Source organism: Homalodisca vitripennis, chromosome X (genome assembly GCF_021130785.1).
Source record: "Homalodisca vitripennis isolate AUS2020 chromosome X, UT_GWSS_2.1, whole genome shotgun sequence".
NCBI classification, from domain to species: Eukaryota; Metazoa; Arthropoda; class Insecta; order Hemiptera; family Cicadellidae; genus Homalodisca; species Homalodisca vitripennis.
The window spans coordinates 5,444,245-5,516,333 of record NC_060215.1 but is presented as its reverse complement, the minus strand read 5'-3'; the positions used below and the strand labels follow the sequence as shown (position 1 = coordinate 5,516,333).

Genomic DNA, 72,089 nt, shown 5'->3' with positions numbered 1-72,089 from the left:
CTCTGCCACGCGTCTCATACATGTGTATGTCTTGGCCTCTGGTTAAGGCACATTTACTCACACAAAACAAAGTTGTTTCCAAAATGTAGAGGCACGGCAGAGTCAACAGCTGCAATTTCCTGAAAGCTTCCCTGCACGACTCTCTAAATTTGATTTTGGCGATTACTCTAATTGCTTTTTTTTGGAGTCTCAATGCTCTTTGAAACTGAGTGTTTGCGCAAGCTCCCCAAAGGACCACTCCGTAGGCAAGATGGGGATAAATCAAGCCGTAATACGCCGTAATCAGTACCTGACTCGGACAGTATTTGGCTAAAGATCTCAAAACAAAAATGCCTGAGCAGATTTTTGCGCAAACATGGTCAATGTGCTCATTCCAAGTCAGCCCTCGATCGAGGTGCATTCCTAGGAATTTTGAAGAGCAGACTTCTTCCAGTGTGGAGTCATCTAACAAAATGGCCGGCTCACACTGGTTGCCTGCAGTGCGCAAGGCAAAAATTTAAAACGTTGTTTTTTGAAGAGTTTGTTGTTAGATTGAGGCTGTGGAAGTATTGGACACAGTTTTTGATGTCAACAAAAGCCTGTTGTTCCAAAACTTCGCTTGACATTGCATTGAAAAAAAGAGTCGTATCATCGGCAAACTGCACCAATTTTCCATGCAGAAGCGATGATTTTATATCGTTCACGTAAAGCAGGAAAAGCACAGGACTGAGTATAGACCCTTGAGGGACTCCATATCTCAGGTCTATTGGTTTGGATGATTTATTTGATATTTGGACAACTTGGGATCTCTGACTTAGGAACGAGCTAAGCCATTTAAGAGGCACGCCTCGAATGCCGTGGGACTCAAGTTTGTCGAGCAGTGTACCGTGATCTACGCAGTCGAATGCTTTGGACAGGTCTAAAAACACACTCATTGTGTGGTTTCGACATTCAATTCCCTCTACAATCATATCGACAAGACTCACAACTGCGTCTGTTGTCGATTTGCCTTTTTCTGAAACCAAATTGTTCACTTGAGAGCTGATTGTATTTGTCCAAAAAATGAAGCATTCTTATAAGAAATAGCTTTTCAAAAATTTTGCTTATCACTGGCAAAATTGAGACAGGCCGATAGTTAGTAATTGAAGCTGGGTCGTCTTTCTTAAAAATAGGAATAACTTTAGCAATTTTCAGGAGAGAGGGAAACACTCCTTTTTGGAATGAATAATTTACTAATTGGGTTAAGGGTCTCACTAAATGCTTGCAGCATTTTTTTATGAGCCATGGAGACATTATATTGAGGTCGTTTGATTTTTTGGCTGGGAGCTGCTGAATAATTCGGTGAAGCTCATCCTCAACGACGGGCGCCAACACCATTGACGATGTGGGGTTTTGTCTTTGCAAGGGGCGTACTTGAGGTTCAGATGGCCGGGGACCCCGCCCATCAGCAACGGATGCAAAAAAGTTATTAAACTGATCGGCAATCTCCGTTTCATCGTCCACAAGCCTAGACCCAATTTTAATTTTGACTGATTTATGAGTTTTCGTTTTATTATTAATGACGCCCCAAGTTGTTTTTGAAACATTTTTGGAAGAGAGAATAGATTTTGAGACATCATATGCTTTTGCAGCTTGGATCACTTTCCTGTATGTTTTTTTGTAATTCTTGAAAAAAGTTTTAAATTGTTCGTTTGAAGTGGTTTTGTAAATTTCGGAGAAAAATTTTAGTTTTTCTCTAGAAACTAAGATACCCGCTGTGATCCAGTTGTTTTTGGAAGTTTTTTCGCAAACATTGATCATTTTTGTAGGGCAGCAAATGTTAATGTGGAAATTTAGAGTGTCGTTAAACAATCTAAACTGCTGCTCTACAGGTTGGAATGAATTTAGAAAATCCCATCTTTCTTTAGAAAGAGAAGTGTTGAGGTGAGCGATGTTTTCTGGCCTTATGTCTCTTACTGTTTGTTTAATTTTGGGCTCCCTTTTGAGTTGTACCCCACTAACGACGGCTTCTTGGCCATAGTGGTCTGAGACAGCTGTATTCACTACAGACACCGCGACACTTGAGTGGTTGGTGATGATATTGTCGATAGCAGATTGTGTTGTAGCCGTCACTCTCGTCGGAGTTCTGACTAGTAACTCTAGGTCAAATGACCTAAGTAAATCGACTAATCGAATTGTGGAATTTTGAGTGTTGTCCAACGCGTCAATGTTGAAATCCCCCATCACGACAAATTCCTGACGTTGGTTAGTCAGGCATGTCAATAATTTTTCGAATTTAGAAAAAAGAGTGTCTACATTCCCACTAGGAGACCTATAAATTCCGATCACGACTAATTTTGATTGATGCGTTTGAAGTTTGATCCCGACTGCTTCAAAATCTTTTTCGATTAATTCTTGGATCGGAAAGGGGGTAAACAAGAAATTTTGTTTAAGAAAAATACTAACGCCTCCTCCTTTGGAGTGAGTTCGACAAAACGCGGAAGCCAATTTGTAATTTGGAATTTTGCAGAGTGCGACGTTCTCCATGTTGAAACCACTTTCGGTTAATACAAGGAGATCGGTTTTCAGATCCTCGCACATAAGTTGGATTTGATCCAGTTTGTTGGTTGAAAATTGAGAATTTTGATGAAGCAGTCTTACTTCAGTTTGTTTTTTAGTGTTTGTTAGTTTTAATTGGGTTTTGTCTGTCAATTTTGTCCGCTGTTTCCAAGTGGGGTCCCTAAAAAAACAGAGTTTGATTTTTCATCAACAACAACTGTAGAGCGTTCGTATGAGGGTGAAGATCTCACTGCTTCCGCGTAGCTGTTGTGGGGTGATGTCCAGGGTGTAGCCGGGCTGGGCGGCACACAGGGGACCACGGTGTCGGCAGCCGGCGACGGCATCAGCAGACATCGCGGCTCTGCGGTGGTGACGCTCGGAGACTGCGTAGTTGATGACGGCGGCTCACCCGAGGATGGAGGTGGCACCTTAGGAGAAGGCCTCGAGGTGAGCTTATGCATCTTGGCGAGGCTTCGCTGTATCAAACCAGCTAGTTTTCTCTTGCCTCGCTGGGACAGATGCATGCCGTGCCTCGTGAACATCTTCCGGTCCAACTGGTTAAAATCCAAGAATCGAGCGTCGTGTCTCACGGCCAACTCCTGGATGTAAGCGTTCACGAGGCCGATATCTTGATTGGTGCCGTCATCTCCGGGCAGGTCGTGGCGATATGGCAGAGTAGAGATGACCAGGCTAGTGTTGGCGGGTCTGGTAGTCATATAATTCTCCAGGTGACGGTATATATTCTGCTGTTCACCTGAAGCCAGATCGTTGGTACCCGCTATCAGTACCTCGCAGCGGGTACCGGCCACCGGTGGAGTCGGGCTGTGGTCGATGATGTCACAGAGTCTCGCTCCAGGTTTGCAGACGCCCGTCACCTCGGAGTTAACCATCTCCCCCAACAGTCCGGCGATGTAGCGTGCATGACTATCCCCCCCGAATTACCACCGTATTGAAGCCAATGTCTTGCTTTTTTAATAGTTTTTTGCTGCGAGGTATGTTTTTCGTTTGACGTCTTTGTAGTAACTTTCTTCTTTTAGTATTATCGTACTTACTTTTAGATTTAGCTGGCACCTTTTGCTGGCTGGCTTTGGTTTGTACTTTTGTCCAGGTATCTTCATTAGTACGTTCCTCACGCTTAAATAGGTTTAGTTCATATTTAAGGCTTGCAATCTCTGCCTCCAAAACCTCAACTGTCGTTTTGAGGCTGTGAACTAGATCGCGATTCACACAACACTGTTCGCTGTCACACACGGCCGGGATTGTCAATGACTCGTACTGCACGCAGGCGTCCACTGTTACGACAGTTTCGTCTGGATTACCGAGAGATGTCGGAGGTTCACACTGTGTGGCACAGTCTACAGTCATGGCGGCACGCGGCGCGGTCATATTTGCGGAACTAGAGTTGTTAGCGACAAACACTTGGTCAGTGTACTGGAGAAGACGAGTATCCGATTCGATTGAGTGGTCCATTTTTTCACCTAATGATAAAAAAGCTTTGGCTTAATTCATTGGAATCTTAAAAGTATTAGGAATAAATTTAATACGGCAAAATTAAAAACTATTACTAAAGAAATTAACATTATTATATTACCAAAGTTTGGATAAAGAGTGAAGAGACTCCAATTTATCACCTACCAGGCTATAAAATGTATAGTAAATGTAGTGACGAGTGTGCGGCAGGAGTTGTGATCGTTTGCATAGATAATAAGTTAAGTGCTAAGTTTATTGGCTACAATATGACCACTGCTGTGTCATTGTGGACATTAAAATAGGTAACATTCCATTTTCAATAACCGCTATTTATCGACTGCACGAATACACACAAAAAGATTTTTTAGTTGAATTTGGAGATATATTAGATCTCTGAAAAGCAAACTCGGTAGTAATAGATTTTAATAAAAATATATTATCAGATAAGCCAGACGTACAAAAATGCATATCTATTATGAGCTACAACTGTTTTGTACCCATGATAAAACAAATTACGAGAATAGGTCATAACTCGCATTCATGTCTTGATCACATATTTATTAGACACAAATCTCTAAACATATTTGATATGGCTATTTTTCAGTTAGGAATATCAGATCACTTTTTATCTGCCCTAAGTTTCGAATATACTAAAAATACATAATACGTAAATAGGGAAGTACTAATAAATAAAATAAAACTTTAGTAAATTATAACAACGTAAGTAATGATATTCTTAGGGGCAAATGGGCGGATGTATATAACAGTATTAATGTTGATTTATGTGTTCAAAGATTTTATTTGATTTTAAAGGCATGTATAGAAAATAACATCTATGAAATGGAAGTTCCGAATAATTTAGCTAGGGCCAAAATTAAAAGTCTGTGGATAAACAAACACAGAAAGATTTTAGTATGTCCTATAATAGCAAGGGAACGGTATTCAATCTGTAGTAGTTTGGACAAAAGTGGAGAATTTCCCCCAGGAGGACCTGATAGGTTGTTTTCGGCGGTTTATAGAACTGCTAAAATCATAGACTGGTGTGTTTCCGGGGTTTGCAAACACCCTTGAGGCTTAAGTGCATGGCAATAGTCCGCCCCATATAAGAAGAAATCACTGCTACCGCACTTAATAATATCAACTGACTACCACTACAGAAGTACTTTTCTTCCTTTTATCCTTTTCTTTCGTGTAGATAGAAGTCCGCACTCACACGTTTTATCCTCGTCTGGTAGACTCCGCATCTCTGCCTCCAAAACCTGTCTGGTAGTTCCCAGACTAGCAACAACATTACGAATCGCAGAGCAGCTTTCATTCACATGAACTGCAGTATCCGAAAAGTCACGTTGTACGGAGCAGTCAATCTTAGATGCGCACTTTGTAAACTCGGTGGAAAGTTACGTCGTCGTTGCTGCATTAATCTCAGCCACATGTGTCCGGTCAATTGCTTAAGACCGCTGGGTAGGTGTTATTATGGACATAGGGCGAGGTCCCTGATAATTAACGTTAAATGATAACATATTTGTAACAACATTATTGGTCCTCACTGTTGATCCACACCACCTTCTTAAACATCGTCAAGCTCTTTTGCTACTCTTCAAGGCAGGACTTTCCCTATTTTCTGTTTGTGCGATATATAATGTCATTGCTTTACTTATTTAAAGAAACTATCTGGAATTAATAAATAGTTTAGGTACAACACAATTTTAAAAGGTTTACTGAGTGCTTAGTTCATTTTTAAGCAGAATTTTTATTAAGACGCATTATAAAGCATGAATCTAAATTAAAAAGTTATATAATACTTTAAAATAACTTTAATTACGGAGCATGTTGACTGCGTATTTCTATGATAGTTCTAATTATTGGATCTTTTTAGATGTAAATTAGTTCAGAAATGTTATTGATTTATTTATTTTTAAAGCACTAGATAAAGGATTTAGTATATAATTATGGCCTTCTCTTAAAAAAAAAAAAAACAATAACAAAGTTTATAATTTTGGTCACAATATTTAGCAATTTCCACTCAGTTTAATTATGTACTATGTTATCATTATGTTTTAAGAGTGTAATGTCTATTTATAATTGTGTTCAAATACTGTAATTACTGAGTTAATTAATGTAGTTATTATCAGAGGGCTAGTCTATGAGAATATTTTGGGCACTTATGCTTACTAATTTAATAAGTTTGAGAAAATTCATATTTTTCAGCTCCACCTGGTATTTAATGTAATGTCCAAGAATTTAACATTTAATGTTTTTACTGCAATTAAGTAATTTTTATTTCTTATGGTCGAGTGTATTATAATTTTAATTAAGGGCAATGAAGGCATTTCCAGTATGTAAAGTTAATGGTTAGTAAGATTTTCTACAACTAACATTTAATGTAATATCGATGTGGTTACCCAGATTAATCATTCATATTGACCAAAAGCAGTTTAATTTTTAATGGCATATGTAATTCATGCTGAAAATATTAAAACGTCTAACTTAGTATTGATGATAAGTTTACGTTAATGCACACTTCCCTCGCATAAATTTGTAAACTCGGAAGATATAAAGTACATCCAGGTGAAAGAATCTTAGGTGCCAGGTATTGATAAAGGTCTTGTTCCAGCATCAAGATTTATCATCGCTTCCTGCCTATGTTTCCTACCACATATGCCTTCTATTGCAAGGTGGTGTTTCTGATTAATATAAAACGCCATGTTGGCGGACCATCGATTCCTTAAAGGTTGTTAAACCTACCTACATAGAAACCACCCTTATCCCTTAAGACAAACCAAAGCAACTACCACATATGCATACTGTATTGAAGAGTTTCGGCAGATTTTAACAGTAAATGCAAATAGTTTAAAGATCTGTAAATTAACAATTCTAAATCACCTTAATTGTTAATTTTGTAAATTTGATGTGGGTTTTTTTAGACTTTCCTTTGTGTTTGCTTCTATTCACGAGTAGTTAACAGCATTATCAATAAGATTTTAGTTTAATAGTTAACTTCTGTGTAAATTTTTTTATAGGAAAATCTGTTTTAGAACATCTTATGGCGTCTTGTTAAAATTTGGAAGACAGTATATCTAACGGGCTCAAGGTTTAGGTGAAACTTATTGGAGGTAAATGGCCAGTTGTGGATATTTCAGTTTGCAGGGTCCAAGTGCGGGACGATTGTAGGACTGTAGGTCCACGCCTAGTTTTGACGAGGATGGTTGACGTCACTTTTCTGAAGGATTAAAATGTAGGACACCCAGGCCGACACCCGTGGACTAACTGTCCTACTTTTCAAAACTGACCTAGCTGTGCCTTAGTTTTTCTACCTGCACTTATTCTTCATTCTAATCAGTGATACTTCCACTACATTCGCATAGCGCACTGCTAAAGCAGTAAATATTAACTAAAGTTTACTCAAGCTGTCACGTATTAAGTGCATTCTAATTGGGATTATATGTAAAAAAAATATTACATAGCATTATATTACTATCTGATCAATTCCGCATTATCCTAAGGTATCATAAACATCTGCAGTAAGTTTGTATTAATTATTCCTTCTCTTGATCCATCGTTAGTATTATGCTGTATATGTGACTAGATACGTTAGTCGTAGTACACGTTAATGGAAATGGATGGTTTATTGTTTTATTAACACTGTCAATAATTGAAACAACCATATACTTCATACCTAATATATTATATTTATGTTTTAACGTAATAACTTCTTAAATATATATTCTTAAACCCTATTAAATTTCTCTTTAAAATAAACCGTTAACCATTAAACGTTTAACATTTTGTGTTCAGATAATAATAGTAAAAAAACACAAATGCTGTAAAGAGTTTTGAAAGGTACACGATTCGTGTTTAAACTAGTAGTTCTCTGCGGTTTCGTACGCATTGTCGTCTAAATAATGACTTAAAAACCAAGCTAGCTCTCATATTTTCGTCTAATTTATATCGTGCCAACTCACGTAATGTGGTGCCGCTCATGTAAAGTTATTGATAAACTACACATAGTAGCATATTAAGAATGGAGGGTATGTAACAGCTTGCTTGGTACTCTTTCAGTGTTTTATGGCCGTTTCATGCTAGCTCAGTGGTGGCTGTGATACAGTACCTAGTATAAATCATCCAACTATCGAACTGCTTCACCTACCATTTCTGATATAAACAACTTTTATTCAGTTTGTGATAAAATTAAGAAAGAATAAGGAACATGACATATAAAAAGTGAATCAAAAAATTGTTGGATTTGTTTTTTTTATCACGAGGTCAATACGAGCATGTATCTTTTTCGAGATTCTGCTGGAATGTTGCTTGTAGAGACTGTGAGTTGAATCCTATTGTGCTACGGGGTTTAGTAGATTTGTATTTCAAGTAGCTCCAGTACCTTTGCAAGATACTTATCGCAGATAATTTGCAGTTCTCTTAGTGTAGGATCTGCCATAAAATCCTGTTGCACATTCAAAAAGACTGGAATTTGGGAACATGGGATTTTCCTAATTTATTCCTAAAAGAAACAATAATATCACCTTGTTTTGGAAAACAAACTTTTTTGTATGGATTAAATAAATTTAGTAATGTATATATGACAGTGCCACAATGCATTATTATTTACGCTTGTAATAAATGTATTATACAGGGTGAGTTTTTTAAAGTGATCCAATAGCTAACTTTTTAATTACACGACTTAGCACCACACTTTAAATTTGGAACTTGCTCAATTTTAAGTTTCACTCAGGGATACACTTTCAAATTCTTTGAAGATGGCCGCCATTTTCCAATATGGCGGTCAACTTTAAAATCTCTTATAGAACACCCTATATTTTATGTTGTTTTTATATTCTAAACTACAAAATAAGACATTTTGGCATTTTAGAGTTTTTCTATATCTTTAATGGTTCAGGAGCTACGTGGACTGCAAGTTTTTATCATCAGTCCGAAAAAATCCGAAAACTTGCAGTCCACGTAGCTCCTGAACCATTAGAGATATAGAAAAACTCTAAAATGCAAAAATGTCTTATTTTGTCTATTATCTTCAAAAAATTTGAAAGTGTATCCCTGAGTGAAACTTAAAATTGAGCAAGTTCCATAACATATTTTAAAGTGTGGTGCTAAGTCGTGTAATTAAAAAGTTAGCTATTGTATCACTTTAAAAAACTCACCCTGTATATTTAATTCATGATTTTTATGTTATGTTTATAAATGGCTTGAGTTGCTAAAATCACACTGAAAAAGTAAGATTATTTTGAGAAAATGGCATTAATATTTGTATATTAGTTAATTAACGATCGTACCATTATTTTGAAAATTTTATCCTCAAGCTCACCATTGGAAATAGTAGCTTCTATTAGGCGATTTATTGGATAGCCTCTAAATATAGACACATTACTAATCTTGCAAGAGAGACTACTAATGTCGTGACAAGAATACTTTATTTCTTTAGAATAATAACGAATTCAAATTAATTTTTTTATAATTAATATTAAGAATTTAAGTTATTGTAAGTTCTATGTAAAGCATTAAAAATAACCACAACGTATATTGAACAATTCCTGTCAAATGGTGTTACTAAAAGGATGTGAACAGTTTCAAATACACTTTGCAACAAGTGCATTTTTTCCATTTAAAGCAATGTTTTGGCAGAACGCAATTAATTGCATTTGTTATTTACACATTTGTGTGACCCTTGGAAATACGGTTGCTAGGTTTCTGAAACATTATTTAAATATTAAGGAATAAAAGAGAATGACCGATTCATACTTCAAGTGGGCACGAGTGAAGGATTTGTACATAAGCGAACAAAAGAATAAAATGAAGATATTGATCATTTAACCCATTTATATAAACTTTATAAAGGTGGTAGCTTTGTTTCTGAAACACTCTTCCAATACAAACGTATAAGACAGTATTTTAAATACATTCTGTATATGGGGCACGAGCGTAAAAGATAATTTGCAAAGAATTGCGCAGGATGTACGAGAACTCACTGAACAATCCTTTGATGCTACTGGCTGAACCAGAAAACAAGAAGTTTGAAATAATTCGACGTTTGTAAATTTTTGCCTATTTTATAGTATTTTAATACTTATATCTTTGTATTTTAAGTCAACATACAACACACTCAAGGATTGCACTCATCAATATATGACATTAGTTTAGTTTTTATCAGAACTATGTTTTATCATTAATTTCCATTAAAATGCATATTAATGATTCGTAAGTTCTAAATATTAAACGTAAAAGTTATCGTTCATCATGTCTATTCTCTCAAAAGTATCTCTATGTTTTTTACCAAGCATTTTTGGGTTTTCCACTGAAATATATTTCAGGATCAGGTGCAGACAGAAAGCTTACATTTTCTCGATCAATGTTCGGGTGGGGATCGACGCTGATTTTTATACAAACAGGATTACTCTCTGCCAGCATTTACGCACACTTATCAGCAGATGACAATCAAAGTACAATAAAAGTGTCTTTAACCATACTCATCATCTCAGTAATGTTTACAGAAGTTGCAATATTCCTTAGCTCTACCAGAAAATACCCGAAGTTCATTGATATTTACAACACTCTGGAGAGGTTTGACAAAAATCTACAACTAGTGCCACCTAACTGTTGGACAACGATAAAATGTAGTTCTTTAGTTGCTATATTGACAGTTACTCCAGTACTAGTGGACATAACTGGCACACTCCTTTTATTGTTTTCGGTAAAGAGTTACGAAAAGATCATCCCCCGAATCCTAACATCGGTTTCGTTTTGGATTTCAAACTGCAGACAAGATTGTATGTTGGTCCAATTCCATGAAATCACGAATTGTATTGCCACGAGGTTCAGACTCATTAACGCCAGGATCAGACAAGAAGTAATCATCCACAGCTATAGACATTCTATGAGACACCAATACCTGCCACACATCAGTCATAGACCAGACACTACATCCATTGCTAAGATCAAGTCCCTCATGAGCGCCTACCAAATGTTGTGTGACGCTACGTGCAAAGCGAATAGCTTCTACTCTGACATCCTAACAAGTTTAATCTTCTGTAAGTTTGTCTATGTGACAGTAACTCTATTCATGTTCTTCTTGTTTTTTATGGGGGAAAATGTATCAGGCACAGTTTCAACAGCAATGTGGGCACTGTGTCACATATGTTACCTGCTGATGATCGTCTCCTCGAGTTCTGACGTCACTCAATCAGCGAACGAGACAGCACCAATAATCTGCAAACTGATCAACAGACGCCTAGATCCGATACTGAAAAGACGACTGGAATCGTTCTTGCTGCAGCTCAATACTCAAAATGTAGCGTTTACCGGAAGAGGATTATTCCATATTACAAGAGAAATGTTAACTACGATGGCTGCGACAGTGACCACCAATCTGGTAATTCTTATTCAATTTCATACCCAATTTCAGAACGATAATATATCATAATTTAAATTAAAACTTATTCTATAATTGGATTAAATTCTCAATTACGTATATTCATCACAAAAACCAAAAAACAGCTTATTACAATCGGTCATCACTACATACTTATTTAGATGATAACAGTCTATCTTTAAACTGCATTATAAAACAGAATCTGCTGAATTAAATCACTTTTTTTAATCCCAATCATGCAACATAATTCACACAACGTAACAAGAAATGGAAATAATGATCTAAACGTTTATGTCAGATTATGCAGATTTTTAGATCCATATGTACACAAAGGTTATTTTCTCTACATGGACTGGCTAACTATATATTATTATGATTACAATTCTATCGCAAAATTATTGTTTTTAATGTGTTAATTAATTAGTAATTATGAAAAAAACATTAGGCTCCGTATGTAAGAATAGTAATTAATGTTTGCCCACATTAGAGATTAAATCTTTTCCATCATGTGTATAAAATTACATTCAAAGAAAGATTATTAAATATTCTTTTAAATAGCCATAATTTAAATATAAATTGACTAACGGGATCCGTGCCTATAACATATGGTGATATACTAACGATTTGATAGCGGCTTGACTAGATTAAATATGGTTTATTATTATCCAGTAGCCAATTTTTGTTTTGTTTATATCGCTAATTTACTACTCTGTCTAAACTATTTAAGGAGTGTCCTTTACAAAATATAATATTTTAATTTAATTAATATTTATGCAAACTGTATATATATATATATATATATATATTTTATTCATCTGGCAATATAGTACTCCACCAAAGAGATAGTATTGAACAGTGTGTTCCTGCAAATCTGAACCCTATACTCACCCACATTTACATTCAATAGAAAATTGTAAATCCTCGATGAGTACATTTAAATTTAATTCATAACTTAAGGTTATTTTGCCAGTGTTTTGTTGGGCAGAAATGGCATCATTAAAATTTTGATTATAATTTATATTTGTTATTGTTAGACAATTCCCAGGATAAAATAAAATCTAAACGTAAATTATATTGTTCGTCGAAGAAAGTATATAATTTATGCGTATCTAGTTAAGAAACATTACATTTTGGAGTAGAATCCACACTTTTACACTTGTACTTCGGCATGTTTGATTGACATTTTGGAATTTGGCCACGTAAATTTTTATAATAAGAGATGAATTACGTACTTATTATCCACGAATATTAAAGAACAGTTCTTTGCGGTAAGTACAAATTAAATGTTTTATTTGAAGAACAATGCATTTTGTTATAATTAATCTGTACTTAAAATATAACGAGTAAAATATAAATGGTATAAAATAGTTTTATTAAACTATGTGAAAATATGTGATAATCAGTGCTATGTGACAAAAATTTATTAGGAACAGTACCTGTCCTGAAGAGTATCCATGTAATTCATTTACGTTTTATCAAAATAATGTCTGATAACAGAAGAATGCTCAGTGAATCCCTACATAATTTAATAATTAAATTTTATAAAATATTATATTACAGGCTAAATTCCCATAATTATAAGATATGGTTGTTGTGTTATTCCTCATGTTTATTCAACGCTCATGATTTCTTTATTTTTACCTAGACTACAGTTATGTGTTAGATTAATTATTCACCTTCGAAAGAAATCAGATTGTAGATCTCGAAATGAAGTGTCACTGAATTCTTGAACCGTTGGACATAGCGAATGTACGGAATATCTGTTTCCTTCTTAATTCTATCATATTAAAAAAAACTTTAACAAATAAATATTTTTTTAGCTTTATCCTACGTATTATAAGAATATCGTCGCTGAGTTTTTGAAACTATGTTTATGGTTATGTATTGAAAACATACTTGCAAACTGACGTTTTTACTATCATTATCAATTATTAATTATAATGATGTTGCAATATAAAATATATTTAATTATTTTTTTATGAAAATGTTGATTTGTTTGTTAACTCTACCAAGCAGGGTACATAAACTATATTCATCTTATTGGTATTTAAAAAGTGTTAGTAATAACATATACGCCGTCTAGTTGATAAGTTACGAAATTGTGTTTATTGAAATAATGTTTTACATACTAAATATACCGTATTAGGCAAAATACCTAATAATACACTGATATTTTGTTATATATAATTATTTTTATTATATTTTATATAATATGCTTGCCGTTTAGTATACTAATAATAAACTATTGTATCTTTGCTATGTGTTTTTAAAAATTACATATCTGAATAAAAGTACCTAATTACCGATAATATTGTTATTATCGGTAATAATATTTCAGATTGATTTTTCCGTAGAATATTTTGTAACTAACAGACGAACTGTAATAGATTGTAATATAAAATTTTGTTTCCCTATACATTCTCATACTTAAATGATATGATAATATTACTCTTAATATTACGTAAGATTAGGTTATGGATTTACAAATAATCATGTTATTTGACACATACAAAATAAAACCTATATACTCAACGTAAGTTACCAGCCAACGTGTTCTGTTGCAATTTAGTTGTCCTCAAGAGAACATAAATTAAGATGTTTAACCATAAACTCCTTTAATATTTATCCGCACGTTACAGACTAATGGCCACAAACTAACACTAACATTCTGGCCGGTATTTTTTTTTAATTCTATGCCTTTATTGTATATACAAATATAACTCATTGCATGTGTAGAAACTTGGAATATTATATATTAGTTCTTACTGGAAATCATGGTTTCTGTAATGAATTTGCTGACTACAATAAATTATTAAATGTTAATATTAATTGTAATGTGGCTCTTGAATGTAATGTTTATATTTTGTTGTCAATAAATAAAATGATTTCATAGTAAAATGTTATTTATTTATGATATTCATAAAAGCAAAAACATTTTCAGGAGTTCATAGGTATATATACAAATGGGAAAATGTTTATTCATAAGGCGTGTTTGTGAAAAGTTTTTCTTCTATCTCATAGCTTCATCACTCAACCTTTCACGTCAAATTCTCTCCTTCAGTACAAAATTCGACAGGCCAAAATTATAATACTAGATCGAGATGGAACGTTAAGCCTAATTTATGTCGCAGGAGCTGGTTTGGTGAACAAAACTCTTTGATTAAACTCGCCCTTGATCTGATCTCCTATCCATTCTTGTAGAAATCACATAACATGTTTTAAACCTGTTTATAAAGAAATAAGTTATTGCTATAGTATTCCCTTCTATATTTTAATAATTTGTTTCTGTACCCGTATGTTTTTGTTTGAATAAAAAAAAAATATTTCATTTTATATAAACATTTTAGCAGCTTTTATTTATACCCGATCAGTAAAATTATCGACAACCTAAATTTTCAGAATGAAAAGTGTACAAATGTTGATACCTTTTTTAAAAAATTATGCTAAATGGAAATAATCTGAAATTGAACTAATGCTTACATACTTATCTGTTATGAGTTGGGTAATAGTTCCGACAAACACTTGTCAAAGTTTTATCTCAAGTTAGTGGAAAATGTGAAAGTGGCGCAGTCTGTTGGGTTGTTTAGTTAAATTTTAGTGTCCCAGCCTTTCAAGGTTTGTGGCAGATCGTTAATACGCAGTACAAATATCAATTGAGTAGATAAGTTCGTGGCAAATTAGAAGGCGGATACAGTCCCACCAATAATTCTTGCAATATTGCCTCAGCACTGATGGTGATGTCAAACCACGCCGTGACACCAATCTCGCCTTTATACAATTTGGCACTACTGAAGTGGGCTAGACATCTTGACACCTTAAAAGTTGACCTCCAACGCGAGGCCTTCTGAACTAATTCATATTTGGCGGAAACAACGTTGGGCTGGACGGCAACATATTCGAACATTTTCAGGTTGTTTTACTATAGACGGACAAATCTATTATAATCATTCGAAGATTAAATTTACAGTATTAGACCCCTTTCAACTAGGATCGGATAAAACGGCTTTATTTTAATTGTATCTAGGCTATAAGTTCAACATGTTACGAAATTATATTTTTATTATTTATGACCTTAGATAAAATATGTTTAAAAACACACATATTTTTAACCGACCTAAAAGGAGGATGTTAAACAATTTAACCTGAATCTATATTTGTTTTAAGTATGTCTATCGATATCTACGAAACAACTGAGCAGATTTTGATGAAGATTTCTTAAATTAAAGCTGTGCCCGGTAGTTGTCCAACTTCTTTTTTTATCTGTTTAACAAATATCTGGCCAAGAAACCAATTTGAAAGTGTTACGTATAAAACCGAATAGAGAAGCCGGACATAAGGAAAGCAATTTCCTGATATGAGGTTTTCTTACCAATTCTACGACTGCCTAGAAAACAACATTTATTGTGTTTGGGTTAATATAAAAACCTTCTTGAACAGAATTGATTGCCGATATTGGAATTAAAAAAAATCAATATGTATTATACCATAGATGGCGTGAGAATGGAATAAGATTCTGACATTTTTTTTTTCTTCCAGTGTCCATACTTACTTCAAAAACAAAAATGGATTATTTAGTTTTTCATGGTAACTAATTAAGTGAAGACCCTATTGTAGGCATTTATGAAATTCCGTGCGAGATAAAACGGACAGGAATGAGAATAGAATTTTCAAAATCACTTAAAGTTATATCCGAAGTGCTATGGGAAGTTACTTTGTTCACATTAGGTTTCGAAAAACTCTCGTTTAGGAGTCCTTTGAAACATGAACTGGAGCAATGGGACGGAACACGATGTTAAGATATGGTTTTCTACGAATGCCCATAACTTACTTCATAGAGGATAGGGAAAATATTATTGCTCTAGGTAACTATTCGAATGGCAACCATATTGGAATCCTTTAAAACAGTCTGTACTGGAACAACAGGACACGATTGAGTGCGGAGATCTGAATTTTCCAAATTACTGTACGTTACCACAGATTTGCCGAGGGACTTTTTCTATTCTAAATCGAGGTTGCAGAAATCGGTCCTGCAGGAGTGCGTTAAATTTCTATGTATAGAAACAAGACAGAATAAATTGTCACTTTGTAGTTTTCTCATTAAACGTACCTCATAAGGCAGAAAACCTTTCGTTCTTCAGAGTAATGTTTTGTCCCTGTTGTCAATGTGAGGTCCGCTTGGAGCAATGAGAGAGAGTTGTGTACTGTAATTGGAAATTTTCAAATTACACTTTGATACCTCAGAGATGCTGTAGGAGTTTTCTTATCAGGGTTTCAAGTAAATACTGAAACATGAAATGGATCAAGAAGACGGAATAATTTGCTGAGATTTATTTTTCTAGCTACTACTATGTCAAGAACCCTTTTTTATGTCAAGAAATATAAAAACTTTGTATGTTAGTATTTCGAGTGATGACAATTATTCAGATGGCAATTGGCGTGTTGTTTTGAGTTCCAGTTTTGATGTTGTGTTGTTTAAATCAAATTTGGATCCAATCTGAAATGATAAAGTATATAGTTATGATCTATTAGATTAAAATTTGTTGTCTTCAATATAGCTATGGGATGTTTAGTCATCCATATATCCCTGTTCCTTATATTGCCTTGTTTAAGACCGCTCTTATCCCAATTATGAACAAGTTAGTATGCCGGGTAGAAAGAAATTCCATGGCTACAATTAAACAGCATTGTTTTGGATAATAATTTATGACATCTCATGATGATATATAAATTCTTTCCACTTTAAGTAACTTTTATTTCCTCAAACTCAATTTATTTACGTTTTAGCTTCTTAATTTTGGTACAGGTTTTTAATAAGTTTATTTTTACATAAAAATGGTATTAATAAATAAATAAAAACATGTTATTCCATCCTATCATCTTTCATGCACGGATTTTAAAAATTATTAGATGTCTCTAAATACTATCTTATCTACCTACTGTCCATTGTGGAATTGTAGAAATTCATTTTAGTGTTAAGGTTAGATTATTAACAGGCTACAAATTAAAACTGTTTAACTTACAGAAAATTTATTGCACCACCTTAAATGTGAGCAATTCTAATAAAAAAAGTATGACTCGTAGTCCAATATTAGTAGCCAGTCGATATATTTCAGACTCTTGTGTAATATCCAGACCTCTCCATAGTAAAGAAGATTAAACCATTTGTGTTTCTACTTAGATAACGTCAGATTATGCCACATCTAGAGAGGTGTTTCCTATCAGCTATCAGTGACTGATAAGACCACTTCACAGCTGCTATATATATTGTCACGGATTATTACATTTCACTACAGATGCGACCATGGCTGCCACTCTGACTAAAGCTTCAGTCATCACTTCCGCTGCCGGAATGAGAATGCCAGTTATCGGCCTTGGCACCCTGACACGGAGTTCAGAGGAAAAGGTATGTCTTAACTGTACTATATTATTATTAGAATATATTAAATGCAACCCAATGCAAAGTTTTACCATGTTGCATGGCTTTAACAACACTTATTAATTGATAATACTTGCTCAAAACATATATGCAAAATTTAGTTATATGAAAAGTATGGTAAACTCGAATTTGACTAAAATATGACCATGTGATTAAACACATAAAATAAAGGTAATATTATCAAACAACGGTACACTCTAATATCATTCATAGTGAGTTATATTTACATAAGATTATATTAAACGTAATCTCGGATGGAAGCAAGTACAGTGGAATATGGAAAATGATATATTTTACTTAGCAGATGTTTTCATAAATTGAATCAACAGAAACATGTTTCCTGGAACTGAATCATTTGAAAGGACTAACTTAAATGTTTTAATTATAAAATATAAAAAGCAGTTTTATAACAAAAAAATTTTTGGCAATAATATTATTAATAAATTCAAATCTAAGAACTCTTTGGTGTTTTCTCGTCGTAAAAGCTCTTCTATAAAGAAAATACAATGTTTAGAATTAAAAGAGATTTGTGTTCGAAAATGTTTTATAATTATTATTTTATATTATAAAATAGTACGCTTAAGTTAAAATTACAACGGTCATCGGAAGTAAGGGTTTACGGTTAAATGAGTAATTGGAAAAAATATATAATAACGAAACTCATATACATAGAAAAATGATGTAGCTATACTTATCTTAGGAATATTAGACACATAAAGGGAAAACCATTAGAGCAATAACAACGGAACAAAATGGAATACCCTTAAATCATCTCAGTGAAATGAATTTATCAGAATTTATATACACTGTGTCTCCAACCGAGATACCTGTTAGAAATGGTAACAGTTTTAAAAGCACTAGTAAAAAGATCATTTCGGGGTAATTTATTTAAATTATCACTTAACCCCTTCAAATTGAAAGACCAAAATATAATAAATTGGTTAAAAGTAATCTCTATGTTATTTACAGATTTCCCAAGAAAATTATTGACCCTTTTATAGAATTTCTTTTTCGTTACATAATTTGCTTACATTTTTCTACCATGAAAAAAGACAAATATGTCTCAAAGAAAAATAAAAGATGTGGTACTCTATTTTAAACATATTCGATGTGAAATTTGCCTTACATTGAAAATATAAATCCATGTCTGAGAGTTTTCGAGTGAGAGCTAAAACACTACGGAGAGTAATCTTATGTTGTCTTCCTTTGGGTCTAATACCATGATGATATCAGACTACTGTAAATGCGTGTTTAATGCGTATAAAGTAGTAAAAACATGCTTTAAATTTTTTCCATCTTCAGAAAAGTATTATAAAAATCTCTGACTAAAACGGTTTTAACAAGCAAAAAACAGCTGAATCGAAAACTATGTTTATTATTTTAGCAATTAGGTAACAATATTACAATATTACTCAAAACCGGGTAACATTAATTTAATCTAATATGGGAAGGACGGAAACACAGGCAAGTATTATATTCACCCGTTTTAGTTCTCCTGACATCCAAACGGTGTAATGTTGAGGAGGTACTTACCTTTCACAGCTGATGTAGCGGTGATGATCCCTTTCCAATAACTAAAACCCATAAGAATGCTTAGAAGAAGCCTTGTATATTGATTTTTGCAGTATATAACATATCTGAACCAAGTACCAAGAATTTGCACTGGGGAATCACGCATTTCACAATGAAAATTTTATTTTTTTCGATAATATCTATCTGCATACTGCCTGGGTACTCGTTATTCTTATACTTAACTGTGTATGTTAAAATAGTTTTCATTCGTATGTGATTTACGCCGTTACAATATAGCATGTTATGTACAGGGTTGTAGTTTGGATCTGAAACTAAAAATAATTGAAAATAATGTATTGCCTCGTTTTATTTGTATAGTAATGTAACTAAACTTTATCGGTTATTAAGACCTTGGCCCACGTCTTCGTTGATACAGCACTCGTGGTTTTTTCAAAGTCTTGTACTAAATATGTGAATAATAAATATTAGAATATAATAAATTAAGAGATGACTGTATTCGATGGAACATCCGCTTTGCCTATGTTGGCAGGTTGAATTGGCATATCAATCAACTCAATAATTGTATAATGTCATTTCCGAGATATACTACTCTCGTGTCTATTCAGTTTAAGTGTGTATTACTGATTAAATACAATGTTGGCGAATCTCAAATATTATTATAATGTATGTACAAAACATTGTAAAAGATTAATCTATTTTTTATATATTGTAAAACACGTGCTTGGCATTTTACCTAAGGTATAAAATGTATCATATTGTATCTTTTGTGATAAAGTAACAGTGGTTATGCCGTTATAGCTATGATCTCTTAAAAAATGTTTTACTTTTGAGGTTGTTTTTTTGTATAAATAGTGGTAACATATGGAGCAATCCATCGCCTTTAAATACTAGTATTGCACGATGCATTCTAGTTTCCCGTGGTAATATAAACGTTGCCATTATGGCATATTTAAACGCTGAAAATGGTGAAACATTTTATAATAAAAAATGTTGAAAAGCTCAAAAAGAATGTATTTTGATTTTATAAAATTGTGTTGGTAATAATAATTTTTATGTGGGTTGCATTTTCTAAAAGTAAAAAGCTTAATCACAAGATTGCATCTGAAAATAATTTATGATTAAATATGATCAGTCCATATAATTAGATAAATCATATGATCATTATAGGTTAAGTACAATATATTTCTGATGAATCAATTAAATATAAGATTCACTCGTAATAACTTCTGAAGTCAGTGTAGAGATATGTAGTCTGTACTATTTTGACTGGCATAATATAATATAATATGCATCTTTAAAAGTTTATCAACATCATTAGACAGATGTTACTAATTTGTACGTAATTTAAAAAAAATATATTCAAACTGTTGCTACAAAAATCAGAATTTTTTATTTGGAAGTCCCCATCGAAAGGATCAATCTCTTAAGGGCTATGCAAAGGTAGTTCATTATCTTTATTAATATACTAGCTGTTTTCCGCGCTTTCCCAGGCTTTCCGTAAGGTCTTCCCGTGTATGAGCACTTCTGTTTCATGTAAATTTTATTTCCAACGCCGATTTAAAGTTTGCCTTAATGTCAGGATCAAGAAAATCTGTCAAAAGTGTATTTTACACGTACATGTTCTCTATTATAAAGTGTTCTAATATCAAACTTTAAGTTAAAACAGACATTCATTTTAAAGAATTGTATACATCATAACTTAGCTTAGACTAAGCGTCTTTAAATTGTGTTTGAATATTTAATAAACGTAAATACCTTGTAATTGCAGTTTATTATTTGCATGCGCTTTGGAAACTTTTATCTTTTACAGCGCCGCCTGGTGGTGAGTTACACCAATAGGCGTATCATATAAGCCTTGTCCGTGTAAAATATATATATACATAGAAATTTTCATAATGATCGGTCACATAGTTTTCGCTTCTATAAAGGAGATACAGAAAAACATTCATATATATATATATAGATGGATAGATAGATAGATAAATAGATTTAAAATATTTAGTCAAACATTAGCTTAAATTCTTAGGTTAATTTATCAAATACCACCAGTAGTTTAGAGTGAATTAGGACTAGCATTTATATTCGTAGCTAAGCTTCGTTAGTTTCAACTGCCGGAATATGGGACTAAAGGTAAAAAGTAAACATTACATTAACAGCGTTCCTTACTTTAAAAATGGAGATTTACTTCTTTGTTTGAAGTTCATTTTTGTCTATGGAAGGATTGTGAAGGAAAAAGGATTTTCCCGGATATTTGCCATTAGAGATTTACTATTGATAAATTGTAGAAAAAATAAGTGTTTGAAATGGTAAAACCTTGCTACCAATTGTGGATTTTATATATTGTGGAGTATTGGAAAAGATTGGAAAATATCGTGCTAGTCTAACCTAGCAATCCATACACGACAAGACCAATAGGCCAAAAAGAGATTATATTCCTAAACTACGCAAGTTTTCCTGCCAGCTCTAATGATGATATACACTGTAAATCAAAAAATATATATAACATTGAATGAAAATACGGTACCCTCACCACGCTCTTTACCGAGACATGCTCAAACGTGTTCTTACGTATTCATAGAATTTAGTAATTAATTCAAATCAAATCAAATCTTTAATTGCTCGCAACAATTACTTCACATTGTATGGCAAACGTCATAATTATTTCAAAATTTTAAACTCTCATACCACACTACTACCACATTCAAAAATTACATGATTTTTCATACATTCCAGTCTCATTCATCCTTCGCCAATCTCAACCCACTTCCAGCGCTGGAGTCAGTTATTGAATTGGGCGGTCTCCCAGTTAAACGCCAGAAACTACTCAACGCTGTAGAATGCCTTTGACACCATAAAAACCCTTAAGACGAGCTTTTGACGCCTTGGGATTTTGGGCGTTTTTCATAGAATTTGGCAATCTGTTGATGAAATGAGCACCTGCCTGCGACGGCAAGTGATCATAAACCACCGTTCTGTCTTCCAGTTCGGTAGTTATCTCTGCCTCTAGTCTCATACCCGTGTATGTCACGTCCCCTGGTTAGGGCACATTTAGACAAACAGAACAAAGATGTTTCTAAAATGTAGAGACTGGGCTATGTCAACAGTTGCAAATTTTTGAATGCTGTCCTGCACGACTCTCTGAAATTCAACTTTGAAATAATACGAATCGCTTTTTTTGTAATTGGAACACCCTCAGGAAATTATTGCCTGCACAGGCCCCCCACAATACCACCCCATAGGAGAGGTGAGAATGAATTAGCCCATAATATGCCGCAATCAATACCTGACTGGGGGCAATACCGGGCCAAGGACCTCAAAACATATATTCCTGAGGACAGTTTGGAACACACCATGGTCAATGTGCTTATTCCATGTCAACCCTCGATCGAGGAGTATTCTAAGGAATTTTTGCGGAGTAGATGACAGCTGACCCACATTGGGAGTCCACTGGGCACAGTGAGCAATTTAGCACGTTGGATTTCAAAGAATTCGTTTGAAGGTTGAGGCTATTAAAATATTGAGGCTACAATTGTTGATATTGACAAAGGTTTTGTAGTTCCAAAACATTCTTGTGAGTTATCTCTGAAACAGAGAGTCGTGTCATAAGCATACTGTACGATTTTACCATGCCGCAGCGATGAATGTACGTCGTTTGACATACAACAGGAAAAGGATTGGGCTGAGTATAGAGCCCTGGGGAACTCCATAATTCGGTTGCATTGGTTTGTAAAATTGGTTTTAAGATCTGAACTCACTTAAGCTCTCTGACTTAAAAATGATTTAAGCCATAAGAGCGGCACGCCTCTGATGCCATGAGATTGTAGTCTGTCAAGCAGTATTTCATGGTCAACGCAGTCGAATGCTTTAGAATGTGTGATCCTGACGTTCTAGACCCTCTACAAAACCATATCAACCAGACTCACCACTGCGTCTATTGTTGACTTATTTTTCCTGAATCCAAACTGGTGTTCAGAAAGCTGGTTGTTTTTATTTAAGAAATAAATCATTCCCGCTAGATAAAGTTTTTCAAATATTTTGCTTAAGATAGGAAAAAATTTAGACGGGCCGATAGTTATTTATTAAACAGGGGTTTTCTTTCTTGAAAATTGGATTGCACTTTTGCAATTTTTAGGAGTGAGGGGAAAAACTTCTGAGTTAAAAGACAAATTGACTAATTGAGTCAGTGGTTTTACAATAGGCCTTGAGCATTTTTTTATTAACCACATGGATCTCAATTCTAGATCATATGATTTTTTTGCTGTGATTTCTTGAATAATTCTATCGAGCTCTTCCTCAACTACGGGAGTCAGAGCCATTGAGGCTATTGGACTCTGTCTACACGTGGGATTCCCCTGTGGCATTGATGGAAGAGGGCCCCGTCCACAAGCAACAGACGCAAAAAGCCGTTAAACTCGTCGGCAACCCTAGAAGCATCACTCACAAGTGTTTCCCTAATTTTGACTGCGATTTGCTTGAATTATTTATGTTTATTGTTAATGATTGCCCCATACTGTTTTGGAAACGTTTGTTGAAGAAATAATTGATTTTTAGACATCATACGCTTTTGCAGCTTGGATCACCTTTCTGTAAATTTTTTTATAATTTCGAAAAAAGATTTTTGAACTGTTCATTGGCTGATTTTTTTGTTTATTTCGGAGAAAAACTTGAGTTTTTCTCTCGAAACTAGAATACCTTTGGTGATCCAAGTATTTTTTACCTTCTTTGGACGAACTTTAACCGTTTTTGTAGGGCAACAGGTGTTAAAATGGAAACTTAAACATTCATTGAAAATTTGGAACTGCTGCTCTAAGGAGTGTGACAAATTTAGAAAATTCCACTTTTCTTTTGAAAGGGAAGGTTTTAGGAGAGAGCGATATTTTCTGGCCTTGTGTGTCTCTTGTTTTGATAGTTTTTGGTTCTCTCGCGATTTGTTTTCCATAAGAGCCTCTTGGCCATAGTGGTCAGAAATAGCTATGTTGACCACCGACACTGACATTTTCAATTTTCGTGATGATATTATCAATAGCCGACTGTGTTGTGGCCGTCACTCTCGTTGGAGTTTTGACCAACAGTTCAAGGCCAAATGTCCTCAGCAGATCGACTAGTCGCTTGGTTGATGGATGGTTGCTGTCCATCGCATCCACGTTGAGATCTACCACCAAGACGTAATCGTATTGATGGTTAGTCAGGTCAGTGAGTAAACGCTTCGAATTTGTAAAAACTGATCTTCATTTTCCACTGGGAGACCTGTAAATCCCTATCACAATTAATGTTGACCTGTAGTTTGTACTTTTGATCCAAACAACTTCGTAATCTTTCGCGGTCGTTACTTTGATTGGAAATTTTGTGAAAAAAAAGTTTGTCTCAGAAAAATTGCTACACCACCTCCTTTGGAGGTCTGGCGACAGTACGCTTCTGCCAATTTGTAATTTGGAATTTTGCATAGTTCAAGGTTTTCGTTGTTAAAAACCGTTCTCGGTTACAACGAGAATGTCTGATTTCAGCTCCTCACACATCAGCTGAATTTCATCCAATTTGTTGGTTGCGTACTGAGCGTTTTGGTGTGGAGTAGTCTTATGGACCCTTGAACATGTAATTTTTTATTTGTCTAAATTATGCCGATTTTGGTCTGTCAATTTAGTCCTTTGCTGTAAAGGTGGGCTCCCTAAAAAAAGCTCTTTTTAATCTTGCAGAGCATCCTTTGTTCTGCAGAATGTCAAGACTAGGGGAGCGTCTCACGGCGTCTGCGTAAGAGACATCCTGTATGTCGGGCGTTGGCATGTTGGCGGTGGTTGCAGCCGTTGTACGGTGATTCCCCTGGAATCGCGGCTGCGCCGTCATCCTTGGTCCTTGAGTGGCTGGTCTCATCGCTGCCACGATCATCCCAGCCAGTAACCATTTGCCCCGCCAGGAGAGATGTTGGCCGTGTCTCGTGAAATACCTACGGCCGATGTCATCAAAGTTTAGCACTCTAAGATTGTGTCTAGCAGCCAGTTCTTCTCTATGTAGGCATTCTTCACGAGCACGGTCTGATAGTGGACAGGGTGGGTGGGGTCCAGATCGTGGCGGTTGCGGCAGTGTGGTGAGGATGATCTCGGTGTTGGAGGAGGATCCAGCAGCGATGTACCCCTCCAGATGGCGGTAAATATTCCGCTGCTCGCCGACTGCCAGATCGTTAGTGCCGGCGGTCAGCACCTCGCAGCAGGGCCGGGGCTCGGATGACGTTCGAGTTGGACTCCACGACATCCAGAAACCGAGCGCCGGGCACACATATGCCGTTTACCGCGGTTGTAGGGCCCGATCAGTTTTTTAACGAGCCCAGCGATGTGGCGGGAATGGCTATCACGTCGAACAGTTAAGTACTTGAACTGAACGTTGTGTGTGTAAATTTTTACTGGAGCTTGCCACGATTTGTTTGCGGTTTTTTAGAGAGTTGTTGGGAAAATATTTTGGTTTTTTTCTTTTTTGAAAAGGAGTAAATTTTTTGTTGGGTTACATTTTTGGTTGGGAGATTACTAAGTACATTTTGCACCGATACTGGATTTTTAGGCTTCTTCCCTTTTACTTCTGTCCACCTGTTGTTTCCTTTATAATCAAGCGCACTCGCAAGTTTTTAGCTGCAGCTTCAGACTTTGGTTCTCCACCTCCAAGACCTATATCGTTGTCTCTCAATCTGTCTCGAGGAGGTCATCTCGTTCACCACGTGCCAGCGGTTGGCTGTTCCGGCACTTCGCACTGCACTCCGACCTCCACAGAAACAGGTGGGCCGAGGAACGGCTCGCACTGCACACCGCGGTCCGAAGTTACGGAAGCGTGATTCCTCTGGTCGTCGCGGGACGAGGTGTCGACAGGGAAAATCTGATCCGTGAACTGCAGTAGGCGGGTGTCGGATTCTACAGTGTGGATCTAGGAGACCCTGGAACTCTCTGTTAAGGCGTTATATTTCCTGTTTTAAACGTGCGATCTCTGCTGCTGCATCCTCAGGTGTTGTTTGAGGGGTAGGTTCGGGTTCTGCAGAGACAGACGCAGGTAGGAGGCGGTGAGTGAGGTGGCGGGGTCCGGGCCGGGCGTGGAGCAGGCTTGCGCGGGCGCTGTCGGTGTGTCGGGGGACGCGGCGGACGCAGAGTACGAATCTTGAGAAGTAGTGAAGAGAGGGTTCGCATAGTGACTGGATGGTCCCCACTGTGTTTGTCATTACAAACAGTCACTCTCGTTATGTTCTCACTCTCGTTTTGATCGATTGCTCCGTAAACTTTTCCCTAAATACTCGCCCACGATATTTCTCCATTTTTTAGGGTCCGTTGTTGCTTAAATTTTACATTGTTATATACACAATACATGGTCTTTCCAGTTTTGGTTTTTTTTTCTATTAAGAACGACATTGATGAATGAATTAATAAGTTAATAAATAAATGAGTTAATAAATAACAACAACATATTTATAAAATATTAAAATAGATAACAGTCAACAGCAACAATAAAATCTGAACAATAAATAACAAGTAATCTGTGGTTTCTTCAAGCAAAAAGATATGTCATCAGCCGGTAACCAAACTGATATCCTAGAGCGTATCTGACCAGTACGCAACTGTTTCTCTGCCACCAGATGAATTGATATCGAGATCGATACAACTTGTATTTATGTTGCGCGCTCCAAGTCACGTCAAACAGCAAGTCCTTGTACTTGTAATTGCCAGCCAGTCTAACCTTGTTAGCTTGATGGTTAGCTTTTATGGCTAGTTACTACTTACAAGCGCTTGTACTAGTAATTGCCAGCCAGTCTAACCTTGTTAGCTTGATGGTTAGCTTTTATGGCTAGTTACTACTTACAAGCGCTTGTGCTGTCCGATTCATTTTGATCCACGTTTATGATATTAAATAATTACGTGATATCGTCCAAAACCTTTCGTTATATTTGAAAAACTGAAAATATCTCTCTCTCTCTCTCTCTCCAAATTACGTACAGGGATTATAAAATAACAAATCAATGATTGTTAGAAAACCTGCAGAAAATTTAAAGAACAAACGGGGGTGATTAGAAGATTAGAAAGTATTTTTGTTAAGATTGATTAATTATCATAATTTAATATGTCTTTCTTATTACCACATTTGGACTATTAAATTTAAAATAATCGTGATAGTTGAAAAATTTAGCAGCTTCTTACAACCTTCTGTCTAAACAGTGTTTTGCTATTTTTAACTTAATACTTAATAATCTTTTACAATTATTTATTTTGGTATTCAAATGCTCTTAGACCATCACTCATACTGCAAAGTTTGATGTTTCCTCACGTGAGCCGTTTATTGTTCAAAATAGTTTCGTGCCCTGTAAGCGTTGAAGGAAAACTGTACCTTCTTACTTTACTAAATACATACATTTTTTCTATAGATCAGTGATGACGACGATGTGGGAAGAGTTTATCGACATGGCTATAGAGGCCGGCTACAGGACACATAGACACGGCCTACATGTACAACAATGAGGCAGCCATCGGAAAGCTCTGAAGAGATTGGCTAGACAGTGGGAAGATTAAGCGAGAGGAACTTTTTATCGTTACTAAGGTAAAATACAAGTAATAAATAATTATCTATTAAGGATTTTGGTATTCTTCAGAAAATTTTTACTTTCTCAGAATTCTATGTTCTGAGGTGAGTTACTTAGAAATAAACATAGTTACGTAATCTTTCCCTAACCATTTTGAAGTAGTTATTTTAACCCTAAGGAGAGTGCGTCAAAATATTTATATGACTTGAATTGCGTCTACTATGAGAAACACACGTCGTGTAGAAAATTGCAATGTTTACATACAAGTACTTTATTGGAGGGCACACGCATGAATAGCACCGAACAGAAAGGTTCATAACACTAAAATTATTAAAATTATTTACCACATTAAAATAACAATAATAATATTATTTAAAACAATGAAACAGTTAACATTATTTTAAATAAGAGCTCACCGTCACTTATAGGCCTCGGCCCATGTGGCGGTATTTTCATTGTTGTTAAGGGTTCGAACAAAGGAAAAGGGAATCAATTATCGCCTCTCATATTTGAGATATCAGTTGTATAACAAGTTACCAACATAGAACACCGTTACTAGTACCGAAGTGTTTTAAGAGAATACTGGTTAGTGAAAGTGGAATATTCAGTTAATTGTAGTTTTAGGAAACTTACTGATAATTATGCCTTCATTTCTATCTTACTTTATCTCTATGTTGTTTACAGCTACCAATGGTTGCAATGAACAAGGACTTAGTGGAAGAATATCTTCTACGATCTCTAAAATCTCTCCAGTTAGAATACTTAGATCTGTTCCTTCTGCATAAACCTGTGGGTTTTCCAGCCTGGAGAAGTTTTATTTCCTTTAGACAAGAATGGATACCTCAAACTAGACATGAACACCGATCACGTGGCAATCTGGAAGGTAAGGCTTTAATGTTCGTAATATTATTTTATTCCCTTTATACGGATAAGTCTTACTACAATGTTGCATATACGCTACTAATTATTTTGGAACAGACTTTATTCAAACAATATGTGTTTTTAAAAAGGCTTCTAGAAATAATTAAACTAATCTTTTACTTTCTTCTCAAATTATATAAGAGCTATGGTAGTATGGTGGTATTTCAATTGCTATTACTGTTCGACAAAAGGCGCCATATTTACTGAAATACTCATTCTGACCGCTTAATAGCTCACTAGAAAACAAAAATGATGCATTATAAAAAGCATCTGATGTATACATTTTCTACTTGTTCTGAAATTGTACCTCGCACGCGTAATAGTTATAAACATATTGTGATTGTTGTTAATTCATTAATCTGGAAACAGTAATTACTGGATATTGCAGGCGATGGAGGCGCAGGTGGATGCTGGCAGGACCAAGTGTATCGGAGTGTCCGACTTCAATATTCGCCAAATGGATCGTCTCATGAAGATTGCCAGAATCCCTCCTTCAACAAACCAGGTGCAATTTAAGTTTCCCCGTAATGACTAAAATAGCCTTTTTACAAAATGGCCTTTTTGTTAATGAATTGCTTTATAGATTGTATAACGCGTTTGTCATTGGTATGAAATGGGAAAATGAATAATGAGTAAGATTAATTTTAAAACATAATACTCGTGTTGTTTTTATAATTGCATATTAATGACTAACAAAAATTAAATGTAATATATTTTGTGGAACAGGTGGAATGTCACTTATACTTCCAGCAGAAAGAACTACGAGAGTGGGGAGAAAAGCACGGAGTCCCTGTCACGCCTACGCCTGCCTTGGCTCTCCTGCTGCCGTCTCCGTCTTCAACGGACCAAAGAACATGACGGAGTGAGTATAAACAAAGAAACTTTATGTACAAAAAAGTGTAAAAGTTATATTGGCAATATCATGCCTGCTATGAGTTTTCTCAATAATATCCAAGAAATCCATGTAACATAGTTTGGATGAATATTTTATTTGGACAGCACTGCAAGGTGTTGAAATCAGGAGATCAAAGCTAATTTCCTTCTTTCTCTCTCTTTTACCCACTTCATTCAACAAATCAAGAGAGAAAGGAAATTGAGGATGTGAAAAAAGTATAAAGGTACTGATGGTTGTGAGATTATTTGAATTTAGACTGAAAGTAAAATTGAGTATTAGTGGCAGGATTAGACTATTAATTGAAGCGTGTGTGATGAAGATGGTACAAGATAATTGGTACAAAATTAAAGATAAAAGAGTAATAAATAGAAAACTAAGAAGCCAGTGTGACAGACACTTGGTATGATGGTGTGCGGCATGAGTTTGGATCATAGAGATCAGGATGTAATGTAATAAGTGTTATTAATAGAAACATTGGAGGATACGATATAAGTTGAACATTTCAAAAGGCATTATAGACATTAAGCATGATTATTAACAATGTAAGAGAAGTAACAGGAAAACCAGTACACAAGTTCATCTTGCAGTAGATGTTCTGTAAGGAATATGAATACGCTAACTGAAATTAAAGACTCTGCTAAGGAATGGACAAATTTCAGGCTCAAGTCTGATATAGACTTGGCAAGATGACCCAGAGATTCGGCCACGTATCTGACTAGAGCACTATAATCAGACGAAGTCGTCTTAAACTGTCTGTAGAAAATTACTCAACTTCAACGAAACAGTAAAGAGAATATAGGCTGCGGAAACTTCAAATAGAACGGCTACAGCCACAATCCTGCTTGGAAGCATGAACAATGTACGAAAGGGCTGTACAGACGAAAACATAAACATCGGTTATCAAGTCCAGGAAAATAGGTTAATTTAAAAAATGAAGAGATAAGTGAAGGGAAATATAAACTACATAACTTATGATTTTTAGCCTAAATAGCGTTGGTGGATGCTGGAGAGATGTGTACGGCTGTATACAATGTAACGTGTTAAAACATATTTGAAGAAGGAAATATTGAAAGTAATAAGAAGCCTGGAAACACAAGTATACGTTTTCCGGCTGTGGAGTAAGGAACAAAAGATTTTACATAACATCCCGCTTTCTATCCGATTATTGCGCTGAGGAACTGTGGATCACGATTGGATTGACGAAATTGAACCGTAAGATAGAAAGTTTAATCCGCAAAATATAAAGTATTTCTACACATCCAAAGTGATTTCTGTAACCATTGATCATAGAGGAAACACTTAGTTGGCTCATGGACAATCCTGGTCTAAGTTTGTTATCAGAATAAATCTTTCACTTAAACTTGAATGCAGCTCCAGCACCAAGTTTGAAATCTGAACTCATGGATGTTACCTTGCAGAGTAATATAATAGTTTTACCATTCCTTGTTTACATTGATGGTATCAAAGAAAAGAGATGTGTAAAGATAGGTGTAATTTGTAAGGGAAATCCATTGCAATGTGTTTAATAATATCATGCTTTAACATGGACCTTTAACTAATTTCTTTGTTTTCGCATTTTTCTTGTTGCCACTTTGTTCGCCTTACAATCTCAATCATAGTTTTAATAGACTGTGCACTTATAATTTGAAGATAATGAATTCTTATATATGTATATATATAATATTTACGCTTATTTATCTCAGAGACCTAAATATCCTACTGTAAAAATTTAAGCGCAATGCCTTCGCTTTCATGTTTTATTAATTTTAAAACGATTCGTATTAATAAAACACAAAATAGTAAGCGCTTCAAAGAAATGTACACATACAATTTCTTCAACACGTAGCCTATTAAATTTCAGCACATCCAGTACTTATTTGTAAGGTATAAAAAATATCGTAATAGTAACTTACTTACAAAGATAATTATTATATACAAGATACGTTTTTCATTCCAAATTCAAACACACAGTTATGTGTTAGGACTTTCTTTACTTGTTTTGTCTCTTATTCTTTAGTTACACAATTTTATTTGAAGTTTAATTTAAAATCTTAAAATAAAAATCTTACAAGATGCATAAAAACTATGCTTTTGTTTAGAGCACGAATTATATGTGTGTCCCCCATGTCAGGAGGAGGGGTTGTGTGCAGCCATAATACACACTTTATATCACTGTGCCACTCATTTGGAGTAAGTGATACTAAAAGAAAATCAATCCTCTAGGTTTAAATCATAGACGATATATGTATAATCTGTTTTAAGGTCTCAACTCAAATCACCAATGACAGAAGATGATGTGGTGCGCATAGCCAAGGTCCACAAGAAAACTCCAGGCCAAATTCTGCTGAGACACCTCTTGCAGCTTGGGGTGGCGGTCATACCGAAAAGTTCTAATCCTGAACGTCTCAAACATAACCTGGATGTTAGTATACTTATATAATATTTTGATTTATTATATTATATTATTCTAAGTTTTATATATGTTACTAATAAAGAAATGCACATTATTGAAATATAAAACTGATAGTTACAGTATACTATTATTTTTAATTCTGTTTTTTCTAAATTGATCATTTTATGTAAATAGTACTACTCGATATATTAAATTATTATAATTAGAAGTTTTAAAATTTCTACCAGTAGAATGTCCTTTAATTTGTGGTTTATCTTGCAGATATTTGACTTCCAACTGTCCACTACAGAAATGGCGAAGCTGAATGCTTTGGATCAAGGTGAAGAGGGTAGAAAGTTTTTTCGTGTCAAACCTTGGAAAAGGATACGATACTCATCCTGAGTGTCCTTATCCTAAGTGTCCTGAGCATCGTAACTAGACAATTTTCCCTCTAACTTACATGTTTTAAAACTATTACAGTATATAATTTATTATCTTGTGTTCTCCTATGATAATAAATTAGTATGTAACCCCTGGATCTATTGTGAATAGTGAGCTTTGCAAAGATATCAATTATATACAATATAATATTTAAGATTTGGTATCCTTCAATCCAAAACTTTTTGATAAATCTCTTGTTATTTTAAATGGTCATAGACTTCATATAATTATCACTGTTTGGTACATTATATCAATATAACATGTTATCAAATATCTTTTTATAAGATTTGAAAGCAAAATTTGGTTATGTTTATAAATGAACTAGAAGATATAACATTGTGTAAATTTTGCCACATTGCTCATATATAGTAAAACAGTACTAAAATATATTTATAAATGAATTATACTTCGTATAAGAATATTCTACAAGTAACATTATGCGTTTTAGAATTTACTTTCCTGTCATGTTAAAGTATTTATTATGATGGAATATAAAAGTTCTTTAAAAATAAATTTAATTTCTTTGATTTTTAGTATTACAAAATTGCAAAATGTTTTTATTAGGAATGCAAGATTAACATTAAGGTACTATTGCAATGCTATATTCAGTTGTCTTCTATTTTAATAATTATTGGAGTGGCATTAAAATATAATTACCATCGTAGCTACATACTGTAACAATGTCTGAATGCATGTGTGACGTCAGGCTTTAATTCAATGTGGAATTGAGTAGTAAATTGGTAATGTCTCCCTTACTAATATATACACACTTTCTGTTTTAGTATCTATTTAATTTAGCACTGTTTTTTTTATTCTTTGAGGTTTTGAATTAATTTATATTTATAATTAAAGTTAAATAAGTTTATACATATAAAAATTTGTGGAGCATGATTTCTCGAAGTAGGTGCAAAATCTCATGTATATATTTCCAACGGACATACATCTCCATTTTATATACTAGGATTATAATTATAGTGAAACTTACAAGCAGAGTAACCTAACAGTAAAGACCGAAGGGATAAATGGACGTGTGGGCGGCTGAGTAGACAAGTGACAGAAAATTGTATTAAGATAATGGGAAACTATAAGCAGTAAGAGACTTATGTTATAATTATTAAAGCAAGACCATTAATTACAGGATTAGTGACAGAAATGAGTAACTTTCAAAAAGACGAAGTCAATAACTTACTCTATTACAAGCAGACTATGTCAATAATATGACAAAATAAACTATAGTATGTTATGACCAAATTCAAAATCGTTATTACGTCTCACCGAACTAAAAAAAAGCTTTATGTAGGGTACTAGACCACTGGTAACTCCAACTGGATGTTTACTGGAGACTGAATACTGGGGGAATACTAGTGAAAGAATACTAGGAGACTGATAACTGGTAACTTTTTGTGACCGAGTCAAGAGTCAAAAAATCTTTATCCGTGATAATCATGTTTTTTCATGGAATAGTGTCAAAATTTAGTTTTTAGTGTAAAAAGTAAATTACATACAAAGAAATAAAAATTTTTATACATATTTCAAAAAGATGTATAATATAAAAAAACTCCAAATAACTGTAAATTGGGTTGTTGGTAAGAAATGTATTGAGCTTTTGTCTGAAGTGCTTTACAGACAATGTCTTGTGTTAACAGGTAAAAGATCAAAAAGCTTCACTGATACAATCTCAAAATTTTTGAGTTCTTGCGTATTTATGAAATTTTATGAAAAGATCCTGTCTATGTTTGTATTAATGCTCATGTATATCTTCAAAGGCTGAAAAATTCCAATATTTCAACTGACATAACTTAAACAGTCAAGTACGAACATTGCTGGCAATGTCAAAATTCCAAGTTCTTTGAAGATTGGTCTATAATGTGCTCTAGATGGGGCTCCTGTCATTACCCTTAATGCTCCTCTTTTGAAGAACCAGTAGAACGAATAGCATTAGAATGGTTTCCCCAGACAATGGTTTCATATGCCAAGTGGCTATGAATGTGGGCGTAGTATACGGTAAGCAAGGCCTGAATTGAGATGTGCAATAAAAAGGACTCTGATGAGTAAATATTCCGGCGCTACACATTTTCTTGACGAGCGAGCTAATGTGTGTCTCCCATCCCCAAATTAGACTCAAGGTTCACACCAAGGAACTTGACAGCTTCAGAAATGCATATTTCTAGTGCGATTTTGATGTAAATTCGATGTCCACCGTTTTAGCGTTCATTGAGGCAGAGACTATTTGCTTCAGACACAATTTTGTGTGATGTTCAATAATCCATCCAATCTCAAATTCAATGCCATGCTACCCTTCTCACATTACAGCAAGTGCTAAGTCATCAGCAAACTGGTAAGCTTGCAACCAATTCACTCTGAATAGCATTGGGGAGGTATTTGCATAAATTATGAAGAACAGTGGTCCCAACACTGAGCCCTGTGGGACTCCATGCTCCATCAACTCAAAATTAGATGCACTGCCCTCCAAACAAACAGCCTGATAACGTTCATCGAGGTAAGATTTCATTAGTGCAAAACTGGAATCTTGGAATCTATAGTGCTTTAATTTCTGCAGAAGAATTTTGTGAGAAACTGTGTCGAAGGCTTTGGTAAAATCCTTCCACCTACACCTACACTAAACTTGTTTTCTAAGCCTTCAGAGTATTTAAGAGTGTACGATAAAACCGCGTCCACTGTACTACTGCGCTTTGCTCTAAAACCATACTGACACTTGCTGAATAGAGAGTTTGATTCAAAATAATGTACAATATGTCGATTTAATATAACCTCAAATATTTTTGATAGGACAGTAATAATGCTTATATGACTAAAATTACTGTACTCTGACTTGCTGCCTTTTTTATATGTACAGCACACAACCTTCGAGAATTTTTAAACAGTCGGGAAAAGTACCCAATTCAATGCACCTATGACAAGTCAATGGTTTCGCAAATACAGTAGGAAGCTTGTTTGATGATTAGAGAGTTCAGTCCATATACATTCAGAGAACTACTGAGTTTATAAGACTTATTATTACACCATATACATCTTCCACTGACACTTGAGTAAAGCTGAAATGGCTTTGGTATATTGGTACCGGTACTGAGAAAAACACGAAAAACATTTTCCGTTATATGGTATAGCATTGATGACGTCATTCACACTGTCGTCAAAAAAGTTGTTAAAACCTTCAGATGTTAGGCCAGGATCACTAAGAGTAAATCTGCTTTAGTACTAATAAGAGTCAAGTCCTTCACAAGAGACCAAGTTGTTTTTTTATTTATTTGATGAGTTTTCTATGAGATTTTGATTAGTAAGCACGTTTTGCAGCCTGTAATTTTGTTTATACCTAAATTTCAGATCATTATAAACAGTTTTAACATTAATACACTGTGAGTCTTTTGGCAGCACAATGATAGTCAAGACAGGCTTCTTTCAATTTATGAAGTTCTTCTGTAATACCATTTTTTGCATTGGGAATGTTTTCAAACTTTACTATTTTCTTAGTTTAAGGGGTATGACGCATTTACTAACATTTTAAAAAACAGGACAAGAAAACAGTATGCCATATCAGAAGGGTTCTGTACAAGAGTACATGAAAAGCCAATTTACTGTGCTCCAGCAAGAAGATTAAAATTTTTTTAACCAATATCTGACATTTGCCTACAAAATACAGTTTTTGTTTCTTTCCTCGCTTGATAAAACTCTACCTGATCAACGGCTAACTTCAAAGTGATATGCATCATGATCTCAAGTGGAAAGAGTCGGTATGACACTAGCTGAACAGTGATCAGAGTGGACATTTGTCAAAAAAATTGTCAATGCATGAGCCTACATTAAAGTGACCAAGTCCATCTGCTGAAACGGAAGGTCTAGTGACTTCCCTTATGGTGTGTCTCATACCACACATAGGCCTACCCAGTAAGCCTAAAGAATTCTTGAGTATCATAGCTATGAGGCTGTAAATATTAATATTTATATAAACTAACATAATAATATAAAATAAGTTAAGAATACGTATATAAATATAACTAATATACCTATATAAGTAAATACTTTGTATATAGATTACTAAAGTCACAGCTCAAAATGGTGGCTAAGTACTACAGACTGACTACTGGTGACTACTAATGATCTATTACTAAGAGACTGGCCACTGAATGCTTCTTGTGACTGAGTCTGAGTTGTAAACGTAATTATTGGTGACTGAATCTACAGAATGACTATTGGTGACTATTAGTGACTGATTACTAGAGACGTATTACTTGTGAATGAGTACTAGTGACTGAGTACTAGAGACTGGCTAACTGCGACAATTAGTGACTGATTACTAGAGACTTATTACTAGAGACTGGCTACTGGTGACTATTAGTGACATTACTAGAGACGTATTACTAGTGAATGAGTACTAGTGACTGAGTACTAGAGACTGGCTACTGGTGACAATTAGCGACTGATGACTAGAGACTTTATTACTAGAGACTGGCTATGGTGACTATTAGTGACTGATTACTAGAGACGTATTACTAGTGAATGAGTACTAGTGACTCTGAGTACTAGAGAGACTGATCACTGGTGACAATTAGTGACTGATTACTAGAGACTTATTACTAGAGACTGGCTACTGGTGACTATTAGTGACTGATTACTAGAGACGTATTACTAGTGAATGAGTTACTAGAGACTGGCTACTGGTGACAATTAGTGACTGATTACTAGAGACTTATTCCTAGAGACTCGCTACTGGTGACTATTAGTGACTGATTACTAGAGATGTATTTACTAGTGAATGAGTACTAGTGACTGAGTACTAGAGACTGATCACTGGTGACTATTAGTGACTAAGTGCTAAAAAATGAATACCTACTTTTAAAATTAGTTCTCTCTCAAATAATTATTACTTTTAACTGCTACAGTACAATGTCGTATGTACAAAGTACAAAATATTTTTTTATAAACTTTAAAAAATATTTTTTTCCGGCTGGATAAACCTTCTAAAGTCAGGGTTAGGTACTTGTTTTTCAGTTTAACTAAACCTTTAAAATGAAGTAAAACTCAACACAGGCTGTCATTAAAGATTTTATTTCTACTCCCGACGGGCTGTCCCCCAAAGTGACAATTGATCACCATGTACACAGAAAAGTAGTTTACTATTACCAGTTACGGTATTCCAAATTCGGTTGTAATACCTATCGTCCTTTAAAAGTAATAAAGTCGTCCTAAGACTGGTTGGTTTATCACTCAAATAAAATATATGCGACATATTAGGCAATACATGATATTAGGCTGGAACTAACTTTTTTTAAATTATTTGTATCCTACATGTTATTTTATGAACATTTTTGTGACTATTCAGTTCTGAAATTATGTTCATAATATCAGAAGAACTATTTATTTATATTATACTAGTTAGACAGTATTTTATATTTTATACATAGCTAATGCACATTCTATTCTCAAACATTATGATTTATAACGAAGGCATAACTTCTTGAAATCGGAGTTCTTAAGTCAGCAGAGAAACCGTGCCCATGAACTGACAAGTACGACTCAGACTTGACTTCAGAAGCCAGAGGTTTGGATTATAGGGAATCTCTCTCAATTTTTAATCTTGTCGTATTAAAACTTTGCGTTATGAACTTTTAAAACTCAGGCAAGGAGATGAAACGGTCCTACTTTGAACGACTATATCTTACTTTGATGGATAGTATCTTACGTATAAATTTATAAGGCGCACTTGTAGCGTACAAACGAAAGTTGAATAAAAGCGACTGTAATTGGAAATATAAAGAGAAATATCTCCGTGTATAAATGAAATGCTATGGTCCTTTTATTTTAAGCTAGGATTTATTTGTTTTATTATTTAATTATTTTGATTCTATAGACATTGAATTATTTGAAACAATTCATTTCGATGACCTAAAATTAATTTTTAATTTTTAATTTTGACACTAAAGATGAAACATTAATGTTCAAGAAGGCAAGCATACTCGAGGGATTGGGAAGATTTAATAAAAGCCTGTCCCGTCATATCACAAGAACGAACAAACAGAGACACTTGAAACTGTTCACAGAGTGTAATGGTGATGTATATCACTACAAGGGATTTAGTAGATTTAGTTCAGGGTGGATGTAATGAGTTATTTTCTGTACGATTGGCGGTCTGTCTACAGAAAATCTCAAGAATAAATGAGATACAGAGTTGAAGTTTTGCTTGGAAGCTCATCAAAGCCTGTTACGTGACATGCAGTGCAGCGCCTTGTATATAAATATGCATTAGGGGTGAATTAATAAAACCTTACGATAACCAAAGAGTGATGGATGGGTAACAAAATGAAGTTCAACCAAAAACTATAATATTGAGGTAAAATTAGGCTGTAAACCAAACAAAAGAGCTTGAAATGTTAATTGAAGATATTCATACGCACTGTAAATTGCAAAAGATTAAATTCGTTATATGGTAAGTTGAAACAGATATAAGATTTCAGTATCATCAGGTAATCCATTATGTCATAGTTGTTTTGTTGAGATTACTATCAATATACGGTTATATTTAAATGTGGCACAATATCGATCGTTTATGTAGCTTAAAATCTTCAATAAATGATATACACAACGTAGCCACAAATGATATACACAATAGGAGACTGCTGTTAACTGATAAGTTTTCACACCACTCGGTCCATCACCACATAGTGCACTTAAAGTTGATATAATGACATGTGACGTCCACGTCCTTCTGAAGAAAGAGAATTAGAAGGAGTGAATCTTTCTGAAGCAATAGGAACAAGTTAGCCCCATCACGTTTATACATTTAAAATAGATTTGGGCTGAAATAATTTTTGGGATATCTGGTTACCACTTTACCATCGCTAGAGTACAATTTGGCAGTACCGAGTTTTAAAACTGTATTTATTGGACATACGCTTGATTAATATTGAAAACAAACTAACTTAAGCAGCAATATTGAAAAGATTAACAAATTAAACATTTTGATGTAGTACGGACAAAAAAAAATATTATGAGTATACAGAAAACCGCCCAAACGATCTTTCCTCCATACGACCCACTTCTTACTACTCGGTATTACAAACACGTTGTGCCTATCATTCATTGAAGATTTTTAAGCTACATATTTTAAAGAAAACTGTATGGAATACAAAAATGTAATATTACATGTAATAAGGACAAGAAAAAATGAGTATACTGAAAACCAATATCTTTCCGCAAAAACGACCCACTTCTTACCATTCGATATTATAAAAACGTTTTGCCTATCATTCATTGAAGATTTAAAGGTTTTAAATGTCTCTATTTTAAAGAACACTGTGCTAAAGAATGAAAAGAAGTTTTTCAAACCAAGTCTAGTAAAATTAAGAAAATATAACAAATTTAAACGATATAAAAATATTGCATATAATAAGTTTGTAAAATTTGTAATTATCTATTATATAAAGAATCACAACATTGGTTTTTGACAAGTCAAAAAAATAAACTTTTTATAAATTTGTCATAGCAGGAGTTTGAAAATAAACATTAACATAAAAGAACCCAACCCTAGCATAAACTTAAAACATAACGGTTACCATTTACCGTTTAAAAACGTTATGGTTTTGAAAATGCAAAATATAAATTTAAAATAATAAGACACTATTAGAGCAGCCATTGATTCGTAAGGATAATATAATATGAAGAATTCTAAAAATGTATCAGTATACATATTTCATTGCTATTTTTTTGTATGGAAACACAAGATATCGTAATTAGTTTATCGAAGCATATTTATAACGAAGTAGAGGGAATGTACACCAACAAATTATTTTTAATATTCAGAGCTAAAAATAATAAGTATCTCATTATAACACTCTGATGTAACTTAATTCCTTTGTCTGGGATGACTATTGCTGACAAGTCTTGTTGTCTGCCATAGCCTTTGCCTCGCATAGTTATATAAACCTAAACATCTTCTTATAAAATCGTCAAGTAAACCAAATAATTGTCCAAATAAATATACTTTTCTTTAACTTGATGAGATATCTTGGCTCTGTGAAGACTATCACGAGGTGTTGACGACAACGAAATCATTAACCACGAACCCTCATAATGCAACCCCAAACTAATTAACTTCAGGCAGGGAAAGTAGTTAATAAAATCAAAACTTCATCATGAAGAGAGTTAAACACGTGCAAATATTGGTTTAATTATATAAATAGAGATACAATAACATAATTACTTATATCATTTGTAATTACGTAAAAATTAATCTGTATAAGATGTTCTTTGGTTAGTAACTATTATATAACTTAAAACTAATAATTACGGACAGTGCTCTCGGGATTTAGCATCGCTGCTAAGACATTCTAATTTAGTCGACGGAAATACTCCCAATATATTGGGGTTTAATTCAGCAAAATATATAAATATGTGTTCAATGTTATGTTTGTTTTATCGTACTACCCTATATTTTAATCGGTATAAGTTCATGAAAACTATTATCAATAGTAGTTGTGTTTCAAAAAACCAAAAGTACCGTCTATCAAATTTAAATTTAAATAACTTTGTTCTCTACTTTTTGACTTTGAAATTTCCTGTAACTTTAGTTATAATTTCAAGTAATTACAAAATGATAACAAATCTGAGAATTCCCTTATTCTTAAACATCTTACACAACAGCCGCAAAGATAATATAACGGAGAAATATATATAGAGGAAAGGTTATCCAGTAAGGTTCATTTCTGCCTCTTATTTTATTTTGTGTTTTAATGAAGGAGGAGGTTATAGGTATGATTGCCTACCAGCACAAGTGCTTAGCCTCGATCGGAGTTTTTCCGAAATACTCCTGTGAAACTGAACTCAACATAAATTACTGCCTTTCATTGACATATTTTATTTCTTCAGCCGACAGATCTCCTAGATTCGCCTGCTTTAATCTTCATCGTTGATCCATTCTAGATTTACTAGGTGCTTCAATAACTCAGTAATGGTTGTTCCCATTTTATCATTCGTATATTTAGCTTATCTGGCCAGTTGGCTTTTCCTGGATCATCCTATACCACCAAATAATGGACAAAATTCAAAGTAAGATTGGTGCAACAATAGTTAGTTTAATTTCGGAGTATCCTGCTTTCATCTTCAATATGGTGACTTGTGTCACGCCGCCTCAGTAACGTACAGTCAAAAGATATAAGAATTTCGAAACGAAAAGAAGAAAGGGGTAAACGAAGAAAAAAAGAGAAAAGAATCCTGAAGGTTATTTACTGTTTAAAATAGAAGAAAGAAGCTGAGAGAAGGTAGTAACTACATCCTAAAATGCATGCCATTGGTTAACATTTGTAATATTAAAATCTAATTTCGTTCAGTTTAGTAAATACCAAACAATATTTAAATCGAGTAGTGGCCTTTCATCCAGTTAAATACAGACAGGAACTTCGTTATGGAAAACTAAATAGAAAAAACGTTGAATTAAATAAAATGTATTAAGGAAAATATGAAATAAATTAAGTAGAGGAAGGTTTTTAAATATGGCAAAGTTAAAAGTCTTCTTTGCTAGAAGGTATTTTTCATAAATCACAAAGTCTGTCACCGACTGGTCATAGTTAAGCTATTTAAAGTGAAGTGTCTTTCTCTAGAGTGGTAAAATAACAATTAGTTCCTAATATTTCAGTTTAATTATACAAGATAAAAATTGAAATACACAGTTTTATGCAAGCTTTAATAAATTGTTTATTAACAAATAACTAACTTGCTTTTGAGTTTATTTTTGTGTTTCATGTACAAATGTATATTTGTGGCAGATTAGTGTGTACTTTAAACATAATATCTCTATACAATGTGGTATGGTAATATAGTGAACAAAATTTTGTATTCGTCTTTCACATCAACAATACCTCAATAAGTCAGTACATAGATAAACATTTAAATGAGGTACAACACGCAATATTCCATTTTAAATTCGATTTATTTGAACATATAAATAACTCTCGTATATCATAATGGTAATCAAAACAAGAAAAGAGATTATAATAACTAACAAATAAGTTTCTCAATAGCAACACTATTATTGAGTTAAGTAATTTTCAATCATGAATATTAGATTAATTTAATATCAAATGTATTCATACATTTTAATCGTATTACTTATAAAATCGTGTATCTAGTCTGGGCTACCACCTCCAATACAGGCCACGAGCTTTAGTAATGGGAATAATAGCTTCTCATTTGATTAGAGTCACCTTAAGTCATAATTATTTTCTAATGGTTTGTATCGAATGGTAATGTATTGCAAGCCATATTATCGTAGTTCTAGACTTGCGGAGTTGGTGTCCTTACTGAAATCAATGTCTTTCGCTGGTCGACAAAACTACATTCTTTGCCTCACTGTGGTGAGCCATTAGTAAGGAATCGTCTCAGTAGATAATGAGAGAAAGGTTAGAAATAGTCAAGAACGAAAATAATTTTAAAAAATGAAACAGCGTGAAATTGTGTAAAAGCTGGAAACCGCTAATACATAAGCCATATTATTCCAAATTTGTCGGTGGTTGGTTAACCTTCAGCCTATCACAACATTCTTAACCTATTCGACTCGCCTATGCAGGCGACTGTTATTATTGGCGGTTAAGGTTTAAAATCTGTTTAAGGAAAGGCCGAAATTATTTAATGAGTCAAATGTTTAAGCAATGTTTCCTCGTGGTATAAAACCGGAGGACTTTGGTATTATTTAAACCAAACTATACAGGTTGATGAGGTTATTTAATTGGGTTAAAGAAGATTATTTTTAATCTTCGTTTACTTCTGTAAACTAAATAGAAAATTCATAGAAATCATTCCAAAATTTTATCAATAACGTACAGGGAAAAATAAACCTCTTTGAGATTATAATCCTATTCTACTCCGTTGATTATATATGAATACAAATATATATATATATATATATATATAAATATATATATATATATATATATATATATCTTCTTATATATATATATATATATATATATATATATATATATATATATATCTTCTTATATATCCAACAGCATTCAGAAACTGGAGCTTCCACAAACTAGTTCTTCTTAACTAATTGTAAATTTCTCATTTCTTATATTGAAACGAGTGGTATAACTCATTGCATTTTCTTTAACACCATTTTAATGTTAACAAAAAGAAATCGTCTTTTCGATTTAATATAAAAAAAAATATTTCTCTCACTTGTTTAATAATATTTTTCAAAATCCACATCATATGTTAAGTAACAAACTTGCTTCAGGTTGTGGAGCTAAACTTTCATGGTAGAATATTAGGACTCTAGGTGCATTATGTAGGTCTTAATGCTCGTTCTTTTCGTACGATGAAGAAACCAAATACTTTTGTAAATGTTATACGTAGGAAAAGTCTCTCTTCTTCGGAAAAATTAAAATTTTTCCCACCTGTTGCTTTAAGATGAAGGAAATTGGATAGCTTTTCATCATGTTTAGAATACTCCCTCTAAGTATACGATATGTTCGAAAATTTGACGACGAAAATTTCCTAGAAAATTCAATTTCATTTGTCTAAAATTAACTCCTGCATACAATTATTCAACTTACAGTAAATAATTTTACATTATTTTTTTACAGTCTTTTAATTGACCATTTTATCTTCCAAATTTACTCACGGCTACTTGCGGAGAAATCTAAATTGATTATAATTCTGTACACAACGAACACTACAGCTACGAACAGTGATTAGCTCATCGTACTTTATTGGAGTATTATTTACATTAAAAACAGAATTTTCTACACCAAAATTATATTTTCGTCTGCGGTAAAGATCAGTTTAGGTGACATAAACGTGAATAATTATTTTTATTTACCTTCCTTATTAATGATAATTTACGTATGATAATATAATACTTTTTACATTTTAATGTTTCAAAATTGTTGTACAATAACTGTGAAATAAAATCTATATTATTTAGAGCCTATTTATAGATTTAAAACGTTTAATTTAGGTTAAAATATAATCACATTTTAATCATAAACGAAGGATTAAATGTGCGATTTTTAACCGCCTGAAGAATGTTTATTGAATGAGCTATACATCTTCCTGAGATTTGGTGCTTCTTTGATAAAAAATGATTAATCAGTGTGCTTATGTAGTCGCTTCAGTTAAGTAACAACTCTCCAAGCCGTATCGACACCGGAATATTATGGTACACATTTAATGGTTGCTGTGGAAACGGGACTTCTTTCATGAACATGAATAGAGAAGCATTGAATAATACAATGATTGCATTACATAATATACCTTCACCGTAAAGTAAGATTAGTGGTATATGGTGAGTTATATTACAGTTTTAATATAAGATTGATCATGAGTTCCTTCTGGAGGTAATTCCTGATCACCATATATAGACATGCGCTTGTGAGATGCGTGGCAACTCAGCTCCCGTTTCTGAGTATTACAATGCAATATATAAATATTTTAAAAAAAACTGAACTTCCTACATATTCTTAGGTATGTAAAAACCCTCTGTAATACTCTGTAATAACTTTTTTATTTTAAAAATAAAATAATAAATATATATTTTATACAAATTTGGAGAAATTTAATATATACAACTATATCTTTTTTGTTTATCTATGTTTACATTGTTAACAACTGAAGAAATATATTAAGATCAGGTTTTAACTCTCAGTTACAATTTAGAAAATGGCAATTATATAGTGTTTAATAACATAATAAACGTAGATTTTTAGTTGTTTTTTCAGTTCTGCAAATCATAATGTGTGGAGGTCTGTAGTGTGCATAAAATTGGTTTATGAGTTATAGTCGAAATTAAGACATCACTTTATTTATAATTCGTAACGAACAGAGAGTAAATTATGACAAATTCACATTTCTCTCAGTGAAGCTACGTTATGCGTGAGTAACTCACCTGCTCCACCGTGTTTAGAGATGGTGTCTAAAACATCGTAGAGCACTGAATTGTGTGCCTGATGAGACAATAAGAGTAGTTTTTTCAAATATATTACATTATTTTTTATATTATTTATTTATGGACGCTGAACTAACTAAAAGGAAGGTGAAATGGAGCTAACCTCAACAATCGAATTGAGAATCAAGCCAATCCCACCATAGCTTTGTTTGACTCATTAGCATGTTTAGTTAATATTATTATATTAGATAGATTAAATCATACCTACAATTACTCTTATTACTACACGATGTGAAAGTAATTTTGATCACTAATCATAGGATGAATTATTTAAGTTCTGATAATTTAGTGTATTATACTCGTATGGATGATATTTTTACAGTGTTTGGGTTGCAACATGTAAGCAAAACCAATTGACAACTATAGATTGATCTATCAGTGGATTTACGGCTATTGATGGATGCACTCAAGAGGTGACTCATACAATAACTGTACCATAACTGTGAAGGATTTATGTCTTAATTTCCAAAAGATCCAATCATGAAATAATTTTACATGTTTTATAAATCTAGTCAATCTCTAAAATACTTGAAGCTAAAAACTATTTATTTTATATACGTGTATTCAGGTTGATTAAACAATTCCATTGTATGAGATAGGACCTAATTATTTATGAAGTGTGATTTTTCCACAGTTAGACAATTATTCATTAGAACTATACTGATTCACACTTGCCCTCGCCCATTATTTTAGCCGGAAACGCTGATAAAATAAAATAAAAAATAAACACTGTTATAAGCCACACGGAATAAAAACAATTTAAGTAACACACAAAGTTCAATTAAGTTCATATTAGGATCTTAAGATTTAGACATTAATAGTAATACTAGTATTTTTAACATTACAAATCCATAGTTTATTGATAAAAGAAAAGTACAACGGGTCGGGTAACGGACGGTGTTATGTGAGTCGTAGAGGTGAGTGTGTGGAAGATTTTCCAACGCAGCCAATATTTTCTGAATGCCATTGATTTTGCACGTGTCTACCTCCCCCCCCCACATTCCCGAAAACCCAATACACTTTCTGACTGCAGTCTATAAGAAAATAAATGTTGCGCAACTAATACTCACTTCCGTTCCCAACGAACACCAGTTCAACGTTTCCTCATGCTGGGTCAGATTTCGTTGTTCCTTTTTTATTTTCCAAATTTTTAATAGCTTTTATCCATCACCATTATTATTTCACTATCGATGATGTTTTAAAAAATGTTAATTCAAAGAAACTGTTTCTATAACAATTATTTCTTTATTATTCTTCAACTTTAATTTTGATTTTTATGCAATATGTTTTATAGATTAATACTAACCTATGTATATTGATTTTTGAGTTATAGGTGAATAATTGTCTAAAATATTATTCTAGACTGAAAAAATATTTTTAATATCATAATACTAACCGCGTCTCTCGAGCAGGTTAGTGCGGTGGATTGGTTATTCAGCTCTGAGCAATATTAGATCACGCCCACTGTCACACAGTAGGTAGTACTGTATAGTAGAATATAGTATCTTTATATATTGTAATGCTTATTTAAACTTAATAACTCTTTAAGATCACAATCGCGACTATTCAACTGTGTTATGTGTAACCTGTATCTCCCTCAATATTAGATCACGTCAACTGTCACACAGTAGGTAGTACTGTATAGTAGAATATAGTATAATTATCATAAGACTAACCGCGTCTCTCGACCAGGTTAGTGCGGTGGATTGGTTATTCAGCTCTGAGCAATATTAGATCACGTCCACTGTCACACAGTAGGTAGTACTGTATAGTAGAATATAGTATCTTTATATATTGTAATGCTTATTTAAACTTAATAACTCTTTAAGATCACAATCGCGACTATTCAACTGTGTTATGTGTAACCTGTATCTCCCTCAATATTAGATCACGTCAACTGTCACATAGTAGGTAGTACTGCATATTAGAATATAGTATATTTATATCTTGTAATGTTCATTTAAACTTAATAACTGCTTAAGATCAAAATCGCTACTATTCAACTGTAATAGTAAAGATGTATATTTAATATAGTATGAGCTACAGACCAAGAAATTACTTAATTGTGTGCTATAAGCTTGGGACATTGAAAAGCACTCATAAACTAGGATTATCTGCTTACAACTTCAGTTACTATCTGGTCATGCCCCGGCAGCAGCAGCAACCCTTCATCCTGCATCAGCACCACATCCTGTTCCGGCAGCAGAAGAAGCTCCCGTTTGGTATGCAAGAGCAACCCCATCTTCAGCAGTAGAAGCAGTTCCCCCTCCGGCAGCAGCAGCCACTGCTCCAGTATCACGTTCTGATTAACCAGCAGTTTTACATGCTATCAGTCCTTGTGTGATTGGCCCATATCAAAGACTAATTAAGACTAAGTAGCCTATGGCCCATAAACTCTATCCGGATAACAGTTAAACTGCTAAATGAGGAGCCACGTGCAAATTTTATTTTTAGAAGCATTCTAAACATATAAGAAACAATTTCACACAATCTAACTTAGAAGTAGTTTTTTGTATTTTACGTATTAATTTTTTTAAATATACTTTAATTCTACGTTAAGAACTAGATACAAGAGCAGTGTATTTGTAGAAAAAAGTTGTATATAAAGTTTTGAGATTTTTTTTTAGAGAATGAAAACAATAGATTCTCCAAATCCAGAGAATGTAACTGCAACGATCTCATGGTTATTGTCATCGACCTTTACTATTCAGAATTTTCGATCCTTCGAAAACCTCACACTTGTCTTTTAAATTTGTTATAATAGCCTTTAAAGCCTAGAAATTATTTCTGGTTTATAAGTTCATAGTTTTCTGGAAGGTAACCGTTATTAAATGAGGGAACTGTTACTGAACAATTAGAGTAGGCTGACAAATAATATCTAGAAGTCACCAAATATACCTATCCATATCAAATTATTTTAAAATTCATCACGATACTATGTGTTTTTGTTTTGGATGAAAAACGAAAGTGTTGAAGTGAGAGATAAACAGATGAAATAGGTTAGCTGATAAAAGAAATTCCATAACTGATAGTAAATGCTAAAATAGTTAACGACTTTGATATACTAAGAGTTGGCATTGTTTTGTAGGAAGGGTCATTTATATTGTCAATAGCGTTACGTAATAAAAGTTATCCTACTAAAACCAACAATAATGTAGTAACAAGGTTTACACTGTATTTAGCTGGACTAACTATAAAACTGCTGGTTTTATTATATTAAGAGATTTGCCAATGACTTGAATAACATAATGCCAATCATGTAATTTATTCAGGTATAAACTAACAGTTTTACATGTGACTGAATAATATTATTTAAACTATAATTTACACCAATATCCTAACAATTAAAATCAATGATGAAATTGATTTTATTAATAATATATAACATAACATATGATTGTAAAATAAAATAATTTACTTATAGTGATATAAGTACAGTTTATGGCCAGGTTTATTAGACTTCGATGACCGATGTAAAATTTAACTTTTATACTGATTATAGTGAGAAGTGATACAGTAAAATTATATCTCATTTTCTAGGGGGAAAAAGGCATTACACCATAATACTTTTCACATTTTACTCTTCGATTATTTTCCTTTCCCACTATTAAGTCAGAAAATCCGATATAACAAAGGATACGAAAAAAAATACAAATAATCGTTTAGAATTTTACAAAAATACAGGAATGCAAAATGATTTATAATCAATAAAATAAAAACAAATAAATATAAGAATAGATACCAGTTAGTATAAGATAACAATGTAAACTAATGTTATTTTTAATATTTATTACGTAATTGAGCATACTTAAAAAACTAATGCTTAAACTAATGTTATTATCTATTTATATGAGTGTAAACAGTATTAAGGAATAAGCTAAGGTTATATGTTATAAACAATCACATGGTAAGTGAATTGAGAATGAAGGCCTGAGCAACATTACATGTGTATTTTATTTATCATAATCATTTCATGTACTAAGATTTTGTCTTATGTTTAAGATACATTTTTATTTATAATCTGTAATAATGCACTTGAAAAGTTTGATGACGTATTTTTTAAGTACAAATCTGAGCAAAAAGTTCAAGCGTTTCCACAGGTAGAAAATACCAAGAGGTGAACTGATGGAGCAGTTTCTGCGACGCATTACTGAACAAAACTCTCAGCTTTCAATAAAGTAGTTAGATGATAAGCATAATGAGAATGTCCAGGCATTCAATGTTTATACGAGATATTCTTCTCTTATTTAGAGTTAGGCAGCGCAGTTTACTCTGCATTATAAATATCATTTAGTCTTTAGAGCAAAACGCATTTTTATGGTTCAATCAATATATCCTTTCATTAATTGTTATTACATTATTAATACATTGTATCTCATTATAAAAAGATTTTTATTAAATTAGTTTCAGGATTATAGTAAAATATTTGTATTTAACAGTTTGCTGTTTATTGCGTTATTTTTATGCAACTTTAGAATAGGCAATTATGTTTTGAAAAAGTGAAAAATTTACTAAACGCATTTATTTTGTACGTTTGTTTTTATAATATTGTTTCTGTTAACAAATGGTTTCTTTTCACAATTACATTCAATCTCTTGAACATACCTCTTAGGAGAGATTTTACGAAGGTGTTTACTAATTTACTGTCAATGGTCTGTTTTTAAATTATAAACAAAGTATAAATTGTATAGTTGAAAATTGCATGTCTGTCTCATAAATATAATGAAAATTTAATTTTTTGTGTATTTTAAAATTATTGTAAATTAAAATGAACATTCCATATTGAGTTTACGTTTTAAGAGCTTGTCTAAAGTTATATTTTTTCTATGAATTTTAAAGAATTGTTCCTAAGGTTCATTTATGAATGGCCTATATGATTTCACTTAATTTTAGAGTGCATTCCAATGATTTCTGATATAATACATTGTAAAGTGGAAAACTTCTTAAGTAATATTAAAGGTGTTTGCTTTATATACAGGGTGTATATTATGTCTGGAAACACCCAAATATATCCTTTAATAATTTAAATATAAATTTGAAACCTCTTACAATCGTGATAGAGATTGGGCATCTACTTTTTGGAACAATGTTTTGTTATGTCACACCAACGGGGGACGTCCTGCCGAGGGTATCGTGAATATTCTTAATGGAAGCCTATACCTTGTGATACATAATTTTAAAGGTAATAGCTTACTGAATTGAATGCCACAAACCGCATCTCAAGGGAATTATTCTATCAGAAAATAGAGCATTTTTAGTATTGAAAATTTACTGATGTTCAACAATGTAATTTTAACATGGTTCTTGCCACAAAATGTGTTACACTAATTTTTTAGCATTTTTTAAAATGTTCAATTAAATAAAACAAAAATTTCATTTTAAGCTGGTTCTATTAGCACAAATTTGCCAGTTTTTATTACAGTACAATTATGGAAATACTTATGTTATTGATTTCTTATTACAAATAAAAAATAATGTATGCTGTTAGAAAAGTCTTACAACAAACGTTTTACCTGCATTTGGTGTCAAAGCAATTGTTCGAACTGTGTTCCTTCTACGGTTTGACAATGAGCCAATCTTGTGTAAAATGATTCGACAGAGTTGCCTAACATTTCTTCAGTTATCAAAGCAATCTCCTCTATAATCCTGTTTCTTAGGTCTTCAAAATTATGAGGCTTTCTTCTATAAACATTGGATTTTAAATGACCCCATAGGAAATAATCGATTGGTGACAAATCCGGAGATCTTGGAGGCCATTCGATTTCTCCTCTTCGGCCAATCCATCTATGAGGAAACCTTAAATCCAAATACTCTCTTACCTGTCTCCCATAATGGGGTGGAGCACCATCCTGCTGAAACCATACATTATCAAAGTATTCTCCTGATGCAATTTGAATAGCTGGGATTATTTTCATTTTGGAGCATATTGTAGTAAAGTTCGGCATTTAAATTTCCATTGATGAAAAAGGGTCCAACAATTTTGTTACCTAAAATTCCACACCATACGTTCAGTTTTTGTGATTGCTGTGAATGGGACTCAGTAATCCAATGTGGGTTTTCACTAGCCCAGTAACGGCAATTGTGCCTGTTAACATTGCCATTTAGGAAAAAAGTTGCCTCATCAGAAAATAGTATGTTGGTCAGAAAATCTCTATTGTCATCACATTTGCGCATCACAAGTTCACAAAACTCAACTCTTCTGTCGTAATCATCCTCACTTAACTGTTGGACTAAATGAACTTTAAATGGTTTGTATTTATTAATTTTCAAAATCTTACTCACAGACATAGGGTGCATATCATGTTGCTGTGCAGCTTTTCTGAGCGATGTATGTGGGTCTTCAATAAATGTTTGCAAAACATCTAGTGCATGTTCTTCATCTGTTGCAGATTGTATCCTACCCGACTTTGGCCGATTACGTACACTCCCTGTCATTTCAAAACGCTCAATAGTTTTTGATATTGTTGAAACACTTATGGGATTCCTTTCTGGGAAAGTGTCATTAAACAAATTACAAACTTCCCGATAAGATCTTTGACGATCGCCATATCCTCGCATCATCAACAGAGTAATTCGTTCTCTTTCAGACAATTCCATTAAAATGCCAAATAAAAACTGAACTACTGTAATTAGATAACTTGTTGACAGCAATGCTTCAGAGACACTGATTAACTCGACAGGAATGATATGACCTTTGTCCATTTGTAATTCCCAAGCTTAGACCTGTCTAGTGAAAGCTCCATGCTCAACAAACTGAAACCTGTAGACCAGATGATTAATAACACAATAATGTTTCTCATAGGCTAGTGACCTTTGTCTCTTTAAACCTTCCTGCTGACTGGAAAACACCAAGTACAGATTCATAAGTAATCAGAGAAAGTGACTCATAAGTTTTATTCATTGTAATAAAAACTGGTAAATTTGTACTAATGAAACCAGCTTGAAAATAAATTGTTTATTTTATTTTAATTGAACATTTAAAAAATGCTAAAAAATTAGTGTAACACATTTTGTGGCAAGAACCATGTTAAAATTACATTGTTGAACATCAGTAAATTTTCAATACTAAAAATGCTCTATTTTCTGATAGAATAATTCCTTTGAGATGCGGTTTGTGGCATTCAATTCAGTAAGCTATTACCTTTAAAATTATGTATCACAAGGTATAGGCTTCCATTAAGAATATTCACGATACCCTCGGCAGGACGTCCCCCGTTGGTGTGACATAACAAAACATTGTTCCAAAAAGTAGATGCCCAATCTCTATCACGATTGTAAGAGGTTTCAAATTTATATTTAAATTATTAAAGGATATATTTGGGTGTTTCCAGACATAATATACACCCTGTATATATATATATATATACAGAATATAATTAGCTAAACGGTAAAAAGTTTTGATATCACTTAAGAAGATACGAAGTTTTCCACTTTACAATGTATCATATCAGAAATGCTCCGCCGGGAATCGAACCCGGATCTCTCTCTTGCCGGGTGAATGTGCTACCATTACACCACAGAGACCTGACTTTTTACGATTCAATTATTTTGTATTTTGCCGTATCTCTCACATATGCGTTTCAATAAAAAACTAACATATGATCGGAAGACCAAATACCTGTAAAATGACTTCTATTTACGTTAAATTTCTATAAATGGCAATAGCCTTATTTAATTTCAATAAACATTGAATCGCATATATATATATATATATATATATATATATATATATATATATATATATATTTATAGTTTGACACAGAGTTCAAACTATAAATTTCAAACAAATATTTTTATTTATTTACAATTTTAACTAATTTAATATATTACTCTAAAGGCCTTAGAAATTAAATCAAAAATATTTATTCTACCAAATTCAAAAAGGCATTGTATATTTATTTTATTGTATACGGTTGTTGTCCTTCTTAATACTGTACAACTTTTTAAAATTGGACAAGAGAATGTTCTCTTTGGAATTATCCAAAAGTGGCAAGCCACATATCCTATATGATAACTTTAAGTACAGAGAAAGTTATTCCCTTAAAAATGGTGAAGTGGTCTGGAGATGTCTAGGCAAAACCTGCAGCGCTACAATTTAAAACGGATGAAAGTAAGAAGGAACTAATTACAGTAAACGCTAAACATACTGGACACCATCCTGTGACTATGCGCAGCCTCTCCACTCCACAACGCAACATCTCGCCACCTTCCGCGTCACTCGCGGCTGAGCTCGGTACGTCCACCCCGCGCGTTTCGTCACCCGCGGCTGAGCCCGGTACGTCCACCCCGCGCGTTTCGTCACCCGCGGCTGAGCCCGGTACGTCCACCCCGCGCGTTTCGTCACCCGCGGCTGAGCCCGGTACGTCCACCCCGCGCGTTTCGTCACCCGCGGCTGAGCCCGGCAAGTCCACTTCACGCGCTCCGTCACCCGCACCGGCCGCGCCTGTGATGTCGACCCTTCTTCACCTGCGGCAATTCCCTTGGTCGTGTCTGAGTGGGAAATTGAAAACTCCAAAACTCAAAAAAGAACTTGAGTTACTGAAGGAGGACCGGAAGAAAATTTTAAACCACTCAATAGAATCGGATACACGATTGCTTCAATTCACTGACCAGGTGTTTGTCGCAGGGTCAAGGCAACGCCACCTAACAAGAGATCAGGCAGTTCAGTGCGAATCAATCGGCTGTCTTGACAGTCGATGCGCTGAAAATCGGAACTTGCTGGCTAGCCTTAGAACGACCATCGAAGTTCTTGAAGCGGAAGTTGCTGCACTAAGAGCTGAAAAGAAAACCTGCGAATGCTTCAAAGAAGGCGATGGCGAATGGACAATCCAGAAAAATAGAAAACTGTACATAAAACTGCAAAACCGTTATCATTTACTTCCTGAAGAAAAAAATACAATCCCTTCGCGATCAAAAACTATAAACAAGAAAATAGAAAAACAAGAAGTCAACAAGAATATAAAGTCCAATAGTAAAAAATATTAACAAAGCAAAGAAGAAACAACATGCAAGACGAAAAAATAACAATAGAGTGAAAACTAGCCAATTGCAATCAGACAACATGGGGTCACGAAAAACCTTGGATTTCAGCTCAGTGGTGATCGAGGGTGACAGCCACGCGCGTGGTCTAGCAGCTCTTCTCCAACAACGAGTGGATCGGAGGACTTCAGTGACGGGTATCTGCAAGCCTGGGGCCAAGCTGGGTGCTGTTACATCTGCATCACCACCGCCATCGAGGAGCTGCTGCGTCATACTTGCCGGTACCAACGACATCGCAGCCGGAGAGTCTCAGACCATCTTTAGAGACCTCGAGCAGCGCATCCTCACCCGCACAGGCCCGGCCAGTGTGTTACTGGCTACTGTCCCCCACAGACACGACCTACCTGCCCGCCACCCAGTGAACCAACAAACCCGCCTGGTGAACAACTATATGGAAGAGTTGTGTGTCAGACACAAACGTCTACATCTACTCAACTTCAACTCCATCAGTAGGCGGTGGTTCACTGGGCATGGAATGCACCTTGGGCCTGAGGGCAAGTGTCTACTGGCCGAGCTTATTCTGGACCATCTGGCGAGTCTCTCGGCACGTGCAAGGATAGGGCTACAGCCTAGAGTGCCCCCTACTCAACCGGCTCCCAGCTCCAACACTCTTCCAGCCACCCCAGCAGAGACCCCACCACCGCCGCCTCCGCTGGTCAGCTCACCTCCGCCCCGGGTCACCTGTTTCCAGCTCGATAGTTTACGCGGATGTGGTGAGAATGGCTCCTCTTGCTACAGTGCCTGAAGGACAATATAGACCATCAACATCACATGTTGAATCTGTTTTTTTAGGGACCCCGCTTCAACTCATAGGACCAAATTGACAAACAAAAACAAACAACATCAGCAAATCTCAAATAATCACCCAGAAATTGAAATAAGACTGCTTCACCAAAATGCACAATCAGCAACCAACAAAATGGAAGAAATCCAACTCATGTGCGAGGATCAAAAAACTGATCTCCTTGTGGTAACTGAAAACTGGTTTAACGAGGAAAATCTCGCACATTACAAAATTCCAAATTACAAATTGGCTTGCGCGTTTTGTCGACCTCACTCCAAAGGAGGGGGCGTTGCAATTTTTCTGAAACAAAATTTCATGTTCTCTCCCCCTTTCCGATCCAAGATTTAGCCGAAAAAGACTTTGAAGCAGTAGGAATCAATTTGCAAACAAACAAATCTAAATTGTTAGTGATCGGAATTTACAAGTCTCCCAGCGGATGTAAGGACACTTTCTTTTCAAAATTCGAACAATTACTTACGAAACTGACTAACCAACGTCAGAAATTCGTCGTAATGGGGGATTTTAACATTGACGCGTTGGACAAAAGTCATCAGTCCACCATTCGACTAGTCGATTTATTGAGGTCATTCAACCTTGAGTTGCTTGTCAACACTCCGACGAGAGTTACGGCTACAACTAAATCGGCTATCGACAACGTCATCTCCAATCACTCAAGTGTCGCAGTGTCTGTGGTAAACACAGCGATTTCCGACCACTATGGCCAAGAGGTCATAATAAGTGGAATAAAATTAGAAAGGGAGCCCAAAAGTACACAAACAGTAAGAGACGTAAGGCCAGAAAACATCGCTCACCTCAACACTTCCCTGTCTAAAGAGACATGGAATTTTCTAAATTCATCTGATCCTGTAGAGCAGCAATTCAAAACGTTTAACGACACTCTAAATTTTCATTTTAACATCTGCTGCCCTACCAGAAAAATTAGTGTTGGCGAAAAAAAAATCAAACAACAAACATTGGATCACTAAAGGCATTTTGGTTTCTAGAGAAAAATTAAAGTTTTTCTCGGAAATTAATAAAAATACTTCAAATGACAACTTCAAATTTTTTTTTAGGAAATATTAAAAGCATTTACAGAAAAGTGATCCAAGCTGCAAAAGCATATGATGTCTCTAAATCAATTCTCTCTTCCAAAAACATTTCAAAAACAACTTGGAGCATCATTAACAATAAAACAAAAGTTCACAAGCAAATCAAAATTAAAATTGGGGACAAACTTGAGGAAGATGCAACTGAGATTGCGAACCAGTTTAACGGGTTTTTTCGCAAACCGTTGCTGGTGGGCTGAGTCCTCGACCATCTGAACCTCAAGTACGCCCCTCGCGAAGACAGAGCCCCACAGACTCCATGGTGTTGGCGCCTGTTGTTGAGGATGAGCTTAAACGAATTATTCAGCAGCTCCCAGCCAAAAAATCAAACGATTTAAATCTTATGGTCAACATGGCTCATTAAAAGTGTCTTCAAGCACTTAGTGAGACCATTAACCCAACTGATAAATTCTTCATTCCAAAGTGGAGTTTTCCCCTCCCTCCTGAAAGTCGCTAAAGTTGTCCCAATATTTAAGAAAGATGATCCGCTGTCTATCAATAATTATAGGCCTGTCTCAATTTTTGCCAGTATTGAGCAAAATATTTGAAAAACTTTTTCTCATAAGAATGCTTTCTTTTTTGGACAAATACAATCAGTTCTCTGATGAACAATTTGGGTTCAGAAAGGGCAAATCGACAACTGACGCAGTTGTTAGTCTTGTTGATATGATTGTGGAGGGGATAGAAAATCGGAAACACACAATGAGTGTGTTTCTTGACCTGTCCAAAGCATTCGACTGCGTTGACCATAGCACACTGCTAGACAAACTGGAGTCTCATGGCATTCGAGGCGTGCCCCTTGAATGGCTTAGCTCATTCCTAAGCCACAGATCCCAAGTTGTCCAAATTTCAAATCAACTGTCCAGGCCAATAAAACTGAAATATGGTGTCCCACAGGGATCCATACTCAGTCCTGTGCTTTTCCTGCTTTATGTCAACGACATAGGATCATCACTTCGGCATGGAAAACTAGTGCAGTATGCTGATGATACGACTCTCTGTTTCAGTGGGAAATCCAGTGAAGTTTTGGAACAACAGGCTTTTGTTGACATCAACAACTTGTGTCCAACACTTCAACAGCCTCAATCTCACAGCAAACTCATCAAAATCAAATGTTTTGAATTTCTCTTTGCGTGTGGTGGAAAACCTTTAGTGAACCCGCAGTTTTCTTGGGGGACTCCACACTGGACGAAGTCTGCTCTTCAAAATTCCTGGGAATACACCTTGATAGAGGGTTGACCTGGAATGATCATATTGACCACGTTTGTGCCAAAATTTCCTCAGGAATTTTCGTTCTGAGGTCTTTAGCAAAATACTGCCCGAGTCAGGTACTGATAACGGCGTATTACGGCTTGATTTATCCCCATCTGTCCTACGGTCTGGTTCTGTGGGGAGCGTGTGCAAACACTCACTTCCAGAGAGTTTTCAGACTTCAAAAAAAATCGATTCGAATCATCGCAAAAATCAATTACAGAGAGTCGTTCAGGCCGGTTTTCAAGAAATTGCAGCTGTTGACGTTGCCGTGTCTCTACATTTTAGAAACAACCATGTTTTGTATGTACAAATGTGCCTTAACCAGAGGCCGGGACATACACATGTATGAGACACGAGGCAGAGAAAACTACCGTACGGGAAGACACAGAACGGTAGTTTGTGAACACTTGCCTTCGCAAGCAGGTGTTAATTTCCTCAACAGACTGCCCAACTCTATAAAAACTACCCCAACGCCCAAGGCGTTCAAAGCTCGTCTCAAACGCCTTTTGGTGTCGCATGCATTTTATAATGCAGATGAGTTTTTTGAATTCGACTGGGAGACCACACAATTGGAATGACTGACTCCAATGTTTGAAGTGGGTTTCATTGGCCAGGAATGAAAGATGCGTGATTGTAAAACTGTATGTTTGAATGAGGTAATGTGGTATGAATGTTTAAAATTTTAGAATTACTCGTACAATATTGACGTTTGCTATGCAACTCATACATGTTGTCCTTGCAATAAAAGAATTTGATTTGAGTTCATACAGCTCTCAATAATATTCTCTATGTTCATAGGTAATAATGCCCACTCTAATTTGAAAATAATCTAAAACCGTTTAAAATTTTTTACAAAAACCATTTTTATTTGGATTATATAGTATACATCATTAAACCTCTTCTAAAGATTAAAGAAAGTTGTCTTGTTTACAAAAGTGGTAAAGCTAAAATGCCCCACATCTAGCATATTTTAAATATTTGAAAATATTGTTCTGTTATGATGCGCTTCATAGTTTTTAGATACAATCTCAGAGATCCACATAAACACGATCTAAAACAGAAAAAATCTTATATTTAAGATTTATAAACATTTTAAAATAAATTATTTGGGCTGTGAATTAGCCAGACATACTATTCTGATCCCATGACTGACATTTGGTCTTCCTGATGTACGTTCTAGACATCCTTCAGCATCACACTGTGACAAAAAATCTTTATTAAAAGCAAAATATCTTATTACAATTCCAATGGTAAACTTATTTATTTATTTTGGTAATGTAACAGCTGTTAAATTCTGATCTAAATACTGATGTTTATTTCAGATGTTGCTCTTTAATAAAAATAATCAACATGTAGGCTAAAATCAGTTTTATATAAATAGAATTTTATAAAATTTAGCTATTGGCGCGCAATGCTTACAACGTGGGGTAAAACCGGGCACGACCCGGTCCTGCCCCATCCGCCATACCCGGTTTCACCCCACATGTCGCTTCAGAGAAAAACGTAACTTAGCTTCGTTAAATCAAAAAGATTTGGAACGAATTTATGTCTACGTTTACTTTAATAAATAAGCTACACATTAATGTACTCACCTTTAATAGTTATCAAGCAGTACGTCTGCTGTATGCAATCCAATTTCACCAAAAGTTGAATCAGAAAAGTACTAAAATGTGAAATCACACATAACAGCTGTATAAAACGTTAAAGAAACATGGCGAGGCGTCCTCTGCTTCTCCTTCCACTACGGATCTTAGTTCTGGCATTAGGCGATAAGTAGCAGCACTGGCTAGGCCAAACGTGAGGTACCTGGTTTGGACCCTACCACCCGGTTTTACCCCACTCTCCCCCTACATCATAAATTAAGAATATAAAATAAATATATTTACAGGATAATAGCAATGAAAATTAGATATTTATTTCGTTCTATAATATATATTTAAAAATTAGTTCAATTAGCTTAGGCATATTTTTGTTGTTTAGATATTTTATGCTATTAAAAATATCATTATTGGATTATTTCTTACATTATGCTTTTTCCAAAAAACCAACTACAGTAGGCTATTCAGAAGGTGAAGTATTTATATTTCATAAATTTAATTACTTCAAATACGCCTTCAAATAATTAACACCAATTGCTACCAAAGTTTATATAATACAACTCAGCCGGGCTTTTTCGTCTAGTGTAAACAATGTTTTAAACGTAGGAGACTTACAACATGAGCAACAGTAAAAGTGAGTAAAGTCCTATGAAGGTATCTCATATTGTCCAGGAACAACGTTTTGTCTGACCAACGAAGCAAATGAAATCCTGAACAGTAAGACGTATATCCTTGGCAAAGCCAGGGACCAATTTATTAACCAGCGAAGTACAATATGTGTGCTGTTAGTTTGGGAGATTTTCTGGACCATGTATTGGTTAGCGTAACTACTTCTATAGTTACTTACACGCACTGGCGTGTTACATATATATCATTTGATAGTAATTAAAAAACCATTCTTGTACTTTGACACGTGTAACGACTTAGATTGTAGAATGATATCAAATATTCCAGAATATTCTGAATAAAATTATCAATCAGAAATCCAAGACGATATAAAATATGTTTTGATTAGTATACTCCGAGTGAATATTCAGTAAAAATGTATTACTAATTTTTTTTAACTATTAAATCTGATTCGTATAAAATAAACTTACAGTTCTAAATAAAAATAATAGGTTTATTTTTAACTGGAAAATTAAAATTTCAATGTTTCAGCATTTCATCACTCTCTATTTTCAACAAAGAATCGACAAACCGGTTATTAATCATAATAAAAGGTCCTTTGGCAAGAAATATAAATTTCGGTCAGAAAATATCAAACTAAAAATCAGAGGTCTCTTCTGAAATAAAATAATAAACTTTTCGAATTAAATTCAAATACCACTTGGAAATAACTAAAATAAAAATTTTTAATTCTAACTAAATTAATCAAAATTCAAAAAAATAAAAATCAAACTTGTCTTTCCAATCGTTGTACCTTAACTTTCAAGTCTTTGCAAATTCAAATACGACTCTCTCAAACAGTTATTAAAGTTCAATTAATTTCCAATTAATAATTAACAATAAAACAGTTCAACTTAAATATTAATAAATGACTAAATTTCCAAAATATAATCAAAATTATTCACAAAGTTCAATTTTAATTCACTTTTCTTGCAAGTTTGAACCAAATGTAACTGGTTTGATTTTATTGTGCTTTCTTGTTCATTAACAATCAGTTATGCAAATAATTGCTCTGAAGCTTTCTATAAATTTAATTTTTCCCATAAAAAAGACAACAAAATTAATTTAATATCAGATCTCGAAAACTATTTCAATATAACGTAAAATAAATTTAGTGCTAACCTCAAAATCCCTTGCGGAACAAAAATATTAAAAACACGGTTGCGCACTGTAATCAACTAAATTCACGATAATTACCCAAAAGAAGGCCGAAAATTATGAGCTGTCAGTTTTTGTACTTCCCTTTCCACCCCCCTCTGATGGACATCTGCGGTGTTCTCTCATTGGCCCAGCCGTATCCAACTCGAGAAAAAATAGCCCTCTCAGATTTGACGTTACTGCAGTACACAAGAAAAGTTCAGATCAATTCAAGGCAGTGAACCGCCTTCCTAATATTTTAAAGTTACCAGCAGTAAACTTCCCAAAGGATTACATATTCGTATTTATCCTAACGTCTCACAATCTAATTAAAATTAAATCCCAATATTTCTTTAACTAAAATTTAATTTAATTTAAGTTTTAATAAAAAAATCAACCAATGTAGGTTTAAAAACGATACAACACGTCAGAAATATTATATTTTTATAAATACCATCAGCTGTGAGACATTTTAATTACTATGTCAAAACCATATTAAATAACATATTGAAATGGATTTTATATCACAATACTTAATTATATCAGGATCTGGATCTTATAGAGGATTCTTAAAGTAACGTACTATGTAGCGAAAAAGCCAAAGTTTGGTAAATAAAAAATAAAAAAGCACTGCAACTACTTTTCTGGAACTATCTAATCTCATTGCTTGGTTATACAAACCGAAAACTCTTCATTCATTGACTTCGTTTGCAATAGTGAATGATATTTGTACACTTTATGTCATGTTACGAAGTACTTTTTCTACATAATTACTACTTGGTTTACAAACCTAATATGGGAGAATTTGGGGGCAACTTAAATAATTATAAGCCCCAACAAATAAAAGGTCCTGAGACAACTAAGAACGAAAACGAGAAGTCTGTACCTTAACCCAGTACAACATGGCCAATTGAAAGTGTTACAAGTCATAGTTAACTACTTTCAACCTAGACATGAAGAACCTTTTAGAGCAGCTAACGTTTCAATTTAAGGTATTCATAAAAGGTTTCAAGCTAGGGAACGTATCGATTTCTTTCTTCATTCTACTTCTCAGAAATTAGATTTCTCATATCATCAATAATCTTGTGGCTTCGATGTGTACTTTGATTGTTTAAAAAAAAAACCCACATAAGGTAGTAGAGTATTGACAGGTCCGGTGATCTGGCACGCAACTCACTTAACACTCGTCTACCTATACATCGAATTCTGTAAATACAATCTAAGTAGTAGCGGACTTGCCGGCTTGTTTGAACCAAACTTCTGCACCATCACCTCTGGATGCCAGGACCTCTGGAATTGTCTCTTGTTGAAGCATATTTAAGTATACATCGTCAGTAATGTTTCCTTCATTAATGAATGGTTCATTACCTGGTCCTCGTAAATTTTGTCGGAAAGTTAAGTGCGGTGGTTACGCACCCAGTAAGCATTCACATCACTTCAGAGACGATATTTGAGTCTAATAACCTCCCAGTCAAGTAGGAATTTAGCTTCACCACTAAACCAGAACTAATCCTTGAAGCTGTGTCTGGTGATCTATTTTACTCATGATTTCATCATAATATTGTACCCTTCATGTTTGCTCTGCTCATATATAAGATGAATTTTTGTATGCTTTGTACAAAGTGGATTCTCTTGACGGAGTAGTAGTTGACATATGTGAGTTTTTCAACAACCGACATCAACACTTCTAAACAATGGTCTTCTGTTTCTTGCTGATCTCGGACTTCCTAAATGAGCCTGTATCTTTAAAACTTTTTTTTGTTGTTTTCCTTTAGCAGATTTTGGTATAGGTTATTGTATAAAATATATAGTATTTATATAACCAAATTGTATTTTAACTATTTTGATTCTCTCCAATAACTAAAACAAAATTAAAAAAAATTAAACAGTTTACTCCCTGCTGTTGAATAGTCCCTTCGAAGCCTTTGAACAGTCCTTATCTAATCGCCGATGAGGAAGGAGCGCCGCTCTTATCGGTGCTGACCGTGCGTGTCCGCTCCCGCTTACGACCTGTCCCGCTAATGTATAGTGTGCGTTACGGTTTACCTGCTGATTTCACTTGAATATCTCGTTTTCTTTTGTGGATTAAAAGGTGTCGCCATTGTTCTAAACACTTAAAAGAACGCTTAAAATTACAGCCTATTTTTTATTGCCGCGCCGGAACGGACCTTTGTCTCTTATTTGTGGGTTTAAGAAGGCGTGAGTAGGGTGTGTTTACCATATACTTTTACAATAGTACTTCATTGTTGAGGCGCTATGTCAGGTATTTGTGCAAAGTGTAGTAACGCAACTTCAGATGATGACTCAGTTAAATGTGTTGAATGTGCAAGTGCGTTTCACGCGAAATGTACTAGTTTGGACCTTTCAAAAAAACTGACTAGGCGAACAAATTTCCGCTGTGAAAAGTGTAAAGGGGCCACATTGGTAAATAGTAGTGACTCTGAAGACGGGTTTAAGTCTAGTATTCTCCGGGCTATAACAGACCTCAGAAGCAATTAAATACTCCATGGCGACGCGACGACGTATCTGCAGCACAACCGCTTGGGATGCCCACGAGGTCGTCAGGCCCGTCCACCTGAGCGTAAACATAGTCGTACGCTTTGTGAGTCGCTTCAGGCCGCCAAGTCAATAAAGGAACCTTGATGCAGTTCACATCAGTTCGGCGTACAGTCCGTCTTCTGTCTATATTAATGAAACACTTAACCAGCTATACGAAGGCTCTGCTCAACCAAGCCAAGACCATGGTCAAGGATCGTCAGCTGGCGTTTGCCTGGATCAAAGAGGGTCGAGTACTTGTGAAGAATACAGCGGACGAACGGGCCAGGAGGTGAGGAGCTGTGGATCGTGGTCGCCGCGGGGGAGGTGACAGTGAGAGCTCCTACGCTGCTACTGGAAAAGTAGACACTGTATGTAGCTACCCTTTATTGTGCGACTGCAGACTATAATCACACAATAATAAGCCTAGGTCAGTTTTAAGTTTTTAGTTGTTATAAATATGTTCTACATGGCTAATTAAGTTAATTCTTTTAAATAATAATAATAAAAATAAAAACGTAGCACTTATCATATACAAAATTGCATTAGTATCAAACTATTTTTCTTAGACTATGTAGAAAACGAAACATTACTCACTACTTCACATTATTATTAGTAATTATGTAGCTTGTTCATTCTAATCTATTATAGTTTTTTGTACAAATTTTTAATTTTATTTCTGGCATCAATGACTTTTTCATGTATTCATCTGTCATAAAGCTCATTAAATGGACATATTGATGTTATTTTTATATATTACTATATTATTTGTATATACAGGTCAAAGAACAATAGTCGTATCTACTATATACACCTGATAAGATGTCTTATTTTATTTGTATCAGTTAAAACAATAGAGCGAATATTTAATTTAATTTAAAACATTCCCAACATTATAGTTCCTAACCGTTTCTAAAAGGCTTATTTCATTAATCCTTTTACAGATAACTAATTAATGTTTTATTATATTTTCCTCCTTGAATAATACTTAGTAATACTAAGCAATTTATAATGATCTCTCTAACCTTGCACCATATTGTTTTTAATTTTATATTTTTATTTATCAAATTCATGGGAGAATTTTTATTTAGAAAATAACTGACTTCCTTATATTTTTCTGACTTGATGTATTTAAGTATTTTTTAACTTCAGAGCGCAAAAACATTACCCAAAGATAATTTTGTTTTAGCTTGTAGTCACAGATCTCCTCTGTTTTAAATTTATTATGATTTAATTATTGTTTTGACTTCTGTATATACGAGTTGTATTTATTTCATTAAGCGTACTAAATATATGCACATACTGTGCTCTGCAGAAATTTTATTAAGTTGGAAAAAATAATGTATATTCTCGTATTATAAATATCATTGATAGAAGGGGTTTTTAATTTTTTGTTGTAGTCTATTTCATAATAAGAGCTATTTTTAACCCTAGAATCTAAATAGTCCTTGATATGATACATTTTGTGTGTGTATGTTTATGTATGTATAATTTCCATTAAAGCCAGAAATAATTGTTTTTATTATTATTAAAAATGTTATGTTATAATCTGTAGGTTTTTTTTTATTCAAGATGTCTTAGGTCTCTTTATGAATTGTGAAGCAGTTTAATTTTTAATAGTATGCATTCTCTAGGCACGAATTTATGCACGCAGTTTATTCATGCCATTAGTACCAAGTACATATAGTAGGGGCATATGTTCTAAATATAACGAGATTTATAACGAAATAGTTTATAATAGAATCAATTCTGTGTATCAGAGTGTGAGAATGAGTACTATACTAATTTAAGGGCATCGTTTCGCGGGGTGGTAGATCAAACAAGCGTTTTCAACCAAATTGTATTATTTTTTTTGTGTTTTTTCCTTTATTTACTTGAGTGGGTTCGGATATTCCCGTTCATGAACGAAGATCATAATCTAATTGACGGTTATAGAAGAATCAGCAGTGTTTCTATAAATAATATACTCAGCCATAACTCGTTTCACGAATTTCATATCGGGGGGTTTAATATATTGCATTTAAACATAAGAAGCTATGGTAAAAACTTCGACAGCTTATTAGTTTATTTGGAAGCCATTAAAGTTATTTGGGATATCATTGTTTTAAGTGAAACTTGGCTTGATGAAAAATTGGGGTGGGGATCGAGCTTGAGGGGTATAAGTGGTACAAAACCACGAGAGGTGCCAATCGGAATGATAGTGTGTTAGTGTATGTGAGAGAGTGTGTTTGTGGTGTGAGTGTGCAAGAGACGGAGCTGGGCGGTGTGCATGGCCTACTGTGCGACTTTACTTATAACAATAAACAATTCAACCTACTGGCGGTGTACAGAACTCATGATAACGATCTAGACGACTTTACTGCTGCGCTCAGTGAGCACTACTCCAACCTGACCAAAACCAAAACGTATATACTTATTGGTGACATAAACGCTAACATTTTGACACCTGACAACAAGACCGAAAGATACTTAGACGTACTGTATGAATGTGGGTTTATGTGTGGCATATACAATCCAACTAGAGAGGCGGGGGCCAGTCAGACGTGTCTTGACCATATTTTTATTAAACACGATAATTTTGGACAGTTTACAAACAGCAGTGATCGAGACTAGTATTACTGACCACTATTGTACTGCCCTGAGTATTAAAATGCCAAGACAAATTCATAAGACTCCTAGTGAAACTACTATCATTGACAAAAGGTTATTTAGTAATTACTTAGGGAACTGCGACTGGACCTGTGTCACAAATATCACAGACGTCAATGTTTGTTCAAACTTATTTTTACAAATTTTAAACAGTTTTACTGAAAAATCGAAGAAGATTCTTACAAATGAGAAGTATAGACTAAAAAAAATTAAACCATGGATTTCGGAAGAGTTGGTAAGGGGCATTAGGAAAAGGAATAAAGTAAGCAAACTCCTCAAAAAACAGCCGTTCAATCTGAATCTAAGAGAATACTACATACAATTGAGAAACAGATTGAATTCGCAAATTAAATCAGCAAAATTTAACTATTACAGATCAAAAATTATCAGTAGTAAGAATAATCCGAAACTTTTTTGGCAAATAATAAATGAATTATCTGGGAGGGTGAGTAAAAAAAACTGTTTCCCCATTACACAATTTACAGGTGATAAAACCATGAACTCGGACTCTGACGTGAAACTGCAGTGTCGACAGGTGGCTGAAGAATTTAATAATTATTTTGCACAAGTAGGTTACAATTTAGCTCGGGCTATTGACTCGAGCGGTCCACCTGTCGTTGATGACAATGACTATACGGTTAACACAGAATTCTCAATTCACACTATCACTGAGACAGAACTTCACCGGTACGTTACTAGCATGCGTGGTGGCTCAGCTCCGGGGTATGATTGTATATCCGCGTCCCTCTTGATTGAAAAATTATCATTTTCCTCTGCATTCCGCTTCTTCATATAGTTAATTTAAGTATACGTACAGGCAAATTTCCAGACGTTTTCAAGATCGCCAAAGTCATTCCATTATTTAAAGCGGATGACGTTACCCTGATGTCAAACTACAGACCGATTAGCCTGTTAAGTGTATTTTCCAAAGTCTTGGAGAAGGTAGTTAAAGACCAATTAGTCACTTATTTAGAAGAGAATGATATATTAAGTGACTGTCAATTCGGGTTTAGAAAATCTAAAAATATCGCAGATGCTTTTTTTAATATCTCTAGGAGTCTGAACGAAGCAATAACATCTAACAAAAATATTTATTGGCATTCCTCGATTTAGCCAAAGCATTTGATTCCGTTGATAGATACAAATTACTCCAAAAATTAAAATTAGTTGGAATAAAAAATAATTCATTTAATTGGTTTGATAGTTATCTCGAAAATCGTAGGCAAATAACCACAATTAACGGAATCAATAGTAATCTGGCATCTGTAAATTATGGAGTAATCCAGGGTAGCACTTTAGGACCTATTCTGTTTTTAACCTAATATAAATAATATTTCTAAAATTAGAATTTCTGGTAAGCTTTCACTTTTTGCAGACGATACTGCTCTATTTTTTGAGGGGTCCAATTGGGAAGAAGTTTTCCAAAAAGCGCATAGTGACCTTTATCTAATAAAAAAATGGTTTGATCAAAATTTGCTTTCCTTAAATATATATAAGTCTAAATTTATGCCTATTGCCCTGAGAGACATCAGTGACACTCCCATTAATTTAATTAAACTACACACGTGTGGTAATCCCACAAGTCTGGTTTGTCATTGCGGATCTTTAGAAAGGGTTGATAATTATAAATATTTAGGGGTTATATTGGACAACAGAATGAATTCATCTGCACATTTTCACTATGTTAATGGTAGACTTCGAAAACTCATTTATGCTTTTCGTCAACTGCATGACTTTTTAACTTTAGAAGAAAATAAGAGTAGCTTATTTCGCATATGTTTCAATCGCTTTTAGAGGGGGGGATCATAATGTGGGGTGCTAGTTATAGAAGTATTTTAAATCCACTGTTTGTAACTCAGAAAGCAATACTTAAAGCAGCACTGGGAAAAAATAGGCATTACGCATCGGAGGCGCTGTTCACCGAAATGGATGTTTTGGATATAAGACAGCTGTTTGTTAGAGTAGTAGTTGTATATATTTTCAAAAATTACAGAAGTATATTCGAATTTCCGAATCACCATTACGCAATAAGAAATTTTACACCCTCCATATTTACACCCAGGCTAAATAGAACTTTTTAAAAAACAAATACATTTTATGTTTCCAACATTATTTATAGAAATTTTACCAGAATTTCTCAAGGATATGTTTTTGTATAAATTATCAACTTATAAAAAAAGTAAAAAAATGTGACTCATTCTCTCACGCACAGGTGCTATGCACCTATGTGAGGAAACATTTCCATAATCATTAGAGCAATCTATACAATACTGTATGTATATGTATGTATATATGTGTATATATATATATATATATATAGGTATTTAATTTGTTTGCAGTTTTGTTTTTGGTGTTAATTACATTAAGTAATTTTATATTGTAAATTTAAAAATTGTGCTCCAATGATTTCTAAATTTTTGTACCATAATGGAAATAAAGATGTTTTTTTGATTTGATTTTGATTTGAAGAGACGATTTATTATATGTAAACGGGTAGGAAAATAGTGTATCCTTTGTAATTTTTTGAAACAATGACCGTCAAAAATATAAATTTTCGTCCAAATATTTAAAACTTTCCACAGAAAGGGTGAATGGATGATCGATTGATAGAGCTCTGACATCTTCTACTGAAAAGAGATGCTAAAGGTATACATGTCATAACTGGAGCTTAAATTGTTATTGTCGTGATTTTCAAAGCATTTGACTTAGTCACCCGTACCATTGATGGAGAAGATTGAAGAAATGGAATCCTGCATCAAATATAATGGGTTAATGTTGGGTAAACTCCTATTTAACACATAGAGTTACAATTATAGATCAGCGTTGCTAATCGTGAGTACACTAATATCCGGTATTAAATAACATATAAAATTATGTTCTCTGTAAAGCGTAAAAGAATTTGGAGGTTAGATATATGATGATCATGTAACAGCCGGTCATGCAGTGTGATCATACTGAATACAGTACAAGAATCATTTGAAGGTAAAAATAGCCTAAAAGAGGTCCGCAATCGATGCGTCTAAACCTAGTGGTGTTTAGAATTTCAAATATGTCCTTTCTTTTACTGCGTAGGGCCAGTGGGGTGGGTGTTTGTATCGACCGCTTGACGAGGCAGCGCGACGTGGTGGACACACAGCGAAACAACGCTCCTGACTAAAAGAACTGAGGATATATTCTTACCAAGTATTAAAACTGTATTGATGGGTTAAAAGGCGTCTCCAGAATATGAATCTGCGATTATAACCTAGCGGGGGCCTATCGCGTGTGTCCGCTAAACGTCGGTGTGAATCCAGGACAATATCTCCTAATGACCCCCGTCACAAACACTAAACCTGTCACACGTCAAATGTCAACATGCTGACGTTAATTTTGTGTTTATCTTCAGAGCCAGACTTGCCTCTCCCAGGGTGGGGGGGCTATGTTATAGTTGTTACGTGATTCTGAAATTAAATTCTTAAATTGTCATTTTCACTCATAGACTTTCTCTTTAGATTCGTTTTCCAAAAACGATGGAACTCGATATTTGGATAGCGCGCCATTTCGGTCTCCATAGTTCCTAAATGTTGGCTTCTTTCCTATACAACACTACAACCTATAATACGTCGAACAATTACAATTTTATAGGGATGTATCCAGTCTTTTGCGTAACCGTGTATAAGCTAATAATATTCTACTTCAAAAAATAGTTTACAAGGAATAAAATAATGAAATATGAGAAACAACACTTTAAACCAGAGAATTATTTTAAGTGCCGACATAAATATTAGTTTTAACTACGTAGGCTATTTTTAATCTCATAAAAACATTTACGCTTAAAATGTTTAATTTACAAAATTTAAAAATAAAAGCTAGATTAATCCAAATCCGTCGTTGTACTAAGTGTATTACTATACGCTTAACAAGGCACTTAAAATAAGTATAATTTCGTAAAACAGTACAGTTACAATTTTTTTTTTATAGAAAACACCAGGTTAATGTATCGTTCACACTAGAAACAGAATAAATTTCTAGAACTATTTACCTAGTTTGTTAATAATTTCGATTTAAAAAAAACCAAAATCCCATAGCCATTCTTCTATCTTAAAAACAACAGAAGATCTAAAACCAAGTCGCAGTGTAATCTGTAAAAGTGCTGTGATAAATAATTCAAGAGGGTTCTGGCCAGCGTACTTTATTGTCTCTGCATCAAACGTAAACCATCCTATTGTCATTGAGAGTAAGGCCACAATGTCTCACGAGAGATTTTATTTCAGTGAACTCGCAACATCTCTGGCCAGTGTACTTTATTGTCTCTGCATCAAACGTAAACCATCCTATTGTCATTGAGAGTAAGGCCACAATGTCTCACGAGAGATTTTATTTCAGTGAACTCGCAACATCTCTGGCCAGTGTACTTTATTGTCTCTGCATCAAACGTAAACCATCCTATTGTCATTGAGAGTAAGGCCACAATGTCTCACGAGAGATTTTATTTCAGTGAACTCGTAACATCTGCTCGGTTTGTTTGGTAACGTTTCCAACCATGTTGTTATAGCACATTATAACAATTGGATTGGTGCTGAAATAATAAACTCAAGAGGGTCTGGCAAATGCACTGTATTGTCTCTCAAAAGCACATCATTGTATTCTTACTGAGCGTTTCACATAAATCTCATTGGACCCTGTACGATGTTTGGTACTAACTCCAGTTCTTCTATCACTTTATAACACAGAATATATGTAGTTCACACGTATAACTGTGTTGAAATTTACTTCAGTTATATAACATGTATTACAAAATGTCATATTATCTAGTTTAGTTATCGTTTATATATATATATATATATATATATATATATATATATATATATATATATACGGATCTATAAATATTTCAAATATATTTAATACCCTTCTGTCAAAGCGGTGGATATCAAAGTATGAAATATAGGCCTACTATTAAAAAAATTAATGTATACTTCTTATTAGTTTCCTTTTAATTTACATATTTATAAATATTTTATTAAATAATACCTTACAATGTATTGCTTTTATACCAGTTTAATTCTTTAAGCGCTGATTACTGAATTTACTTGCTAGGTTTTTTACCCTTAATCATAGTATAGATTAAAGGAGTGAATAACAGAGACAATATTGATAATAAGATAATGTGTTAACCTTCATTTTGGAGAATAAAGCTTAGTAATTAGATATTGATCAATTTCGTAGATTTTACATTCATTGTAACGCATTTTTTATTCATTTGGTACAGAATTTGTATTTATTTCTAACAAATTTTACTTTGATTTTTCACAATTTTATATTATTTTTTTCAAACGTTACATTTTTGTTTAAATAAGTTTACATACTATTTTGTCAGATTTTATATTAATTTTGAATTAAATTTTTTATAAAGTTTTAGCTTTGTCACTCCAGTAGCGTAAAATTGACTAACAGTAAGATTATTCTTGTACAAAAATTATTACTTATGGTGTGTAAACTGAGATTTTATATTAATTATTTTCGGCTCCAAAAGCGTCCTGGAAATCTCATGTATCTGCTAGTTTACACTTATATTACATGAACGACTTCCATTACGTTTTGTAAATATAAAAACATAGCTCAATTTTATAAATAACAGGGATATAACATGTTTTATGAATCACTGTACCTCTAAATTCACGTAATACCTTTTAAAACTGGGCAGCCAATGTATAGTGATTAATATACTATTAATTTTCCACAGATTCCTTCTAAAGATTTTAAGTCCTAAAGATAGACTATAACGAATAGTTAAAAATCTTATCTGGTGAGGAAAATCTACTTCTATATAAATGTTGACATGTTTAC

At 34.1% G+C, this 72,089-nt stretch overlaps 1 protein-coding gene across 1 annotated transcript; it reads left to right on the top strand.

Moving 5' to 3' along the window:
• The first annotated feature begins 27,844 nt into the window (after positions 1-27,844).
• Positions 27,845-32,646, top strand: LOC124368472 (1,5-anhydro-D-fructose reductase-like). The gene is made up of 6 exons (XM_046825717.1): positions 27,845-27,899; positions 28,567-28,765; positions 29,192-29,308; positions 29,530-29,665; positions 31,961-32,120; positions 32,373-32,646. Exons 2-6 carry the CDS (start codon positions 28,573-28,575, stop codon positions 32,490-32,492), a joined length of 726 nt encoding a protein of 241 aa, XP_046681673.1. The 5' UTR covers positions 27,845-27,899; positions 28,567-28,572; the 3' UTR covers positions 32,493-32,646.
• Positions 32,647-72,089: the final 39,443 nt, after the last annotated feature.

What these genes read in the sequence shown, in the direction of transcription:
- LOC124368472 (XM_046825717.1), top strand. Translation starts at nt 28,573, where the DNA reads ATGGTTGCAATGAACAAGGACTTAGTGGAAGAATATCTTCTACGATCT. An exon ending in ATCACGTGGCAATCTGGAAG is followed by an intron (nt 28,766 to 29,191) that starts GTAAGGCTTTAA and finishes TGGATATTGCAG; the next exon opens with GCGATGGAGGCGCAGGTGGA. An exon ending in GTCTCAAACATAACCTGGAT is followed by an intron (nt 32,121 to 32,372) that starts GTTAGTATACTT and finishes TTTATCTTGCAG; the next exon opens with ATATTTGACTTCCAACTGTC.